At 32.7% G+C, this 57,449-nt stretch overlaps 6 protein-coding genes across 6 annotated transcripts in view; 3 read left to right on the top strand and 3 right to left on the bottom strand.

Annotated features, from left to right (window-relative positions):
* LOTGIDRAFT_237273 (hypothetical protein) overlaps window positions 1–2,723 on the top strand; it is a gene marked incomplete at its 5' end in the record, with an annotated part of 14,330 nt that extends 11,607 nt beyond the window's left edge. Inside the window, 7 exons of the mRNA XM_009046394.1 lie at window positions 85–132; window positions 255–305; window positions 540–590; window positions 734–781; window positions 1,044–1,140; window positions 1,670–2,033; window positions 2,400–2,723. Of these exons, the coding sequence (XP_009044642.1) occupies window positions 85–132; window positions 255–305; window positions 540–590; window positions 734–781; window positions 1,044–1,140; window positions 1,670–1,775 (401 nt within the window). The 3' untranslated portion in view covers window positions 1,776–2,033; window positions 2,400–2,723. The remainder of the gene's footprint in view (window positions 1–84; window positions 133–254; window positions 306–539; window positions 591–733; window positions 782–1,043; window positions 1,141–1,669; window positions 2,034–2,399) is intronic.
* A 784-nt stretch (window positions 2,724–3,507) lies between these two features.
* On the bottom strand, window positions 3,508–8,946 carry LOTGIDRAFT_170576 (hypothetical protein; the record flags this gene model as incomplete). The annotated part of the gene is made up of 10 exons (XM_009046393.1): window positions 3,508–3,667; window positions 5,235–5,325; window positions 6,350–6,676; window positions 6,971–7,135; window positions 7,237–7,287; window positions 7,389–7,439; window positions 7,541–7,591; window positions 7,693–7,743; window positions 8,336–8,554; window positions 8,907–8,946. 10 exons carry the CDS (start codon window positions 8,944–8,946, stop codon window positions 3,508–3,510), a joined length of 1,206 nt encoding a protein of 401 aa, XP_009044641.1.
* An 8,421-nt stretch (window positions 8,947–17,367) lies between these two features.
* LOTGIDRAFT_170575 (hypothetical protein) lies at window positions 17,368–22,219 on the top strand (the record flags this gene model as incomplete). Its single annotated transcript, XM_009046392.1, has 7 exons — window positions 17,368–17,416; window positions 18,426–18,644; window positions 18,821–18,871; window positions 18,973–19,137; window positions 20,057–20,161; window positions 21,410–21,503; window positions 22,177–22,219. 7 exons carry the CDS (start codon window positions 17,368–17,370, stop codon window positions 22,217–22,219), a joined length of 726 nt encoding a protein of 241 aa, XP_009044640.1.
* A 4,297-nt stretch (window positions 22,220–26,516) lies between these two features.
* LOTGIDRAFT_170574 (hypothetical protein) lies at window positions 26,517–40,537 on the top strand (the record flags this gene model as incomplete). The annotated part of the gene is made up of 15 exons (XM_009046391.1): window positions 26,517–26,546; window positions 27,348–27,520; window positions 29,076–29,196; window positions 31,573–31,665; window positions 32,032–32,370; window positions 32,974–33,068; window positions 34,602–34,854; window positions 34,962–35,143; window positions 35,400–35,685; window positions 35,929–36,078; window positions 36,638–36,746; window positions 37,204–37,394; window positions 38,408–38,680; window positions 38,896–39,109; window positions 40,299–40,537. 15 exons carry the CDS (start codon window positions 26,517–26,519, stop codon window positions 40,535–40,537), a joined length of 2,748 nt encoding a protein of 915 aa, XP_009044639.1.
* A 2,168-nt stretch (window positions 40,538–42,705) lies between these two features.
* LOTGIDRAFT_237271 (hypothetical protein) lies at window positions 42,706–54,016 on the bottom strand (the record flags this gene model as incomplete). The annotated part of the gene is made up of 13 exons (XM_009046390.1): window positions 42,706–43,653; window positions 43,791–44,063; window positions 44,401–44,594; window positions 44,845–45,028; window positions 45,241–45,390; window positions 45,847–46,126; window positions 46,368–46,537; window positions 48,460–48,706; window positions 49,482–49,573; window positions 50,128–50,472; window positions 51,888–51,980; window positions 52,441–52,561; window positions 53,886–54,016. The coding sequence occupies 13 exons, from the start codon at window positions 54,014–54,016 to the stop codon at window positions 42,706–42,708; spliced, it is 3,228 nt and encodes a 1,075-aa protein (XP_009044638.1).
* A 2,242-nt stretch (window positions 54,017–56,258) lies between these two features.
* LOTGIDRAFT_237270 (hypothetical protein) overlaps window positions 56,259–57,449 on the bottom strand; it is a 5,032-nt gene continuing 3,841 nt past the window's right edge. Inside the window, exons 8-9 of the mRNA XM_009046389.1 lie at window positions 56,760–56,853; window positions 56,259–56,301 (exon numbers count right to left, since the gene is read on the bottom strand). Coding sequence (XP_009044637.1) covers window positions 56,265–56,301; window positions 56,760–56,853 — 131 coding nt within the window. The 3' untranslated portion in view covers window positions 56,259–56,264. The remainder of the gene's footprint in view (window positions 56,302–56,759; window positions 56,854–57,449) is intronic.

The following is a 57,449-nucleotide window of genomic DNA, read 5'->3' as shown; positions in this document are numbered from 1 at the left end:
CGGTAAGTTTGATATTGATATTATTTTAGATTCCTCGTATACAAACGAGAAACACGTCATTACATATCTTCGTTTAAATTTCAGTCATAAATGGAACTGAAATGGAGGTCACTGAAGAGCCACTTACAACAGGTAGGTCTAAAGTGCAGTCATTATTTTACTTTACTCACCACAAATTGCAAAATGTCTAGTTTCACTACAGTAATTTTCATAAAAATTCTTGTAAACATACATTTTGTAACTTTTAATTTCAGAAATGGCAAGCACTACAATGGACGATATCACTGAAAATTCATCGACGACAGGTAGGTTATTTCCTTCATATAGTATCTTGTTATATATTATACTGTATGGCATTTTGTTGTTGTTGAACAAAATACTATTATTCGTTTTTTTTTTAAATCAAGACTACAAACGCTTTGTCTCCAAGCATCGCGAAAACCCATTCAAAAGATACAAATGGAATTGAACGTAGTTCTGATGTAGATAGGTTAGACCGTTTCTAATAATTAAATTACCTTTACTATTTTAATTTTTAGAGATGACAGACACCACAATGGACGATGCAACTAAAAGCCCAGCGCCAACAGGTAGTAACTTTGTATTATTATTATGATTATGTGCTCAATTGGGTTGTCTATTGTATGTTGTGTGCTGTGCTGTGCTGTGCTGTGTTAAGCATGTTCCAGTATTCCCTACAACCCACAGTATATAACTTATCCTTCAATTTCAGAAGTGACTAAAACTACAAGAAATACTGTAACTGAAGACCCATCAGCAGGTAACATTTCGTTCGAATAAGGCTGCGTTTGTATAAGGGTACGATAGTAGCATATAAGATGTGACGTTGGGTTCATTGGATAGGGCGTTGTTAACGATGTGTCGTTCTAAAGGATTGTATGTGAAACTGCACAAGTTATAGCGAGTTGTCGGTTTGAAACTGGATAAAATGTAGTTGGCGATTTTTTCTGTGAAGCGTGAAGTGCGATAGGGTTGTAGAGTTGACATAAAGATTTAAGTTATATAATTTATTTCTTTTCTAGAGAACCAGATGGATTATGTTGTAATTGGCATATCAGTAACAGCAGCTGTTGTGTTCATCATTGTTTCTGTCACGATTTTCTGTTTGGCTTATAAAAGGTATTACACATAAGACTATATTCAGTTTCCTATTTGTAGTTTGTGTTGAGTTTGTTTAGGAACTATGGCGGCAGGGCAGCTTACGGGTATGCTTACTCTCCTAGACACCTGATACCACTTTTCATATTGAACTATTTACTCACTTATTATTGATATACTTCCTCATGTGAAAAGTTCATTAGCTGCTAGCAATGTTTCGTCAATATGTTGTTTTGGATTTTGAGTTTTGTTTTGCGATTCGGATCGTTAGTGCTTGATTTATTTATACATAAGTAATGCTAATGAATGGTTAGATTACTTTGGAAGAGCAGCTCAATTTGCCCGAAACTTTAAAGTGATGCAATGATAGACAGAAAGATCAATGTCAAATATGTTTGCTGAGTACTCACATAGGGTCCTTAATCTTTTGTTTTGTGTATTTTTAACAATTTCCTAAGAGACTTGTTATCATTCTGAGAAATTCGGAATATAAAGTCATTGTTATGATTAATTTTCAATTACATATCATATTTCATTCGTGTATTTGTAGGAAGAGAGTGCCATCTACACGTGCCAAAACCGTAACTCCAACAACGAACCCAAATTATGATTTTAGTAATATCAATCCATACGATAATACGCGTAATTCACGTTAATAAATAATTCGATAAATACCAGTGAAGTTAAAATGGTTTTTGTAAATGTAATATAATAATACTAATAACACTAATGATGATAATGATGATGATTATAATGATGATGATTGATGGTGGGTCATGAATGATCATGACGATGATTGATGGAGATGGATAATGGATAATGATGATGTAGTCGACGATGATGATGATGATGATGATGATGATGATGATGACGATATGATGAATACCAGTGAATTAACAATTCGTCGATATTTGTATATCATAATACTAATAAAAACTAAAAACTCTAATGATTGTGTTTGTGATTTCAACAGCAAATATATTGCTTATAATAGTTTAATGGTACTGACTTATTCGTTAATCTGACAATTAAACTGAACAAAATAATAGTGAATTGTAATCAAATATGAATTAAACTACAGTGAGAGAGTGTTACATATGAGGACTGAAAATTAGATATTTTAAATCTATAATATTAAAATACTGTTGTCCGTATTCAGAAAGTGCTTTTTTTTATTGCAAATTGAATTAGTTGTAAAGCAGTATTGATAGTCGAAGTATGGCATCGTGTTGATAAAAGGTAACCATATACAGAATTGAATATATAAATTAAGGGCACAGTTTAAGTCATATTTGGTTGAATTTCTCAGAGGGAAGTTTGTATATAATAAATAATAAACGCAAACTTAAAAAAAATGAACAAATTTTAGTTATGCCAGTATGAAATTATTTTATTTTGTCAAAAAAAAAACTATGTTGATATTCAACACAACAAGTGTTTTAAGTATGGCACTTTCAAAGTCATTTTAATATGATAAATGATTTGTCTGATTCTAAGCATGAACTCAGACAATCCACTTTATTTCCTGGCAGAATTAATAGAACTGTTGATAACAATTTATACTACCTTTACTTTGATCGGTCGTGTTTTAGTTCGTTTTCTTTTCTTTTTTGGGAAAGAACCATTTCATACGCACAATGGTGGCTTACACTAATGGTGGTTATACAGAGCTATGCATATTTAATTTCAACCTTGACAATTGTACCCCATCAAGTTAGTCTGCTCCAATATGCACCCCCAGTCTCAAGGGGGCAGCACCCCCACTGCATGAAAACCGCCATGGTTGTTCGAGAATTGACGTCCCACCGTAAAGTAATATCAAAATGGGGTCACCGTCGCAATTTCAGCCTTCCAGTCCATGTGTGTCCAGAATTATCCGCGTTTGTAAGTTTTGAGACACTGTCATATGTAAAGATCATAGTTTGAGATATTTTTGTACATATCCAGTACTTCAGAAGATTATTTGTATATATTTAAGACTCAAATCAACGCCCCAAAAATGGCGCAGCTGTCCCTTAAATGAATACTTAAATGATAAACCTTTTAGTCTGAATAACACTGTTAAATATCCATAAGGGCCGAGTCGAAATCAACGGTCATAAAACCACGAACTTGAAGATTGTCGAGAGATTTAATAATAATAATTTTATTACGGTAAGAAATTAGGCTACATTCGCCCAATTTATATAAATACAAACAAAATTAATCAGCAACAATTATACAAGCAATATAAAATTGATAATAAACTTCCAAGGTTTTTGTTGAAAGACAGGAGAACCAAGACTTTTTATTTTAATTCTATAAAGTAATGCCGAAAAATAAAAGATATATTTCGATTACAATGGAGATCAAAAGAAGTAACAAAACGAAACTGTAAACTAAATTTTATTAGATTACAGTTAGATATATGCCTGATGCTTGATGACCATGAACATCAGATGGAGGCGAGATGGTATCATAAGTATTTTCAACGTTGGTTTCACCTTCTGAATCATACCCTTGATTTGTAGCTTCTGAGCTGCCTTTCGAGCGATCTTTTGTCATCGTCCTAAAAATATATTTTTTTAAAATATTTTAAAATATTACTTTTGAATGTTAGGTCTTGTTGACGGAAAAATAACAGTAAAAACCTACATCGAAAATACTTACGGTTGAAAGATAAAAAGTAGTCTTTTTCTTGAGAAATGACATCTATAGAAATAGGAGAAGAAATTCCTAGTTCGAGATAGTTTTATAAGAAATTTTGTGATTTTCGTACATTTTTAGTATTATATACATATATTCAAGGCTCAAATCAACCCCCAAAATGGCGCCTCTGTCCCTAAAAGGCATTGCATGCGAGCACAGGTTTTTCATAAAAACCCTCTACTGGATAATGTCTATTCATATAAAAAAAATAGACTTTTGCGTATTGAAAATTGATAACTTAGATCCAAAGTTCCACAATTGTGTATTTCAAGTACACTTTGAGTGGAGATGTTTTTGCCTGCCACCTTCAAATATGAAATGAAAAAGTATATATTTAAAAGGTTAACGGTAGTGGGGGGGGATGAAATGTCATAAATGAAATAAGCTAACCGGCGACTCTGTGCGGACATTAGACGGAACTAGCCTTGGTGGAAAAGTTTCTAATCTGGGAAGCCGGAGAATACATCTAACGCGATTTTTGAAGTGAAAGTAGACTACAGTTTTTATTTTGTATGGCCCCTGGGAGGAGGTATGGGGGACGGGTATGGCCCAAAAATTATCGCATAAATACGCTACTGATTATATGTAAACCAAGACCGAATAAAACTTTTTGAGAATCGCGTCTGCCAACTATATTTATGAATTGAAATTTTCAGGTTCCTTAGAGTTAGCATACCAGACAATGTTATATACGTCCACTATCAGCTTTGTTTTCAGTTAAAAATTCTTAATTCATTATGTACAATTTCTCAAAGTTTCAGTTAAATATGTAAATAATGGCGATTTTTACAGTATTTACCATATAAAAACGCGTTTCAATGCACAAGGGCAATAACTCGAATTAAATTTCCAATTTTTATTGAATTTCTATAGAGTACTTTCCTTTACCAGATTTTGCCAAAATCCACAATTGTGCTTTCTAGAGTGTTTAAGGTCTAAAAATCGAATGCGCTTTCATCAACTAAGGCATCACATCAAACATCAACAATCAAATATTTTCTGAATTTTATTGATTACTAATAGGGTTCATCATTGGGTAATAAAGAACATCACGCTCCGTCACAATCGTTAAAGAAATGTGAACTTAGAATACGTTTTCAAGATCAAAGGACAATAACTTAATTACTATTTTCGATTTTGTTTTCATAGGGTTCATCCTGGGTTTAATGTAAACAATTCCATCAAGTTTTGTCGAGGATTGTATTTACGAGACGGACGGATGGACGGGCACGAATGACGCCAATATACGCTCCACATTTCATGTGGGCGGATAATAAAAGGGGGTGGTTTGCGCAGTCATGAACTAACTTAATATCTTCTTATGTCATATCCCACAAAAATGACATTTCTTTGTTTCCAACGTAAATAGATAAAATAAATTAAAACGTTGGTAAAACGATTGTTAACTACATCCAATTGTTACGTACCTGTGTCTCATGAAGAGTATACCTAATACAAGAATAATTAGTAAGGCGATTGTGACGGATAAACTTACTCGAAGAATCATTATCATGTCGTCTGAAAAAAATATCAAAAATAACAAGTCTCAACGACCTTAGAAAAAATGAAATGATATGAATTTGAGTTTTACGTCTTACTTTTCTGCACCATGTGGGCTAATGAAGACGGGCAACGCCATGCAGTGTGCAATGAGGAAAATTTTGACAGGACAGCGGCATTAGCCTGCTCTCTTTCGATTTCCAACTGTCGAGGGATCTTTACAGCTTGTAGCACACGTCCCATACGGACGACTAGACGCTTTTTCCACGTCAGCTCCTCGTACCTGCGTCAATGACAGGGGGAAACTGGGTTGAAAAATCCGAAGGTATTATCTCGACCTTTGCCGGGATCGATCCACCTCAGCTCCCTCAACGACCTTTGAAGAAAGGTAACCAAAGTGCTATGGGACATAATGGTTGTTATCTTTACACCATGTACTGGCAAGCCCAAAAGAAATAAATCAGTAATTAAATATTGTACAATACCATTGTAACAAAAAAACCTACACATTAAACATATCATAGTATGTAATTATATCAAAAGATTTTGACAATTTCATTTTCATATAAAATATAGGAATTCTGAAGTAAATAGGTCATATTTCATCAATTCACCATGCCCGGTTTGCAAATCATTATGTTTTACAAAATTATCCACGAGTTTAGATATTTAGTCAAGTTAAAAGCTACACCAATTTTGTTAATTTTTTCCAGACCGTAATTAGAACAAAAATCATTTCACTGTGTCAAATCGATTAATCGATTAATTAAAGGTTTAGCCTTCTTCGTGAGTATCATCAATTCAAACCCTTCCAGATTACCGATAACCTGATGCTTCAACTATCTCTTATGATGGACATCAAATTTAAAGTATCAAACTTGGTCAATATGAGTATGTATTCATCAGTTGGACACCACGAAGATTCCTTTTGGCAAAATCTTAAATATTTCAATTTTTTGGTCATTCTGGCAGATAGTATACCTTTAAATTGACCACATTAGGTAAAAGTCATCACTCTTTAGGACTAATTTCTCATTTTTACCTTTTTCGTGATACTGAATGTTAGAGACTAATTCATTTTTAACATAGACATTGGTGGTTTGCAGATTGTCTTGACGATTATTATCCACAGAGCTGGGAATCTCGGGGTCCATTTGAACTGGGCGAACTTCCGTTTTCTTGGTTGTTGAAGAAACAGTAGTTGGCTGTGACGTCTTGGAAGAGGTATGTAACGTCTTTTGAGTTTGTCGTGGAGTCTTGGTCATTAACTTCTGGGTGGTAGTGGAAGATACAGTAGTTGGATGTGACGTGTTGGTAAATGGAGATACGGAAGTACTTCGTGTTGTTTGGTAACAATGCGTCGAATCACCTTTAACGGTAAAATCGGAAAAGGTTTGTGTGATCTAATATCAAACCATAGGATATAGTGGTTTAACAGTAATTGTGTTCCTTACTCTAATCTTTTTCAGGCCATGGAACTTATACTTTAAGAGTATATGAACCTTTATATTGTGTTTTGTTGGTACTCGACTCGGTCTTCATGGAAATTAGGTATCAATTATTAAGTGATCAACATAGCGCTATATAATGTACACAATGACTTTTTGCTGTGGCCTGGATGCTATATCCTTCATAATTTATATCGTTGTGTTACGTAACTTACCGAAGCAATAACGTTGATCACTACCAAGCAATCTCTTTAAATTATACACCATATAGTCCGTACAGTTTTTAATCTGTATCGGATACTTGACTTTACAGCAGGATGAAAACATACTTAAACACCCTATTCTATCAACTATACCATCTTCTACTGTAGGATGGTTACCTATAGATAATATGATAAAACATACTTAAACATCCCATTCTATCAACTATACCATCTTCTACTATAGGATGGTTACCTATAGATAATATGATAAAACATACTTAAACACCCCATTCTATCAACTATACCATCTTCTACTGTAGGATGGTTACCTATAGATAATATGATAAAACATACTTAAACATCCCATTCTATCAACTATACCATCTTCTACTGTAGGATGGTTACCTATAGATAACATGATAAAACATACTTAAACATCCCATTCTATCAACTATACCATCTTCTACTATAGGATGGTTACCTATAGACAACATGATAAAACTTACTTAAACATCCCATTCTATCAACTATACCATCTTCTACTGTAGGATGGGTACCTATAGATAATATGATAAAACATACTTAAACATCCCATTCTATCAACTATACCATCTTCTACTGTAGGATGGGTACCTATAGATAATATGATAAAACATACTTAAACACCCTATTCTATCAACTATACCATCTTCTACTGTAGGATGGGTACCTATAGATAATATGATAAAACATACTTAACCATCCCATTCTATCAACTATACCATCTTCTACTGTAGGACGAGTACCTATAGATAATATGATAAAACATACTTAAACATCCCATTCTATCAACTATACTATCTTTTACTGTAGGATTGCACTTCTTAAACATCCAATACTTAAATGAATTCTGCCTCAGAACGAGCATAAATTTATAATCTCAAACTTGGTCAATAAGGGCATATATTCACTAGTGGATTTACCTGGTGTAAAAACGATAAAAAATCATCCTTTTGTATGACGATCAATCCATTGAACTAAGTAATCATTAAAACGGGCATAGAAATATTAAGTATTTTTCAGTACATTCTTAGCTTTACTTGGATTACAGTTGGATTTGGTGTATAGTTTTGACACCAATGAACTCATTTAGATCAAGTTTAAAAACATTGATTTACTGAAGCATTCCTTTAAACATTCTTTTCTATCTAATATCTGTACAACAACCAAATCTTAGTGCACGAAAAACCTATCATTTTACAAACAAAGTAATGGCTGATTGGTTGGATTTAAATAAGAATATCGTAATTTAATAATAATCATATTTAATAATATAGGTGGATAAAAAACACAAATCGATTTGTAAATATTGCAATAGAAAAAGTAACATAAGCCTACCATTCAACCAGACATTGTTATGAGAGCCACAAAATCCACGAGGAACACACTCAGTAGGCATAGTAAGATCCTCTCCTGTTGACTCTAGTTGGACTCTTCTCCACCCTTCATCTATAAATCTATCACTCGACTCAGAATAATACAGTGAACAATTAATACTTCGTCCACCATCATCATACAACATTCTGTAGCTGTTACATGGATCATCTTGTGATGAAACTAAACAATAAAACATGCATTTTACAATTTGTTAAAAAAAAAACCAGCATTTTTAAGCTGGAGCCAGTTTCACGAAAAAACGTTTTGTAAAAATTAGATGAAACTTTGAACTAAATTATCCACGGTATCTGTAGTTTCCTTCTCCTTTTACTGCATGTTGTAACCTGATCTGTTCATATAAAATCAGTTAATACTATAATATGATAATACATGTATCCATCGATCAAAGTCTCATCTTGACCGGAAGTTATCACCTTTCTTTCCTCCAAGAGAAAGAGTTGGACGTAAACTACGCTACTCTTACGCGTGCTTTCTAGAAACCTGTCGCCCGTAGACGTAAACGTAAACTTACGGTCGTCGTAACTTCTACGTTTAGACGTCGATTTAAGCATCTTTGAAAAACAGAGTCCTGGCAGTTAATTGTAAGAGGGATGCCTGAAGGATTTCCTGATGCATCACGATACCTATTTCAACATTACAATTGGTGCCGTCTGGTTCTCAAAGGTGCTGGCCGAGACAAAAAGGACATGTTCGCACCTGGAGGAACACTTATTGTATAGTGGCGACGAATTACGAATTGTGCTTTTAACGCGATATCGTCATAGCCAAGCATTATGTCAGTACAAATAATACAACCGAATAGAAAGCAGAACAAGCCAAACGCGTTGTGATGCCGGGCCTGACAGTTGTGCCGAGGCTAGTACAAGAAGCTTGAAATTTGTAACAAAAAACGTTCGGGCAACAAAGTCTCTTGTGTGGAATGTTACTGCATCTTTACCACGACTATCATACTTATGACGTGTTTATCTCAATGTCAGCGTTAATAAAAATGCTAATCTAACACAACCCGTCTGTACTGCGATTGATACTTGTTACAACCATTTCATTATTTCCATACCATATATACGTAAAACAATATGCAAAAGAAGCTAAAAATACATTTAGGCACCACATTTACGGATTGTTACCTCGTTCGCCATTGTTTTGAGAAAGGTCAATCCATCACAATCTTTCTAAACTGTGATTTTACTTCGAACCAGCAAAAAGGAAAACATTTTTTCGGTCGCAGCATTTCGAATGTAGTCGTACACCGTTTGGTACAAATTTTATCAAATCCTTGTGTAGTAAGTAACTGTTCTTGGGAACAGATGCCAGTCTACACAAGAAACTTCATCTTTATTACGTGATCATCTCAATGCCAACGTTTTTAGAAAGGTCAATCCAATGTAACCTGTCTGCACTGAGATTCCACTTGGAGCCACCAAGGACATCATTTCGATACCATGTCAAAAACAATATGTTATAGAAGCTAACAATGATTTGTTACTTATAGAATAGATATTGAATTATTTAATGAGTTTATCATCTCATGAAGTGCCTTGCTAATCAACGATGCATTAGTGGCGGTACTGGGGCAGACTGGCTCAATGAGGGGACAAACTATCGAGCCTGAAATTAAAATGCGGCAAGTCTGTTGAAGCTTCATAATCGCAAGTCTCTCATGGAGTGTCTGGGTGGGCTCTCCCAAGAAAATTTGCGAAAAATGGAAATGATTTGGTGTATTCTGAAGCGTAATTTGGTTCAAAAACGTAATACATCATATTTTTATAATTCTCGAAAAATGAAGTGGGGGTAAAATTGGGGATGACCACTGCTTGACGATGAGAATAAGATCGAAAATCCCGAAACCTGAGAATTCCCTGATTGTGGTGCAAAAAGGAGGACCTCAAAATGAAGGCCTTATACCGAAAAAGTGCAAGGAAATTATGGATTTACTGATTGTTTTGTGAAAAGAAAAATATAATCTTTCACTCGTGTTTATGTCATAAAGAATTTATGAAATTCGTTGCCTGATTGAATATTAAATCTAACAACTTATTCTATAAATTTCATATGACATAAGCACTCGTTTAAGATACTCTATATTTTTAACTATAAACCTTGTTTTGTACATGTAATTGTTAATAACAAATCTCATTGAAGTTTTACACTATAGGCAACTTAAATAAAGTCGTCTTCTTCTAAAGAAAGACAAAACAGTATCTAATAATTTCACTTGGACGATCATTCAGATGATTCAATCTTACCATTACCTCAACAGAGCTGTTGGAAATTGATTTGTCAGACGACGAGAGAACAAAATTCCGTCAGGTTATGGAAGTCCGGTGAATTAAGACACTAAATCCTGAAAGACTGATAGGCAGTTGCGTATTAAGGCCGTTAAATGAAAACTTTATGCAACTTTCACTTCCAAAATCGCGTTATTCACAGAAGACAATTTTCCAGTGGGAGGTCTCCGAGACCAACATGACTAGTACCCTCAATATTCCGCAAAGGGACGAAACTTTTGATGACCTCTTTTGTGCCAAGATCTGAATCAATGAAAAACAGATCGGATGACTACAAACAGTTCTACTTAAAAGTCTGATTCATTCTGTCAACAACTACTTAAAATATGGACACTTTTTTGTGGATCGTTTTTTTTTGCACAAATTTGCGAACACTGTGCACTTTTAAAGCTAAACACCAAAACTGGGTCAAACTGCTTAATTAACAATTAGTACTCCCCGTTTTTAAAAACCCTTTTAAATCAAGAAGATATACATAGATATCAATAGGATACTTGAAATATTTTCAGCTATAATTTATGCTTTTTTTGATAATAAAAACTTTTTTTCAAAAAAGCGGAATGTCCCTTTAACATTTATGAACGACATTACCGATCTCATGATATATCACTGCATCCAGAATATCGATACGACTTTTTAACGTATAATAATAGACGGCCTACCTGTTAACGGTAACAGCATCACAATTAATATCAACTCCATCACCTTGTTTATATATATGAATATATATAAATATATATGATTTGATAACATAAACCACAAGAATTAATTTCCTTGATCGCCGACCCAGTGCGATTATGGTAACCAAAAATTCAACAGGCTATATTCAACAGTTACAAATCACATGATATGCTATTATATTGTTTTCCTCCTTATATGATTACCATACGAAATCAGTAGCAGGTAACATGACGCTAAGCATTATTACAACATTACAACCAATTCACATTATTTACGGAATACTAACAGTTTATGATAGGAGATGAAGTGATTGAGAAAACACTGCTGCTTTAATTGAGACGTCTGATACTTGACTTCAAGCAATTGATTATTGAAGTTGAAACATTGTTGAAGTTGTCATCTTGGACTTCAGTAAGGCATTTGACCTTGTTGATCATATTTATATCGATTTAATAAAAAAAATATTAATGCAATCTTAAGAAATCTTTTTTACTCGTATATTCAAGAAAATCGTGTAAGGCATAATACTGATACAAGAATCGAATTTGAGACCCTTTTATATCTTTATAAATTTAGGTTTTAACTTAACATATAATTTTTGTATTTCCTCTACACTGCTATCCTATTACTCCCAATATAATTGCTTTGTATTTTTGAGGTGCTTGAGGAAAATTTCTCTTTATTTTTTTTAACTTTGTCATTGTATCTAAAATTAGTAACTGTTTTTAGTCTTCATTCTTTGTATATGTAATATCTTTTGATGTTTTATTTTTTCTTTATTATTATGACTTGTGTTTCATTTTCAATATAACTCTATTTATAGTTGTTTGAGGATTTAAGGGGCTTTTTGAAAATTTTACTATGTTATTGTTGTATAATGAGTCGCCAAATATATTCTTATATTGTTTTTATTGGTTTTGATTTCCATATGAATGAAGGGTGCAGCTAAGAACACGGACTTTATTGATAGAAAATACAATCAATATGTTTAAGTTACTCAATGAATACTTGAATTAGTATGCGAGGGGCTGACAAGTATCCACGTCTTATGGATAGGTAAAATAACTGTTATGCCAGTTTTTGTGAGGCGAGTCGATAAGTTCTGATACAATTTGTTGCACTAGTATGCGATCTGTTAACTACTTGTCAATCTAAAGTGTCACGACCTCTCTACTAACTATTTAAAAATTAAGTAAGTCACTTTCAAGAGTCTCATCAATACAATTTTTTGATTTTTCAACCCATTACACTACAAATCGTGTAGCAAATCTCAGCCAATCAAATTAAACCGCTCGTATGACGCTATGTATGCGAACGTAAACAAAACGAAAGCAGCGTGTCATTAAATGTTTTGATTAATTTAACCGACACAGAATTAAGATGTTCGGTAAAGAATTGAAGCTGAAAGAAAATCAAACCTTTGGAATATTTACTTTGGAAAGTGGAAAGAATGTATTCTTATATCTTCAAACGAGTGGCGGCAAATCAATTTTGTGTTTTGTTTACCCGACCTCATTTCCGTTCTATCAATCTGATTGGTCAGATTTAGATAGCTCCAATCTAATTTACACGCTTAGTTTATTACGGGTTAATAAGACCATATCAAAACGATGAATAAACTACAAGTACACAAAAAGAGTTGCCACCATATGATTCTGTAATTTTTCTTAACACTAGGTTTAGTTTTGCCCCCCTATTTCATTTGTAGTATTTAGCAGCAATGACATGTTGGTTGCAGGCACAGTATACTTACTCTTCTGATCACTTGATACCACTTTTCATCATTAAAGGCTTCCACATTTGGGCGTTTAGAACTTTTTGTCTTATCATACTATAACAATTATTGTGGTCAGTTCACTCCCTTTAAATTGGAGAAATGTATTTTCATCAGTTACGTCCCTTGATCTATTGAAATTGGAGATAAATGTATTTTCACAGTTAGGCCCACGTCCCATGAACTTTTTAAATTCGTCGTCAAGTGGCTATTTCTTCTGTTGGCGCTTTCCTATTTGTATTGTGTGTTGTGTATGTTGAGCAGCCATGGCGGATGTGGCACAAGGCAGGGTATGCTTACTCTTATATTTCTGGACACCTGATACCACTTTTCATTATGAAATTTTTACTCATTTATGATTGATATACCTCCTTATGTGAAAACTGAAAAGTTCATAATCTGCTACCAATATTTCGTCAATATGTATATTCAAGATTTTCTTTTTTTTTTTGATAAAGCAATTTTCATGAATAATTCGGAAATTGTCTACTCAAGCATGCCAATACAAATAAAACTGCGTCATTAAATTTAAAATCACTTCCAGTTTCGGCGTGGGAACTTCCGTTTTCTAAAAATCAGGTTGGGTGACTCCAACTGCGGTGTACTTCACAAATGTTAACAAAAACCATATAGATTATCCATAAAAAATAATGTGAGGCACCTAAGAAGAAAAAATCCAATCTGGAAGTGACGCATGCGCCGTTACCTGAGAGTGACGCACTTTCGAAAAAATTTATTGTCAGATTTGTATGATTTTTGTGTCTAAAATAAGGGTTAATTTCATAATTAGGAATATTATAACTAAAAATTAGGACAGCTTTTGACATTTAAATAAATTACTCTCGTTAATTTGACACTAAAAACAATTTTTTGAAAAGGTTCGATTTGCTTACACCTGAGGCCATTTTGGACAGAATTCTTGTCATAAAATTATGACTTTTTAGGATTTCTCTTTAAATTCCACAATTTGAAGGAATTTTAGCAAAACTAATTAAAATCGATTTTTTTAGGAAGTTTAGGGCTGCTGGACAGCCTTCTAATTCTACTTAAAACTTGATGGCAGCAGAGTTTGAATTTCGAATTCAATTTTTTTTAATGACCGTTTGAATTTTTGTAAACAATTAAAAGTATATATCTCGAAACATTGACTCTTTTGAGTAAAATGTCCTTGACCTCAGCTATCGATAGAAAGTGATAGTAACAGTTCGATGCTCCAGGATGCTCCACCTCTTCCTGCAATCGACCACCCCCATTCCCCCATTGCCCCTCCGAATATATCACTTGCCCCACTCCTTAAGCGTTCTTACTTTGCTATATACTTTACTTTCATGGATCAAGTACATTTTCTTTCAACTATATTTGGAAATCCTTTATTATAAAGACTGCAGATAAAATGTAGATATGCAATGTGTTAATAAAGCATCTGCTTATCAGAAGCCCAACCGGAAACCCAGTGAAGGGTTGCTCGAGTCGGTAGACCTAACGGGAAAATATTATTTCAAATGGGGAGTAGAATGTGCCAAAACCGATAGACAATACTAAAACAGGGCTATAAACTTAAATTGCCAATAATCGAAATTGTTATAATCACATTGAAGTTTTTATTGCATTAATAAGTCAATGCATTTCCCTATTTATCCAGATGTAAGAGTTTTAATTTCTTGTTCACAAATTTTAGACGTGCGTAAATAAGAGCCCAATTATTTGTTTGAATTATTTATTTTTTATTTATACCCGAGGGTGTTATTTTCTTATCCACAAATTGTAAAGCACCAGGGTTGAAAGCTAATAGGTTAGAAGTTCTTAAAGTCAAAAATAATAACATCGGATAAGGTCTCGTTACCACACTCGGGACTGTTCACAGTTCTAGTTTATGTTTTAATTTCCGTACTGGCCAGACATATGGAGTATATGTCTCTCAATTGATTCGATAAGCAAGATTTATTTCTCAGCTTTCTCGGCGAACTTAAGGTGTATTCCACGAGCACAAGACTAGTTTATACAGTAATGCTTCTAAATGATTTACATAACAACACAGGTTGGCGAAGTAAAGTGTTTCTATAGCAGTGCTTCTCAATCTCCGCGAGAACATTCCTCCTCGGACGAGTTCTTCAAATATATTCCTCCCCATAAGGAATCAGTCATTTTCACTGGAAAAATGTATAAAACGATTAACCGGTCACGATTTTCTGTATGTCCAGGATGAATGATGTCAGTTATTTTCAACAAATCACTTTGAGAGTACATAATTAACTGTGCTGATCCTGCATTCCACCAAATACGTGATAGGAAATGGCAGCAGTAGATCCCTCTCCATGGTCTTCCAATACCTCTCTTTGGAAGTAATTCGTCCCCTGTTGAGAAGCACGGTTCTATGGGCTGAACAGACAACAGTACAACAATAGGTATTTGCTGCTGTATACATATATTACAATGGACCATCCAGTAGATGTAGGAAGTCTAATAAAGAAGTTTGGAGACAAAAGTAACTGTTAAAACACTAACTATTCTAACTGTATGACCAATCCAAAATCCAAAATCCACAAAAAACTAAACAGCAACATTTCTACTGCAATCTAGCTCGTTAAAATGAAAGTGACAATAATTCGAATATGGTATCCAGTATCTTTCAAAAAACAATCAAAAAAAAGGTCATCTTCTTTGTTCTCTACCAAGCAAATCGTAAAGGCGGGACCTTAAATGTTTAGAAATTTTGCATAACAACATGATTCAAGTTCTGTTTTGATTTATCTATATCGCTCTGCAATTGATGTTTAGGGCGTTACTGTAAACGATCGCATTGCATGAAGCTATGTGTAACAAAATGTTTCAAATTCTGTTTTAATATATTTTTTATGTCTGTTATATTAACCCATACATTGAATAGGATATATTTTTTCCACAAAGAATTGCACGAGGATAAGACGTCCTTGGTGGGGATTATCAATTGGTATTTATACAATAAACTTGTACGTGATTTAGTAACCTATCAATAGAAGTCCCTCAATCTGCAAGACCGTATCAAGTTCGGTCCAACAGTTTACAGTGGACACTTCGGTTCGTAGTGCACTAAAACAGTGCTTCTCAAGATCAGTGGAGATCATTCCTCCACAGAAGAGTTCTTCGAAATTTATTCTTCCCCAAACTAAATCAGTCATTTTGAAATGGATTTTACTCTCAAAACGTAATCAACGCTAAACAGGTGTACATGAGGTAAATATATTGTAAATCTTATTTAAAACGCTCGTGTTATTCTTATGGAAATTGTATACAATGATAAAAATAGTAACATAATAATAAGATCTTTATTTGGCCACCCATTTAGCAACAATAACACAGTAAATAAAGCACATTAAAAAGGATCATTTTCAACAGGTCTCTCTTTAAAAACAATAAAAAGTGATATTGGAATTGAAACACAGTTATAGTATTGCGGAAGAAATACAAAAATGAAATGCTTACTTAAAATTAAGCCTGGCACGAGATCTTTTCTTTAAGTAAAATATGTTATTAGATTAAAAGCACGAAACGGAAAGGTGAATTTGATAATTACAAAACAATGAAACCTTGATCGTATTACAATATTTACATGTTAAATTACAAACAAATCAATGCTTTAGAATTTTAGAAAAAGGAGATACATCAGGTTTAAATCAGTGCTAAAATGAATGGAATCTGTGTGCAGTGGACCATATCTAACCCATTAGTTAGACATACAATTAATCAGACATGCCAATTGTTATACATGGTTAATTAGACCTGTTCAAGCAGTGAAAACGCATAAGTTACGCAGACCCCAGAATTGGCTGGATAGTCACATATTAACTCAATGGCACCACCTGTTTACGCATAAATCAAGTATTGTTTGCACATGGCTTACGCTCTGGTCACGCGTTGAAAGCGTTTGTGTCGATTTTTTGCAGTGTTCACGCATCGTAACACGCTCATAGTACGAAAACTAATGCGTGCCAAATATTTCAACATTTTAAAATTCTCTCTACGACATGATCGCACGCCCGCACTCTTTACGCAGTCCTCGCACTAGTTCACGAAATCTTTAATAATTGGCACACCATTGCACAAATAGAAATCGTGCAAATGTCAGTGTGACTGTATTGACACTTATTGTGTGCTTTATAACTATTGAATATAGCCTATATCGTTTTGGTCCGTCTATCAAGGAAGTCATTTCTTGTGATTTGTGTTTTATATCGTAAATAACCAACAAGATGTTGGGGTTGATAATAGCCGTGATACTGATAGTATTACCTTTAACAGGTAGGTCCATTAGTGTATCACTTTTCCTTATTATAAACGTTATATATTATACTCGAAATTTCTAAAATATACTTCTATGAATACACTTTATCAACCTGAATATGATTTTACGAATTTATTAAACAGAAAGCGTTCTTCATGTTAATTAAGCAGTTTGATCTAATTTGGACAACTGACCTTAAAATGGCTAGGTACTTTAGGTTGAAACCAAGTTAAATAGAGTTCCTTATTAACTGTAAGATGCCTTAGTGAAAACTTTCGTACTATCAAACAAAAATGGTTTCAACCTTATAAAAATCTGATACTACGCTGTTCAACATCCCTTTTTGTATGATATATTAAACGAGTTCAATATATATATTCTACAAACATTTCGGACAACACATTTCCCAAAATTTTTGAAATAAATCATTTATAACAGCTCAATCTATTATTATCAATTATTTATGATTTAAAAAAAATCATCGTGACATCATCGTATATTTGTCAATATCATATTCCATGGTGAGGATTACGTTGGTTTTATTTTAATTAACATGATGAATTATGCGTATTCGTTGAATGAAACAGTATGGAATAAAAAGGCAACCGCATGTGTGTATATGGGTTTTTAATTTTCAACACTTTTTATTATTATTTCGTTTAAACTAAATAGTTATTTCGTTTAAACGAAATGATAAATAAATATGTTTGCAATTGCGCCTTAGGGGCTCCGTAGGTTTTCAATATTGCATCGAGATTGGCGTAGTGATATCATTGGAGTACGGTTCGACCATTGTATCTTAGTTCATCTTTAGAGTTGTATGATTTATAAATATATATGTTTATATTTTAGTTTCTCTAGAATTTTATCGTGGAAACACATGAACCACAGACATCTGACTGTAAGTTGGGATGATGTACATTGATGCTCAGTATCCCCATTACACAATGAAAGTTTAAAAAACTCTTGACCGCCCCTTTTCTTTATTTTTTTGATCACAAGTTAATATGAAATTTTGTATTTCAGTTTCATTACAAGATGATCCATGTAACAGCTACAGAATGTTATCCGATGATGGTGGACGAAGTATTAAATGTGACCTGTATTATTCCGACTCCCATGATAGATTTATAGATGAAGGATGGAGACGAGTTCAGCTAGAGTCAACAGGAGAAGATCTTACTATGCCTACTATGTGTGTTCCTAGTGGATTTTGTGGCTCTCACAGCAATGTCTGGTTAGATGGTAGGTCTATTTACTTTTTTTTATTTTGATATAATTAGAATATTATGTAACGATGTGTAATCAGGTTTTTTGAATCAGGCTTTATACATGTGAACAAGGAACAATGTTTTTTAAATGGGGAGATGGGTGATTCTCACGTTGGGGTGTTTAAGTATGTTTTATCATGTTGTCTATAGGTAGCCATCCTACAGTAGAAGATGGTATAGTTGATAGAATGGGATGTTTAAGTATGTTTTATCATGTTGTCTATAGGTATCCATCATACAGTAGAAGATGGTATAGTTGATAGAATGGGATGTTTAAGTATGTTTTATCATGTTGTCTATAGGTAGCCATCCTACAGTAGAAGATGATATAGTTGATAGAATGGGATGTTTAAGTATGTCTTCATCTTGTTGTAAAGTCAAGTATCCGATACAGATTAAAAACTGTACGGACTATATGGTGTATAATTTAAAGAGAACGTCTGGTAGTGATCAACGTTATTGCTTCGGTAAGTTACATTTTCCAATGATATCAAAAAGCTTTCTGGCCGAAGATAACTGACATTATTCTAAGCACACTTCTCTATTACTGTGATCTTCATTGTTCAATTTTCGAGGGTATTTACTGCAGCTGAGGCAGATGTTAAAAATATAATTAAAGAACTTGATATGTTCAGCATTTACTGGGTCCATTATGGACATTCTTCAAACTGTTTTTATTCAAAGTTTACGGGGCATTATGCAAAATATTCAATATCAAAAGCTTTGTAAATTATGCCTTAAATTATTTCAGAAAATTGGAAAATCCATTTATTTATCTACCTGAAAAAGTAGGATATATATTTCTCTTAAATAAACCTAGCAAAACCATAACAAAATTAAAAAGTTTACGTAAAAATTATTGGCATTAAAAGATTAATGGCTGGATTGTATTTCAGTTAAACCATTCAGATACGTTAAGAGACAAATTTCTCTAGATTTTGATGTATAATTTAGATACAATTGAGCAAAAAAATTTTTGACCTTAAAAAAAAACATAATGCCCCTTCAAGCTATGAATTCCAAAACTAAGTAAGACTATTAGACTATTTTGTGATTGTATAAATTCAGTACATGTCAGTCGATTATTAGTGAAGTGTAAAACAGTAAAAACTGAAAACAATGACACCGAATTTCTCAGCATGTAGTTCTGTAGTGCCATCAAGCCAAGATAGAGAGCTTTCCACAATTTTCCGCATGTGTTGTGACTTTGCCAACACAAGCCTTTTATTAAATGATTTGTTAAGTAGTTTCCAATTCACATTCCATTGTGAGGTTTTCATTGATCGGCTTGAAGGAATACGATTAGAATAATGAAAAAGAATACTGAAATACCAATACAAGTTTATAATTGTTTTTTAAAAATCTTTTTCGATTTTACCGTTCAAGGTGATTCTAATGATTGCTACCTAACAACACGTCCAACTACTGATTCTTCGAATACCCAAGGCAATCGAAGAAATAGACATGGTTTTGGCTCAGATTATCAAAAAGGTATGATAGTTAATTTAATAATATTGCTATGGGAAATGGGTTCATATTGGTCATAGATTAAATAAGCTGAAAGATCTGAATTCCGGAAATCTTGTAGGATATGAAACCCTCACCAGCAAGGCTTACTTTCTATAGTAAAATATATTTTGGGGGTTATTATGGGGCAAACATGGCGTAACAATGGCGATGATTTATTATTTTAAAAACCTCGAGTAAGTTGCATATAATATATTTATTTCGTACAAAATATAGTACACAAATGAACAAATAAAAAAGAAATATACATGTATATTAGATTAATTTATATATAAGTAATTAATGATTTCAATAACGTCTTGTTTGATGTAGTTGTGTATTTCTACGTCTCTGAATTGTATCATGTCACGGATAATACCAGTTGTTTCTTCAGCTTCCTGATTACAATTTTTACATTCAATATCATATATATTCTTTAATACAGCTTTCAAATTAACATTAGCTAAACTATATTTACAAATATTATATCTATATGATAAAACGTTTAAATTATTGCTTGCTGCTGACTGGCTGCCATGTATAGCCAGTTGTCCACATAAATTGGTAATCTGATTCTTACTATTTACAATAACATGTATGAATTTTAAAAAACGTTTCAATAACTGAGCCTCAATGCTTAAGTCAGAAAATATATAATTTAGGTATCTACTATGGGTTAATGGCGAGATATTCCTCACTTTTCTGACAGCTTTTCTCCATGTACAATAAAAACTTTCGATCTTTATGTGTGAAAAGTCAAGTAATTGACTACCATATAAAGGCATAAAATAAGTTTTGAACAGCTTATACTTAATGTCTGAGTAGGCAAATTTAAACTGTTTTAGAGTAATATTAACTCTAGCCAAAAAATTATTTATACATCTGTTGATTCGCATATCGTATGTATCGTAATCTAACGAGTTACCCAAGTGTAATTCAGAGTTAACTAATTGACTTGGTTTATCATTAAATAATACATTTTTGATATTTTTAAAAACAGATTTTCTGTCCTAATTCATCACTACTAATTTACTTTTGTCTGGATTAAAAATTACGTCATATTCTTGAGCATATTTGGAAATTCAACAGAAATACTTGAAGGTTTCCGTAGAAGTTAGGTCGGACCCTGTCATTCGCAGACACTCCTGACAATAAGGTTAAATTCTGTATCTAGGTTCGAATAGAACTAAGACATTATCAAATACCGATCATCTTTTTCATTTTTTTTTTCAGATGACATGATAACGATTCTTGGAGTGTGTTTAACCATTGCAATCGCCGCACTGTTTGTTCTTGCTTTCTGTATATTCTGCTATTTTAGACAGAGGTATGTAACAATAATTTCCGAGTGTTTTGTTCACCTTTTAAATTTTTGAACTGTATCCGTAGATAGCTAGACATATCAGACGGATTGATTTCGCTGTTGTAAGACATATAATGCCGCCTTCCGTGGTACTGCTCTTTAAGTCGGAGTTAGATAAGTCAGATTTGTTGGGCTATATTCGTATAGAGTGGAAGGAATTTCCGGATAGTTAAAACATGCCATACTGGTCATAATTAGAGTTATGTCCCTTCCCATTTCGACTATCACGTACACAACAGGTTGTGGACTCGCACTGACTTTATATATGTCTCTATATATTTGTACACGTAATCCTTTGTAATCAGACAACATTAACAGCACATGATCAAACGATATCTTTGTAAACATAGATATAAACCCGAATTGAAAAACGAAACATACATACATTTGTTGCAGCTTATGATATTTTCAATTGAGGAAGTATATCAATCATAAATACGGACGTATCCCATAATAAAAAGTGTTATCAGATATCTAGAAGATTAAGCATACCCTGTCTGTCACCACTTTATTAATATTAACAATAGGAGGATTAATAAAATATATCTTGTGTTATATATGATTATGTCAGCGAGGGATGATTGATGTACAGGAATACATTGAATATATGTTGACCTTTCATTTTTTTTTTCTCCAGAAAACTCCAATATGAACTTGATACCAAACCAACCAAGGCGTGAATTATCCCAAGATGTTTTTCTTAAGGACCTTAATAGAGTTTATAACAAAGTTATTTTTATATATATATTTATAATATTTTATATATTTCTAACATAAATTTTATAACAAAACCGTCAGTCTTTGTTGGCAATTGGTACTTTTTCGTCCATCTTGATCCCGATTGATGAACAACTAAAGTCGTTCTTGTCGAATTGTGTAGAGTCTTTGGCTTATTTAACTTTTAATTAAACACTATTTAACTTTTCATTTACGAGTACATCTCTGACTTTTTAAAGTTTATAAAATAATTATCCATATAGCTTTTATATACGTTATTTAAGAGGAGTGCTTATTTGGGTCAGATCTATCATCATTTTTTCTAAATTATTTTAATAGCTAATAGAAAGCTACGATGCTGTATTTAATGCTGTATTTGCGTTACATACAAGCCGATGTAGCGGAAATATGTACAGATTTACTTGAGTAATTATTGTGGCTCGAACCACCAACCGCGAGATAGGAACGCCATTTTCCAGATTATGCTAAAGTTTGGCAGTTGGTGAGCCCAAGCTTTGGTATATTCTGCCTCGAGATCTTTGAGCAATTGATTTATACAAAACGTTTCTTTTAAGGCAATGCTTTAATTCAAACCTTTAAATGTATGACATTATAGTACTTTTTATGTTTTCTGTGATGTATATATGTGTATAAATTGTAAAGCCTACTGATTACTATGTTTTCTGTGATGTATATATATAAATTGTAAAGCCTACTGATTACTATGTTTTCTGTGATGTATATGTATAAATTGTAAAGCCTACTGATTACTATGTTTTCTGTGATGTATATATATAAATTGTAAAGCCTACTGATTACTATGTTTTCTGTGATGTATATATATAAATTGTAAAGCCTACTGATTACTATGTTTTCTGTGATGTACATATATAAATTGTAAAGCCTACTGATTACTATGTTTTCTGTGATGTATATATATGTATAAGTTGTAAAGCCTTCTGAGATAATGTATGGAGTGGGCTCTAATGATAATAAAAATAATTTATGGGCGCCTTTAAACCTTTAAAATTTTTAAAGGCATTCTTGAAGTATTAAGTATTCGAATTATTAAGTCGAGGAAGTGGCTGTGAACTACGCTCGTGTTTGTTATTTCCAAGTAAGGATCTTAGAACCATTGACATTAATGGAAATCCAAGAATGATTTTACACGATTGTTATTAATTGTAATATTGTGAAGTTGGCGCATACTCCCTTGTGTAATAGCAGCAAGACAAATCCGAGTAATTGTGTAGGCTCAATATTTGATATTTTTCATTAACTTTTGTCGTCTGTGCTTCCACATATTTTCTAGATTCGCTTGCATTTTGGCATTCCGTAAATGTTAGTGTTTGACCTATATGGAAATTTTGGATTGTTTTTTTTTCTATTATTTTATTAGCAACTTCGGTTTAACAACTTGAACAAATTTGAGTAACAATTTTGAGTAACAAATTTAAGGAAAATCTTCAAGTAATCTTGGTAAGTTTTATTCTTGTAATGTAAACAAATTATAAATAAATTATGAATAAAAATTTAATCAAATGCCTTTAGCCGTATTTTCCGACTTGGACACTCTTTATATTTGAACTGATTCCCAGTTCCAGTTCCAATGCTAGATGAATTGTCCAAATGAGTCTTCATGGATGTCACGTCAATATGACCTAATGTGACAGCTGAAGCAAATTCCTTAGAAGGGGGAATCTTCGTCCCTGGAGAATACATAATGGGACGAGAAATAAAGGAAATTATCTAATTAGCACTTTTTCTGCACACCAAGCTACGGACATGCCGGATACGGAGGTGAAGTGAAAGTGGGGTCTTATAGTTCAGACTTAAACAGAAGCTATTAATGTCTTTAGTTAATTCACATTTACAAGAAAATTATTATGGAAGAAAACGCTTCTTTAATATAGTTACATGACGTTTGAACACAATTACCATCAGATGATTCATTTTTAATTTCCATGTAATCATTATGCTGCTTCGAAGTGTTGTCAGTGCTGATTTCGGGTGGTAATATTTGGACCAAGTGTTCGTCGTTATGCAATGAATTTTGACTTCATCTGGGCGAGACGAAATTTTAATTTTTTACCATTATATTGACAACACTCATGTTATACTACAAATAAATGCAGATAATTTGACTAAAGTTTTATTGTCATAACTCCTAAATGAAATATCTTATATACTTGCCAAACTATAGAAATTACATAAATCAAAAAATCAATTTACAATGAATCGTTTTTGTAAAAGCTACACGACAATTTGAGCTTTGCTTTTTCTATTCAAAACGTACATGCTTGCTAGTGTACAGTAGACGTGATGCATTTCAGTTTTTTTATGTTTTATGATGATAGATTGGTCATACAGCCAGACTGGTAAGTATCTTTACAGTTTCTCTAATCATCTCTTTTCTAACTCTCTTGTTGATGTACAGTATAAATTATCATTATTATGATATTCAGTATTTTTTATTATTTTTATTTTGGCTTGGTCAGTACAATTAAATTAGTACATGTATTATCATTATATTAGCTTTTAATTCAAGCTTTACAAGTTTTAACCGAACTTGTTGTCGGTATCGTTATTGTTTTATGTTTTATTATCAGAAAAGACATACAGATTGTTTATTTTATTAAATCAAATGTTGTCTATGTTTGTTATAACACAACAGCTTATGTATTTACTTGCGGAAATGGTGATACTTGATAGACACGGATACTCATATCGAAATCGATAAGCAGTGGCGGCGGCAGTGGCGACACAGGGAATTTTGAATAACAACCTCGACGGTTGTCCCCTCAGTATATGAACAGAAAACTGTTGTAAAAATAATTCCTATTTCATTTCTTTGTTTTAAGTAGTAGAAGATTTTAAAACATCTGTTAAGGTTATTACCAATTTAAGACTTGTGCCTGGTTACTCCAGCGAACAGGAGTTTATATTCGACTGTTCTTTCACCAATCCAAATCAGGATTCATTAGTATACAAGGCGACGTGGTAAGTTATTGCTATAATTTATATTTGATACCAATTTAACAATGGCATAGATTCACCCCAGAAAAATGTTAAAGAATATTTTTATGAGGTCAATGATTTTGAATAAAAATATTTAGCAGTACAGTAACAATCACCAGTATGAAATATTCAACCTTCAGTCATACACTTCTTTTGAGCTCTTTAAGGCGATACTGAATAATATTGAGTATGAGGTATTGCCCTTGTTCTTGAAAACGTGTTCAATTTTTAGCTCGTGAACACTCTAGAAGGCAAATATTCAATCTTCATCGCGGGACTGAATAAGAAAACCAAGTATTGTCAAAATCCAGCAACAATCATGTCTTTAAGTGTTTAAGAGCTAAATTTTCAAGAACAGGGGCAATAACTCAAACTAAATATTTTTCGTGTGGGCGTAGACAAACTAACTAATGTGAGGGGTGAAAAGGTCAAATCATTTGTTTTATTAACAGCCCTCTTTAAGATTCCTATTTATTATTTATTTATTATTACTGCTCTACTGCCGATTTACTTCCACAGATATAATCTACAGTATTCAATACTTATTCATTCATACTTATTCAATAAACCAAACACTTACTATCCGAACCGCAAAACGAAACCCGAAATCCAAAAAGACATTTTAACCAAATATTGGTAGCAGCCAATAAACTTTTCACATGAGGAAGTTTGTTAATCATAAGTGAGTAAGTATTTCATTATAAAAAGTGACACATGATGTCTAGAAGAGTAAGCACACCATTCGTGCCTCCACCCGTCATAGCTGCTCAACATACACAACACACACTACAAATAGAAGAAATAATGACATGACGATACATTTAAAAAGTTCAAGCGAAGTAACTGATGAAAATGCATATATTTTCAATTTCGATAGTTCAAGGGGTGTAACTGGTGAAAATACATTTCTCCAATTTAAAGGGAGGGAAGTGATCAAAATAATAGTTATATTATGACATGAAAAATGTATTAAACTCCCGAATCCATTTGGAAGCAATGATGAAAAGTGGTATCAAATGATCAGAAGAGTGAGCTTACCCTGCCTTGAACCAGACCGGTCATTGCTGCTAAATACTACAAATAAAGTAGGGAGGCAAAACAAAACCTAGTGTTAAGTAACATTATAGAATATTGTGGCAACTGGACATATTATCGTGATGACAAATTTAGAATTGATCGTTAGGCAAACACATCCTCGTTGATAGCAGAAACAGATATTTAATATTTTTCAATTAGTTCATGATGGCGGCCGTAAAATTTCTTAAACTTAAGGTAAGTTTTGAGTCGATTTGGTAAATACCCTTGTATTAGTAGCTTAGATGTTAAGTGCTTCGATCTAGCCGAGAAATCAGCGTAAAAAGAACATGCTCTAGAGTATCGAACCAATTCAGACACAAGCTGACAAATGTAGCTGTACATAAACACTCGCAAGTTCTTAGGTAAAGGTTCTTGTGAGGAACTTTCTGGTAAAAGACTCCCGAAATTTACAAGTTTTTAACTGTTTAGGTAACGTGTTCTACAATCGTTTCCCTGCTACATCGAATAGCCTATCTGCAAGGGTTTTATAGTTATGTTGTTGGTATCTGTCAAACATTTTTAACTTTAAATATTTTTTAACTTATTTTAAAATTTTATCAAATTTAACGATTGCAGATAAGCCCTGGATTCCCAACATATTTCTTGGGGTCTCGGACTCGTCTGAGAATTGATATTCAGGGAGAACTTCCGGTCTGTGTCTCAAATCGCCAGCGCTTATGGGCTTATTATTTTTTTATTAGAAATATTGACACCCAGAATCGTAAAAAATGCGTTCTTCGGGCTTCTAGTTTTTTAAAAATATCTTAAAACAGAGAGCCCTCAAAGCAATAATAATGATGTATTACAATACAATTCATTAAAACATGAAATTGCGTTTTTATTTTGAAGGGTCGCCACCTGATGCCGGTTTCGGGAATGGGGTCGCTACTTGAAAAGGTTAGGAACCTCGGCTTTAAGCTATTCATGTTGCATATCATTTATAAAAGAATAAAGAGTACGTTCTTATTATGATTAATATACCAATCCTGTATGTAGAATCGTGTCACTATGATTATTAGAGAGTGTGGCACAGCCTTTCAATGTCAATACTGTCAATATGTCAAAAATGTTAAAAGTCGAATGACTATAAAACCGGCAGTTTATGATTTTTTACCAATATTTTTATATATATATGGATCGCCAAACGATTCAAGATCCTTGAACGTCAGGTTCACAAGATAATATACTTTCACTTTTAGAAAAAAAATACAAACGTGTAATGGGGTGTAGCAATAAGCAAATTCTAATTAGTTTTACTGTTTATTAAAAAACTCTGAAATAACAATCATAAGTTTACAATTAAAACAAACATAATACATATCACAGACGATGTCAGATATAAATAACTAGTATAGATTCAACAATGAAATGGAGTTTTACGTCCTATTTTTCTGTAGTATAGAGGTAAAGGGAATGAACTTGTACTAAAGGTACGTAATTCTTGCTGCGTAACGTATATATTGAACGTACATGTATTTAAAAAGTAACTGATTTAATTAAATAGTCAGAAATACTAAAGTACCTATAATGAAAAGGGGTTTAAAGTAAAAAATAAATAAGTAATTTATTTAAGGAATGACCTGAACATTTTTTCAGTTTATCGATGTATAAACAGAAAAAACCTGTGTACACTGTATAAATCAGAGTAGTGGTTTATACATAAGTGTAAACAGATTTTTTCTGTTTATACATCGATAAACTGAAAAAATGTTCAGGTCATTCCTTATAATTAAATCAACTCGAATACAAGTTAAAATATTTATCTAAAATAGTAACAAATTAAGGCACAAAATTGGCGCATAAATACCTAACATTTTAACATAACGTTAATGAACTGATACTAACAATAGAGACGTCCAAGAGAACACCCAATCAGCAATAAGTAGGTCACCTATTTATAGTCTACTGTCTATTGCATGAAAGTTGACGAAGCGGCCACATTGAAAGTTCAATTTTTGAAAGACGAGTTGGAAATAAGTCCAAAAATCATGATTTTGTTGATATTTGGAGAGTGCACATTCGAGGGAATTTGGAAAATACCATAATCATGCAGTGAAATGTAGATTTCGGCTATGGTGACGTTCGAAGGAAAGACATCGACGCTGTGTAATGGCCACGTCAATCAGACTCAATGATAAAAGTAGTCCTTTAAGGGGCGGTGCTTATATTTACATTCGGTTTACACAGATATAAACCGAATTCACGTGACTGCTGTTATCCAATCAAATTGCGTGATACCATGTAAACTGAATCGTGATTTAATTATATACATGTAATCTGTAAACAGTACAGAAGTATGTTAAAGCTGCAGGAAAGATTAGATTAGAAATAATCCAAACTTACAGATATGATATGTATTATACTTATATATACTTATTTCTTAAAGATGGGTTCCCTTATGAAAATAAAAATGCTAATACTTATATAAATAGAAAGTATTCTAATGACTTGGAAAAATACCAGTTTGTCCATAATTAATTCATAATAGCTAAATTAGAAGAGAATTACACAGCCCCACCACACCAGATTAAGCACTATAAAATCACACATACCTAAAATACTGAAGAAGTATTACATGGACACATTACATATGTCTGGTACACAAACACTGTAAACTATGATGAATGTAAGAAAGTGGCAGTACAGAATTATACACTATGAGATGGTTATGACTGGCAGTGGGGCTACATTTATTTGCATTTTAATCAGATGGTTTAATTTCAGGTTTGTTGATGATGTGAGGGTATACGAGTCTAACTATACTGATTATAATGATGTCAACAAAATCAGAAGTTTAACTGATACCAGGCTAAGAGCGAGTGGCATCACTACACTCGGCTTTCAGGTAAAATTGTAAAGACCTTGTCACACATTGACGATTAAGCAGGCAATTACCCAACTTATTTGCCAAATACCCGTCGTATAACCACGGACTACTTTCTTCGCCGCCAACCACCTCCTGCCCCAGCAAAGTCAAAACTAAAGCAGCAATTTCTTATGGAATAAAAATATCCGAATCGCAATATTAATGCTTTTTTAATGTCACATTAACAATTGATATATAATGAAATATGTACACTCGTGGGTCGTTTACAATCTTAAGTGATATTTGGATGTCAGAGGTTGTTAAATGATTGAACAGTAGTAGACAATGATGAACTCTGACATTGGATCACACTACTAACAAAGGCCTCTAGTGTGGTGTTCGATCGCTTGTACGCACCTGTGGTCTTCGCTATGAGCTGTTTATCAACACCAGATCTAAAAAGGTCAGTCGCACAAGTTGATCTTAAAGAATGATTAGTGAAGAATCCTGAAAATATAGTTCATCAATAGTTGTGGATTCAGAACAATTGTGCGATTCAGATATCGAAGGCTAGTATCCTGGTCGAACAAAAATTCCTAAGTAACATATCTATTATTATCGTAATTATGTAAGATGGGCCTGTGGTCAAAAATTCGCGACTTATTTCGACCACAGGGTTTTTGAAAATTATAAACATCTGATATACCTTGAAAATGTGATGTTATTTACTCTATTTCAAACGTGCCGAAAGGTGAAAGTGGGTTGTTCTAAGGCAGTATCCCTTCAATTAATCAATAATAACCTTTAATCCATGCGCTTCATATAACCTTTTGACAGTCTTCGCTATTGTATTCTGGCCAACAGGTGCTACAGAATACCACACTTTTTCTGTCGGTTTAACCAATGGTTGCAGATTTACCTTCAGTCCACGCAGATTAGTTTTGCTAATTTTTTCCGTATATCTTATTATAATATGTTATTCAAATGGATTTAAAGTTTTCATCGTCGACATACATAATAAAATTGTCCTCTTGTGTTAATAAATCGCCCGAGTACTCCTGGTTAATTACACTTTGAGATGATACCTGAAAATAGTCGTCACTATGCGTTATAAAAATCACAAAACTGAAGCAAGAAGAAATCAACCTATTCTTAAATTGAGTACACACGACACCGAAGCTTCTATTATACATGCCTACTAAATACTGATCAATGTAAATCACGGTCACTTTTCTTGCTCTAACTTATTTTCAAAAAAAATCGTGAGCGTTTTGTAAAAGGAAACCATGTTGAAAAAAAACACCATTAAGGTGTGAACCTACCTTGGCCATAAATAGTGAATGACCACATGACGTGACAATAACTTGCAAGTGCTGAAATGTTGTCTAGGTCGTGTAACATACCAACACTCGTCCACTAAAGAAATAATTCTATGTAAAAATCTGAATTGAAAGGTTTAAAAGAATAATTCTGAAACATACGCATTTTATCATAACTGATTATGGTCTAAACCGGTTCGATTACCCCATTGTTTAATCGTTTTAAGGGTTAGTTAAACCACTCAGATCTACGCTAAAGCACAAATTCATCGACGTATGCCATCATACGAGATTCATACTGAAAACTTATTTCTAACTTATTTCTAACTTATGTCGAACTATCTCCAATATATATTGACATATTAAACGTTATTCGACGTGTTTTGAACAACCAGCAAACTTACTTCAGTTACGCCATTTTACCTTAAATGTAACCAGTCCGAAACAGATTTATTGTATTTATAAAGGAGTTCTGCATAACGACCATAACATTTCCTACATGACATATGAAGTTTGTGTGTCAAGTAACCTTGTTTCAGCAATTGCAAAGTTAATACTCGACAGCTAGATAGGAAATCCTCATAAAGAGAACGCTTGTATTATCTTCAATAAGTGATAGGGCCTTAAAGCGACAGGTTCGCCAATTTCGGGTGTTGATGTTGGTCTGGAATATATGTAATTAGTCTTCAGAAGTACTGGACACAGTCTCAAGAAAAGAATAATCGTTTTTTTTAACTTCCAATCGCGGATAACACATGGTTTGGAGGCTAAATTGTTAAGGTGAGCTGATTAGCTTAACCAATTTCCCGTTTCTAATACTAAGGTACGGTTGGTCGAACAAAATATGGCGACCCCGTCCGTTAAAAAAGGAGAATTTGATTTACGTTCTACACAAAATGAATCAAAAACAGTATGACTCAAATAATTTTGACGGCAATTTCTACTTTAATTATTTACAATACCGAAATCACATAAGACCAAATCACATAAGCTTACAGATACTAACACGTTAGCCGAGGACCGCCGTTGAAATATTCTACTGAAATTGTTGATTCTATAAATTTGAGTCTGGATATAAATTTTTATTTTATTATAGCTTCACTGTAAAATAAGAGCAGCCGTAGATACTGATGGAGAACGGATGGCGAGTTCACCGTCAACTAGTAACAATAAATTTATAGGAATAATAGTAAGATACTTGTCCTATGCTTTTTACACCCCAGGCTCTTTTTTGTTATAATTTTTGATTGAAATCAAACAATAGAACACATAACCATTACCATAACTTTTTCAAGGTTGAAAATAATACGCCCTTTTCGTCTTGAGTAAAAACATAAAAAAGTGATATGTGATTACTTCAAAAACTTCTTCAATGCAGTTTTTATCAAGGTTATAATGCAATTATTTCAACATTAATATATAAAGTGTAAACTATGTTGCCATTCTGAAAGTTGTAACGGATAAACCGTAAATTATACATCTATAGCCCTTTCATTGTTTTACCTCTTTTACACTCAACCATATTTTAAATGCGTATTGATCATATTTTATTCAGGTTGCGAATCCGGTTATGAATATGAAAGAAGGAGAAACAGCAAGGATATGGATTACGTCTACAGTTCCTATAGGTTGTCCTGAGGGGTGTACATTAACATTAACTGCTGATATACCCCAGGATGAGGACAAGAAATGTGAACCTACTCCTACAGCTAATGGTGTATGTGGTATTTCTATTAACACTGAAGAATGGAACGAGTGGTATCATTTAGAGGTCACTTCAACTATAACTGAGGATTATGGACAAACAGTTACCCAAAAGAAAATATTTCTACGAACGGAAGGTTTATATTTGGATCAACCTATCTGGGGGGATTATTTACTTCAACCAGTAACGGTCAGTTTTCTAAAATGTTGCATTTTAGACTAATGAAATTTTAACCACTCATCAAATCAATCTAAATATTCATTAGAATGAACTTAATCTGTCTCGTTTTGTACAATAAAGGCTAGGTTTAGTTCGTCAGTTAGGAATATTTTCGATGAAAGAACAATAATATTTGACACCAATCCAATCTTATTGACATGCAAATCTAGAAGCTCCGTTTTGTATTTTTGTCTGAAGATGACTTTACTTAAAACCCATGACCTGACGAAATTATTATGTTTCTCATGTTCTTGATCAAATACTATTCAACCAATCAAATGCTCTGTTTAAGTAAATAAAAACTTCCTTCGATATTCAATTATGAAAATTGACTTATATTGTGTAAATGATTTCTTTGAATGGTTAGCAGAAAAAATGACAAATTGGGTCCTAATGCCACCGAACACGATTTCAAGAAAAATTTCATCGGATCACGGATGACCAGTATAGAAACCTACAGAAATATCACGAAACCAAACATGCAGAATCAGATTGCACAGACATGTGCCAATACATTCGTTCCCTACTCAAGTAGCTGTTTATAATATATAATAATGTCTACTTTACTTTCAGATCAATATAGTCAAGGATACATCGTTCATTAAAGGCAAAATATGTGCAATGTACAGCTATATTTTGTATTTTCGGGATTTCTACAGAACCGTGGGGTAAACATACATTTTTTTATTAATAAATACTAATTTATCAATGGAATAGTTAGTAAGTAAGTAGCTTATCTCTCCAAATAGACCGCTTCACAATACAAGAGGAAATCAACTAACAACAGTAAACATGTAACAATGTAGAAATTAACAGATATATATAATAAAAAAAATTATTCTGAACAATTATAAATAAATGTGTGGCACAAAACCACGCTTACAAATTAAAATTACTTACAATAACCAGTAGAGAAAATAAAAAATTCGTACAAGCAAGACAATATGTGATTGTTCGGAGGGGCAAGTATGATATCCTGAGAGGCAATGTTGTTTAGTTGCAGTAATGTAATGGAATTGGTCGGTTGTCAGGATTTTTCAGTGTGGTATGTATTTACTATGGGCTGTAGAACTGATACTGTATTCAGATTATAAAATTATTTGTAAAAATCAAAAAACGTAATAAAGAAGACCTTTTGTAGAAAAAAACAATATTTTTCAAATTTTACAATACGTTACTTTCGGTTTTGAATATTATATTAAAATTACCTTGAATTTGTCCATGAGTTTCAATATTTGGTCAAACTATACCATTTCAGTTTTTGCTACAGACGCGGCAAAAGAAAATAATAATCAGTTTAAAATAGAATTAACCCTATGACCTCGAATATTGAAACGATACAGCCCCTTTTGTATGGACTTACATTATCATCTTATATAAATGTTATAATTCTGGATGATATTTGCCACCCTGATGTTTTACCTGGCAAATTCCGAATTTTTTCTCTTATCAACTATATTAATAACCTTACAACCAAGATTGTTTTCTGCTATTGGCATTCGACTTTAATAGTTGTAAATATGTGCTTAATTCAGAAATGCCGACAAAAGAAAAAAAAAAACAGATCATCTGTAATAGATAATTCCTGCGGAGACAAAAAAGAAACGCATTCTCGGAAATATTTATTAAATTTACCAATTCTTATCCTATTTGTAATAATGTATTTCTCCCACATCAATGTGGTTTTCATAATCAGAATGTACTCATCATCCTCTTTTGACATATGTGATATATGCGTTGTGGTGGATTATACAAAAATTCAAATTATTAAAGTGGAAATAATTCAAAGGGACAGTTGCACCATTTTTTTGACCAATCATACTTTTAGTATGTATTAAGTTTTTGTTCACATACTACAAGCTTAAAGGACATGCCTTGAAGTTCCAAACTAACCAAAAGGCCCTGGGACAAGTTCTGGTGCCACGTTTAAAAGCTGTTTACAGTTTTAGTTGAATTTGTTATTTAATTGGAATACATTAATACAGTAATTTGCACATATTGGGTTAAAAATCAACAAAATCATTTACTCATGTTCTCACATCCATATCATTAGTGGTATGATAATGTGTAACGTCCGGCTTAACGATCTACCAAGATGTGCTAGGGCTTTGCAACATATCATTCTGATATTTGATTCTGGAAGTTCAAACATTGTTCAGGACTATGATGTATTAGTCATCCATATTTTGTAATTTCTTCAGGAGTAAGAGTTATTTTCAACTAGTTGGTACATACTTCTTATTACAAATGGATAATGTGGAGGTTCAGGTGAAATTAACGGATTGTTCTGGAGAGGGAACAGGATATTGTGTTTGTGGTGTTGTAGTAAGAGTAGGAAGAACTGCCTTTATGATCAACCACTGTAACCTAGGATACTGGTATATTGACTATATATTATGTGACGATGGTGGCGATATGTTTTGTGTAAGAAAAAGAGGAGACACAGAATTTGAGGTATAAACTGAATGTTAATACTGTCTCTATTATAGATGATACATTTAACTTTATAATAAATGTGAATGAATTACATGTTTTTGACTGAAGCCGATTTTTAATTTTAGATATATTTGCCAAGTGATACAAAAATACAAATCTATCTGAATGCAAATTCTAATGCCAACTGGTTGAATGTAGAAATATTCCCCTCAATAAGAGATATTGGTAGAACATCTGGTTTATGTGGTGAATTAATAGCTGATCCACCTGCTGTACAATACAATGACATATATTTCAACTCCTTCAGGTATTTGAGAGTCACAAGTAAATTTTAATTTCACAATGCCACTTTTTCCGAGCAAGTTCTCTTTAATAAATCTATCAAAATACATTGAGAGAAAAGTGGGAAGGGGGTCAAGAAATGATTTACAAATAAATCAGAAACCCTTTGTTTATTACTTTGTAATAGGTTGGTGAATGCTATTGAAAACGGCGAACGAAACTCCCAAATTCATTATAACAGTAGAACAGTTGAAAAATGTTCAGCTTTAATCATTTTGCAGAGTCTTGAGAGACGTGAACTTGTTTAATCCGACCAACTCGATAACTCTGCCAGTCTTGAGATCTAATAACACTGTAAGATTCGAACATTGCCTTTGTGATGAGGAAATAAGTTATAAGGTAGAGAACACTGTTAACTGTAGTCCAGTACCAGGAGCGACAACCTGTTCCTCAGACACAGCTTATACCTTGTTCCATAAAAAAAGATGTATCAATCCTTTAAGAAAGAAAAGGTCGCTTCCTCGGGGTTCACAACCTCAAATACTACACCACCGACGACTCAGGCGGGTATGTAAATTTGTATTATCTTGGCTATGTATGGATAATGATCAGATATTCGCGAATAACAATTGTGGTGTGACTAGTTTCTCGTTCTACTGATAGTTTCATGGAATTAAAGGATTTATCCCATAATCCCAATAGATATATCTGACAAGAAATTCCAACACCCCTTCGCAAGATCCACATATTTTATAATGTTAAGTTGATATGTTTTTTTGTTAGAATTTACAGATATCTATTTTATTGTAGGATGTAAGATGGAAGAATGGATGGACTATGGACAGTGCTAGTGAATATTGTTCTGGTCTGTTTAATAATTCTATGGTTATTAAGAGATGTGAAGGTATAAGAGGTATTAATATTGAAGGGGCTATAGAAACATGTGTTAGTGATATACAGGTATGTGTTTCTATATAAATAGATGAAAAAAATAAACACAGCTTACAACCCTCCAAGAAAATCGTTTTTAAGCCAATTTTTGAATAATAAAAACGATATTTTCCAAACCAGAATGATTGCCCATAATCATGATTTATTCAGGTGTTTATAAACAAATTACAATGCGGCAACGAGCAAATGTGCTAAATTTTCATGGTAAAATGATTTACACCGGAAATGATCTAATTGTGCCTTAAACTTTATGAACCCAATGTGGTGATCGTGCTATTTCAGCTGCACCATCTGTTCTCTGGACTAATCTACCAAAACAAGTTAAAGATGCAAATTCAAAATTCAAGACTCGTCTTAAGACAAAATTATTTACTTGTAAATACCAGATATGACAGAGCAACTCAGCGCCATTAAGTAGACCATTTCTAGAACAAAGGCGCTATATAAATGCATTATTGTTATTATTATTATTATTATTATCATTAATAGTGAAAACACGGTAGAAATGTGCTATAAGTTTAAGACTTCATATTAACATTTCATATCTTACGAATCATCTATTTTCTAGCTCAGTGGAACTGATGTGTTTGCACCCTCCGCATTATCATCTGTCAGATCTCAATGTTTACGTAAAGCCAGAATGAATAGAGTCTTACGAGAAAAAAGGGTAGAAAACGGTCAAACTGTTCTGGAGATGGTGAAAGATGAAAGAAGTTTCTTGTCCTGGGGATTGTTCTTATCATGGTCTTTGTGAAAACGGTAAATAGTACCAAAAGAGTATATTATTGAGATTATGGGATTTAATTATGAAGTTTAGTTTGTAAGATCCTATTATTTTATAAAGAATGTACCAAAGAGAATAAAAACGTTTGTGGGAGTTTCTTCCGGGCAGAAAATGAATCACCTTTCCGCACTTATTAGACTGGACTGTATAGCTGCGCTGTGCACATTGAAGAGAAAACAACTTATGCCTTATGTCTTCATGTTTTCATTTTGCTATTCAACGGAAATGTATCTATAACGCATTATGATGATGAAGGTGAGATGACATGTGCACACTAAAACGAGTGTTGCCAATTGAACTTTGCCAATTTGACTTATGTTTTCATGTTTAAACTGCATTTGTTATTTCAGGAAAATGTATCTGTAACTCTGGGTATATTGGATCCGACTGTTCAGTATCACTCAATAAACCACCATTAGCCCACAATCTAGAAGCTGATGGACATTGTGATTTATCACTAGACGATTGTACTGAAGTGGCTGTTTTTGGTGGGAGATTTGTAGATGCTGAACAGACCAAGTGTATACTGTTACCATTTGAGGTAATTGATATCCACGATTCTTAAAGATGGGTTTCCTTATTTTCTAGTGTCAAATGAAGCAAACTGTTTGATAAATTGGTGTTTCTTATGAATTATCATGTATTCTAAATCATATCATTATGTTCTTATTGCATATAATTAAGAGTTGTAACCAGTCATAAATGCCCATGTATGTACAGTCTGGATAAACAATAAAATACTTTTTGACCTTTCTTGATCGATCACTTATTGAAATTCTGCTGGTAATTCTCTTCTAATTTAGCTAATTATGCATTACTTATGGACATGTAAGACAAACTGGTATTTTTCCAAGTCATTAGAACACCTCTACTTTCTATTCATATAAGTATAAATGAAAATAAGGGAACCCATCTTTAAATTGGGGGTATGTCGATTAACTTATGTATATAATAATAGTCTAAAACCAAAACCTAAACGGTTACATCCACTTGGAACAATACATTCCCTCTTTTCATAAGAATGGAAAAAACAAGTCTTTTAAATGTGAACAGACATTGTTACTGTGTCCAAAAGAAGCCTCGATTCAATTTCATGTTATTTATGTTGAGCAGAAATAAAGGTGTGACGCTAGGAAGAGTATGCTTACTCTTCTAGACATCTGATGCCACTTTTCATTATGAAATACTTACTACTCATATACTCTGATATACTATACCTTCATGCGAAAAGTTCATCAGCTGCTTCGCCAATATGTTGTTTTTGCATTCGGGTTTCGTTTAGGGTTCGGGTTTCGTTTAGGGTTCGGATTTCGTTTAGGGTTCAATTTTCGGAATATGTTTGAACCAATTAATATTCAGAAATCGGAAAATGCTCATGCAAAATTATCATTGATCAAGTGTTTTTCATGGAACATTCATTAGGCCACATAAGTATAGGTCTTTTAAGATGAATCAATTCATGTTGACGATGTTGGCTGTTCATTCAAATATCCTCAACAAATCTGTCACTATGCGTATGTAGCCTCGTCCGAGTATATATCCTTTATATTTTAGATAAAGAATGACCAAGTTACTGTCAGTGAAGAAAGAATAATACAAACAGCATTATTTGAGAGTATTGGAGAAGTAACGTGTAAATTACCATCTAGAAAACGTAGATTGGGATCTGTAGATGTACCAGTTATCGATGAAACTGTGACAGGTTATAAAGTCTCCGTATCTAATAATGGACAGAATTACAGCCAACAGTTAAATTTCATCATATATAATACAGAATGTATAAACTGTAATATAGATAACTCGAATAAAATTATCTGCACATTTTCGGTAAGAATTGCATTATGATATGTAAACGAAATAATCAATGATGGCTATGTGGACTCTCCGACAGGGGTACCGAATTGAGAAACCCGTACTAGTTTGATGTGTTGGAGCATTATATTTTATAATAATAGTTTTTTTCAGTTTAATATGCTATATGTTTATTTCTGTCTAACTATTGTATTATAGATGCTATATGTTATAGTAATGGTTTATTTCAGTCTAACTATTGTATTATAGATGCTATATGTTATAGTAATGGTTTATTTCAGTCTAACTATTGTATTATAGATGCTATATGTTATAGTAATGGTTTATTTCAGCCTGATCATTGTATTATGGAAAATATATGCTATAGTAATGGTGATGTGTGTAACACTGGTGACACAGAATTTATATGTCAAGCTAACAGTAATGGAAAAACTTGGAATCCGGGTGAGTTCTTGTCTTAACAGCTTGACAAATACACTCTCTACCGGTGTCGTAGCCAAAGGGAGGGCAGAGTGGTCAGTCGCCCCCTCCCCCCACCCTTCGCAGCCTCAAAAGCAAGTTTTTCGGGCATGACATCATTGGAAATGGACCAAATTCTCTTGATAATGATCTTTCGCTGCTGATTATCGTCGCCCATTAACAGCTGGTTCGACTGGTTCGATTTTCAGCGAAGATGACTTTTTCACACGCCGAATGTTTTATTACAACTCATTCTATATTATAGTTGATGTCGAAGTCAACGAAAATGACTCTGCACAAGGTATTTAATTTTAGATATTTATGTAATAACAATCCTCAGAGAGTGTAATCATACAACAGTTACCAACAACAACACTGTTAATCGTGGCGTTCATATTCATAACAAGTTTTGTCTTTTAAGAGCTACAAATCCATGGGTTGAAGACTGACCTAGCAACCTTTTTTTTATCAAGCAGTCAATATAAATAAACAAAGCACTTACGATCCGATCCGCAAAACGAACCCGAAATCCAAAATAATATTTTACATAGGTAGTAGCTAATGAACTTTTCACATGAGGAAGTATATCAACCTTGAGTGAGTGTATCATAATAAAGAGTGGCATCAGAAGTCTTAAAGAGTAAGCATATCCTGCCTCGCACCACACACATCATAGCTGCTCAAAATGCTAAACTTGATAAAAGTAAAAATAAGAGATATAGCGACTTGACTGACCAATTCCAAAAGTTCACGGGAGGTAACTGATGTAAATATTTTCATCCAATTTTGACAGTTCAAGGGAGGGAGTTGAATGCAAAAGTTATATTATGATAAGAAATATCTTTTATAATGAAGTGTCCAGAAGAGTAAGAATATCCTGCCATTGTTGTCGGTACTACAAACAAAACATTGTGATAAGTGAAATTATAGAATGATGTGGTGGTAACTCGACATATTATTGTGATGACAACATGATAAGTAACATGTAACATGTCATCTACCAAACATATTTCTAAACAAGTATAATAAACATTATTAGTAAGGTCGACATTCTTAAAGGGTTGGATAAACATCATCAGATATATGAACAGTTCGTAAGCTGTTGAGCTTAAAAGCTTATTCATGATGTGTTTCAGTAGATCTAGAATTGAACTCTGATGTTTAATATTTATAGATGGAATTGATGCTGTTGTAATTGGTATATCAGTAGTAGCAGTTGTTGTTATCATTGTAGTTATTTTACACATTATCGTATGTTTGAAGAGGACAAGGTCAGTTGTCAGTTTACTATGTTCCTCCTTACGACCATTAAACATAGTGAATATTCATCCCACCGATTTAAAATCAATGAAGTCGCCTATGTGTTTGATGATAGACGATGGATTTGTCCCTGCTAACAATAGACAGTATTAAGAATCCAGAAAGTTCTAATATTGGATACATTCCATTTGTGGTATAGAAAGTCATTTGTTGTCAGATAGGTTTCTATAAACACACCCCTACTCCCCTCAATCTTCAAGCTTTGCGTAAAACAAGTAACTAAATATGATTAAATATCTTTAAATTTTGTTTCAGATAAGCTCTCTAGTGACATCCAGGCAACAACAAATCCAGTGTATAATTCAAGAAATGTAAAACCCAACGATGAAGTGTGTACCACAACAAATCCCTAACCTTTATGAAGAATTAGAAAACAAATAAAATATTGTAGGCGCGTCAGCTTTGATAGCCATCTGATCAGACATATAAAATCAACATTCTTATTTACTGTCTCTAATATCTAGATGCATGACATCAGACAATTTCTTTTGTACCTAAATGATATATAAATATTCATACTCTGTTAAATTCCACTGATTGTTCTTAAGCTAAAGCAGTGCATGTTTTTCTATACTTTAATATAAGTAGATTTGTGTAGGACTAATCTTTATTGTTTATTTATCAAATCATCTAAGATTTGATATAAATATTATTAGAAAATAGAATAGCAGATTAGATATTACTATATATTGTAATTAAATATAAAACAGACCTGAATACTGGTAAAATAATTTGGATTTAAAAGATCAACATCCTTAGTCTCCATGGTAACAATAAATTTTATGTTATCCCTTGTATATATTTGTAGCTTATATTTGATGTGATAATGTATCTGATGAAAAACACTTATTACATTATTGAACAACAAATTACGAAATAGATAAAACAATTGAAGTTTTTCAATTATTAACCCTGGATGATCTAATGATCAATTATTTATTTTAAAATTCAAGTTTTACGTGCATAAGGGTATGCCAACTTCTTCACGAAAAGTTAAAATCTCATCAAATTCGGAAATGTGTGCGTCCATAACAGTATGCCGATATGTTCACAACGTTATTATCATTGTAAATATGTTAAAGCAATTTTGTTTAAACAGTTTTAAGTTAAATTATTATTATTTTATTTCTATTAGTCTCAAATAATCCATTAAATTTAGTTTAATGTTAAGTGTTTCTTTCCTACAATATATAGCCATTGGACGATTCCACTTACTTTTCACAGTTTTAATTGCAATAATCCAAATTTCAGAAATAAGAATGAGAATATTTTAATCACAAAAGCCGTATTGGTTGATCTGTGCTAAACATGCTGGCTACTTTAAGCATTGGTTCAAATAACAATCATTACTCTCGGTATTATATATTTTGACAAGGTGCTCAAAAAAAGAAGTTCAACCTTTAAAGCTGTAATTTGGTAAACAGATATCTAATATCTTTATTATTATGAGGTCAACAGATTATGATCTTAGCTTTGATACTTTATAAATAATCCTGAAATGAAAAGTGTCATCGTTTGTTTCCTCGAATATTTTTCCTAAAACCTTTTTCTAAAAAGTAAATCACTGACTTACAGAACAGTTTCATCTAAAATGTCATGCATCAACAGCAAGATATCATGAATCCGTATCTTCTACTTAGTTTCTGCATGATAATTACAGTTCTGCAGCTGATATGGTTTACAGCTTTTGTATTGACCTTCTTTTACAAATATATATATTGTTAGCTCAGTTACCTCCCTTGAGATGTGAAATTTGTTCATTGATACAAATTTTAGTGTGTCGCTTTACACGGCACAACAACATCATTGTTCAATTGCTAACTCTTCTGTCTTTTGTTTCTGCAAGTTTTTCACTATCCATTCTCAATAATAAAACCAACGTCAGATTTGTTAAAAGTGATTATTCAATCGTTTAGAAATAAAGTCATCGACGAGATAATTTTGCTTCATTCTTTGCTACGATGTGAAGTCAATGTGAATAAAATAGCTGTTTTCAGGCTAGAAAAGGTACAACAAGCTTAAAATACAAAGAATGTGTTATTTAGTCATTATTGATATATAATAAGCAACAATATAAATGAAAACAATAAGACTATTAAAACAAGCATAAAATATGAATCTTTTTCAAAACGAAAAAACACATGCTAATTGTGTATTATTGAACCAAGAAAATATATTTAGGCACATCCGGGGTCATATAACAAAGATATCTTTTTGACATACATGTATTTTTGAGTTGGCACATGTAATCTTACATACTATCAATTACGATAATTACCAGGTAGCCAAGCTTTTCCACCACTGTCAGTTCGACATGTAAATTCTCTGTCACCAGTATTATACATAGTACCATTACCATAGCATACATTATCCATAATACAATGATCAGGCTGAAATAAAATATTATGATAACATATAACATCTATAATGCAATAGTAGGACTGAAATAAACCATTACTATAACATATAGCATCTATAATACAATAGTTAGACTGAAATAAACCATTACTATAACATATAGCATCTATAATACAATAGTTAAACTGAAATAAACCATTACTATAACAATATATAACATCTATAATACAATAGTTAGACTGAAATAAAACATTACTATAATATATAGCATCTATAATACAATAGTAAGACTGAAATAAAACATTACTATAATATATAGCATCTATAATACAATAGTTAAACTGAAATAAACCATTACTATAACATATAGCATCTATAATACAATAGTTAGACTGACATAAACTATTACTATAACATATAGCATCTATAATACCATAGTTAGACTGAAATAAACCATTACTATAACATATAACATCTATAATACAATAGTTAGACTGAAATAAACCATTACTATAATATATAGCATCTATAATACAATAGTTAGACTGAAATAAACCATTACTATAACATATAGTATCTATAATACAATAGTTAGACTGAAATAAACCATTACTATAACATATAGCATCTATAATACAACAGTTAGACTGAAATAAACTATTACTATAACATATAGCATCTATAATACAATAGTTAGACTGAAATAAACCATTACTATAGCATTTAGTATCTATAATACAATGGTTAGACTGAAATAAACCATTACTATAACATTTAGTATCTATAATACAATAGTTAGACTGAAATAAACCATTACTATAACATATAGTATCTATAATACAATAGTTAACCTGAAATAAACCATTACTATAACATATAGTTTCTATAATACAATAGTTAGACTGAAATAAACCATTACTATAACATATAGTATCTATAATACAATAGTTAGAATGGTTGTTATTTTTTAGCAAATTAAACATCTTACCGAAAATGAGCAGTTCATTTCATTCGAGTTATCTATATTACAGTTTATACATTCTGTATTATATATGATGAGATTTAACTGTTGACTGTAGTTCTGACCATTATTAGATACGGAGACTTTATAACCAGTCACAGTTTCATCAATAACTGGTACATCTACTGATCTTCTTCTACGTTTTCTAGATGGTAATTTACACGTTACTTCTCCAATACTCTCAAATACTGCTGTTTGTATTATTCTTTCTTCACTGACAGTAACGTGGTCATTCTCTATCTAAAATGTAGATATAAGATAGACACAAAAACATATACTCTCAATGGCAGATTTATGACATTTGAAAGAATAGCTACCAACTCCAATAATTTTTTTAGCTTTTATTCTTACGTGTCTGTGGTGTGCTACAGCGAACAATCACAATGCATTTGGATTGAACTTGCATTAAGTTTTAGAACTGAACTGTTCATATCTGGGTGTGAAATCAAGGAACAAATAATCGTATTATTCTTAAACAAATTCTTCAAGTTTTATTTCTATTTCAAATTATTATGTACATTCATAAAATACCAATTAAATCAGCACATACACCCATTTCAAAATTATTAATATCAACTACCTCAAATGGTAACAGTTTACACTTGGTCTGGTCAGCATCTACAAATCTTCCACCAAAAACAGCCACATCAGTACAATCGTCTACTGATAAATCACAATGTCCATCAGCTTCTAGATTGTGAGCTAATGGTGGTTCATTGAGTGATACTGAACAGTCGGATCCAATATACCCAGAGTTACAGATACATTTACCTGGAATAACAAATAACAGTTCAAGTATGAAAACATGTTGGAAAAGTTCAATTGGCAACATTCGTTTTAGTGTGCATATGCCATCTCACCTTCATCATCATAGTAAAATTTTGAGTGATGAACAACTTAGTCTGTTTGATAGAAATTTATCACCAACATTGTTCTTCTCTTCGCGACATTCCTTTGCAACTCATAATAATCTTTGATGATTTAAGCTAAAGATATTTCATTATCATGAGCGACCACTTACCGTCTTCACAAAGTCCCCGATCTGAACATTCCCCAGGACAAGCAACTTCTTTCACCAACTCCAGAATAGTTTTACCGTTTTCTACCTTTTCTTCCCTTAAACTCCGATTCATTCTGGCTTCATGTAAACATTGTGAACTGATATACGATATGGCTGAGATAGCAAACAAATCAGCTCCACTGAGCTAGAAAATAAATGTTTCGTAAAATATGAGATGTTAAGGCACAAACCATCGTCTCTTCAAAACTATGGCACATTTCTACTCTATTTCACTTTAGCATGTAAATCATGATATTTGATAAACACATGAATAATTCGTTTTTATCATTTAAAATTCAAACGTACGATTGGTTTAAACACGAGTTGGGGCATTGTAAGCTGTGTTTATACACATACCTGTATATCTCTGACACATGTTTCTATAGCCCCTTCAATATTAATACCTCTTATACCTTCACATCTCTTAATAACCATAGAATTATTAAACAGACCAGAACAATATTCATTAGCACTGTCCATAGTCCATCCATTCTTCCAACTTACATCCTAGAATAAAATAAACCTTTTCATCTTCTCATAAATATACCCACATAACATTATCAAATATGTGATCTTGCGAAAGGGGTGTCAATTTGACTAAGTCATAAGAGTGTTCAAGAAGGATTTAGATTATATTCTGCGTTAAAGATACCCGGCACAGTACTTACTACATTGAAGTTGGATGTACTTCACATCATGTTAAGGCCATTTGAGCCAATACATAGACTATTTCCTATTCTATACCATAACGTTATAGATCGAAATAGAAACAAACATTCTTGTTTCAGGTATTTATATTAGGATTAAGCGATTAAGACTATTCACGCATTAGAAAAATGAAAAACAAATGTGTCCTTCAATTCCATGGAACTTTCAGTGGAATGAGAAACTAGTCTCATCACAATTAGTATATACTGACAGATCATTATTTATGCATATCCCTGGCACTACAGATCTACATACCCGTTTGGGTCGTCGGTGGTGTACTATTTCAGGTTGTGAACCCCGAGGAAGCGATCTTTTCTTTCGTAAAGGATTGATACATCTTTTTTTATGGAACAAGGTATAGTCCGTTTCTGAGGAACAGGTTGTTGCCCCTGGTACTGGACTACAGTCCAGAGTTGAGCGTATTGTATCAGCTAATTCATTACAACGACAATATTGGAATCTGCCCGTGTGTGTAGTCCACTCAGGCAGGGTTTCCCAGTTGTCCGGATTAAACAAGTTCACTTCTGCCTGGACTCTGTAAATTAGATAGATTTGGTTACGCCCAAGCTCGCATACTAACTTACTAACATAAAGCATGTATTTGAAATTCTTTGATCACGTGTTACTGCTCTCCCTCTACAATGTTTTTGGGATAAAAATCTGAACAAGCAAATCAATTTCTGTTTCGGAATCTTCCACCAATTTACTACATGTACATAATTATGTCCCTGGATCTTTACAGAAGCCCTTCCTGATACTTTACAGCACAAATTTACCTGAATGAATTAAAATATACGTCATTGTATTCCACGGTCGGTTGATTAGCTGTTAATTCACCACATAAACCAGTTGTTTTCTCGGTATCTCTCATCGATGGGAATATAGCTATCATCAGCCAGTCTTCTTTCTGAGAGATGCTTATTTTTGAACCACTTGGGAAATGTATCTAAAATGTGTCAAAACAACTGGTCACTAACTATTAATCAAAATATTAAAGGGACACCTGTGCCACCCGTTTGACAAATCGTATCTTAGTCTTAGAAACGGGGAACTTTGTAGCTATTTTATTAGCTATACATTGGAGCCTTCAATTCCATGTTTGTGCAGAATTATCCACGGTTGAAAGTGAAAATGACTACTCGTTCCCTTTAAGAGTTTCATTTCATTGATTGTCCTGCTGCCCATCGTTGTCTCTGCAGCAATATTATCAGGAACTTGACAGGTACTAATGTTTGTCCCATTGAACACAGATGTCGAACTGTAAGACATCTAATCAGATTCATTTTCCTATCAATTGCATGATCCGGTCGGTGAAACTCATGACAAGATTCAAGTTGGCGAAAACAATCGCCGACCAAGACTGTTCGTGTGCCTGCAGACGAAGTGCTTGCTGATATGAAAACCTAGTCTCAAACTGGTAATTTTCCAGAGTTAACTGACCATCCTAATGGCATCCACACAACATTAGATGATACATTAATTTCTCTAGAAGATGATTAATAAATATGAGACATCTGGAAGGCGTAAGAATCTCATCTGCCATTGGTCCGATTGGTCGGAAACTGAAAAACTTACCCCGGAAGAACAGCTTGGCTTTCGGTGAGGCAATATTTTGTTTGAATAGCTTAGTACAGAAGTACTTGTGTACAAACAAGCGGGTGGGCTTCTACCGTGCATTCATCGATTTCTCTCAAGCGTTTGACCGAGTCAATAGATTTAAGCATTAACGTTTGTTTATTAGTAATTAATTGACATAGCACTAAGGTTAACATACTAAAAAGCCTGCATGAAACTATTAAATATAGAGTAAGTTTAAATTTTAAGTCAATGGCTTGTCGCAGTTTATATATCCGAAAGAGTAGAGGAAATCAGATCATGCATGTTTTGCATAGAAGATGTTTGTCTGCTTCTTTTTGCTGATAATCTGCCTTTGCTAGCAGACTCGGTTAATGTACTTCGGAAATGGTTAAAACATTTAGAACAATATTGTGAATCATATGTCCTGTCTGTGTATCTTGTTAAAGGTAATTTAATGTAAAATTAGAAATAACGTATCTTCGGAGGTGTTTAAAATCCCCCTTTTTACGATCTACTTTGGCCAACAATTGTCAAAATATTCATCAGAGGCTGAAATAGATGTTTCCGACTAAAGCCAATGGTGCTTTTGTAATTGTAGCGCGTGCTGAGGGTTGGTCAAATATATCATTGATGATGCAGACAACTATAGTTGCTCCCCCGTCTCTATACATTTACAGAGTAAATCGTGCTATAACTCTGATTTAAACGATTTATAAGATAGCATAGCGTGAAACTCTAGCATGATTCAAGTTCTGTTTTAATCTTTCCATTTCTACATCACTCTACAATTGATGTATTGAGCACTTTGTTAACAGTGGTATTTCTATATCACTCTACAATTGTTGTATTGAGAACTATGTTAACAGTGGTATTTCTATATTGCTCTGCAACTGATGTATTGAGTACTATTTTAACAGTTGTATTATTATATCGCTCTACAATTGATGTATTGAGCACTATTTTAACAGTGGTATTTCTATATTGCTCTACAATTGATGTATTGAGCACTATTTTAACAGTTGTATTACTATATCGCTCTACAATTGATGTATTGAGCACTATTTTAACAGTGAACATATTTTATTATCTTACTAAATATCATTTGTTCTGTGTTTATAATTTGTGCCATGGCTATCAGCCACTCAGTACCAAATAAACAAATTGAAATTGAATTGTTGTATTCCCTTTTTATTGTGTATAATATAAAACGCTTTAATCTAAAAATATAGTTTTTGTTTTAATTTGTAGTGGATTTAAATAGTCTTCCTCGAATATATTCAGTTTACTTACCTCAAACAACTGTTCTCTTATTTTTCTTACATCAAGAATATCGCCACCATCGTCACATAATATATAGTCAATATACCAGTATCCTAGGTTACAGTGGTTGATCATAAAGGCAGTTCTTCCTACTCTTACTACAACACCACAAATACAATATCCCGTCTCTCCAGAACATTCCGTTACTTGTACCTGGGCCTCCACATTATCCATTTTAAATATGTAGAATGTACCAACCAGTTGAAATGATTTGATTCTGAAGAGGAAGAACATCATCAAAATACACCACCTCTTTTTGATTTATACATGCCAGCACACGTTAAGCGTTTTAATTTCACTTCTCGGTATAATTTAGTGAATATTTAGATTTGATACATTCCGATGATCTAGAAATTAAAAACACAACCGATAACAAATATTTATGGAAGTGCGTCTTGAATATGACAAAAAAACAAAGACAGTGTAAAATAATATGACATGTTATATTGCTGTCTTCATTATTCTCCTTTGTAAGATAATTCATTATTGCGACGACCTGCTTCAAAATGAAGTGCTCAATAATGGTGTAATTTTTCTTCGGTTGATACCAAATCACTCTCAAATTGAATATGAAGTAAAAACTCATTTCCCCAATCATCTACGTGGAATGATGGTGTCGATTGTCGGAAGAGGCTGTCTGAACAACTGACCTTTTGAGAATCAGATCATTATAAAGTATGCGTTTTTCCCAACATAGTACGATTTAGCTGTGGCCAAAAGAACTTCTTATGAGTTTATTATTGTTCGTACTTTAAACGTATAAACAATTTTGCTCTGCACCACATATTGACTCTATGGGAACCACTGATCTATTACTATTTGTATGTGTTTGTCTTGTGTCTGCACTGTAAGATGTTTCCATGGTTACTTATTCAAATTAATTTTATCTTCTAACCGTAATTGGTTCTTTGGGGAAATAAAATACTTATTTACTAACTAACTATATTTTTGATACATGTATATGGCTGGAAATTAAAAATATTATTTGTTACCCCCAGATGCTGTAGAAATCCCATAAATACAAATTGCTAAACATTATACAAGAGCTGTCTTCAATGAGTGATGTGTCCTTGACTATATAGATCTGAAAGTAAGGTAGAAATTATTACGTTTAATTAACAGTTAGCGTCGGGAATCCAGTCTTTATTAGGACTTTTCGTTTCGTATCATGTCTGCAAGTTGATAAACGCCATCTGTGATCAATTGCTGTGAAATTTGACCCAATTTGTTATTTTTTCTCTTAACCATTCAAAGAAATCATTAAAACAATATGTTAATGCATGTAAGTGAATATCTCAGAATTCACAAGGAAGTCAGTTATTGAACAGCGCACTTGTTTGGTTGAGTATTATTTGACCCAGAACAGGAGATGTATGACAACTTTGTTAGATCATGAATAGACCGGCATGTAAAGCCAAAATGACTACAGACTACAGTAAATAAAATATCTAGCTTTACATTTTAGTAAGATCGGATCAAGGTCAAATAGTATTGCCTGTTCCTTATATTTCATCGATATTTCATTAAACCGGCCTACACAAAGTGAGACAGATTATGTGCATTCTAATATAGATTTTGGGTGGATGTGATGAATGGTTTAAAAATCATTTGATCTAAATCATCGAATAAAAGACATACCGTTACTGGCTGAAGGAAATAATTCCCCCAGATAGGTTGACTGAAATATGCATACGTCGTTCGTAGAAATATTTTCTTTTGAATAACCGCTTGTCCATAATCTTCAGTTACAGTTGAACTGATGTTTAATTGATGCGACTTGTTCCATTCGGAAGTTTCAATAGCCAAACCACACCCACCATTAGCTGTAGGAGTAGGTTCACATTGATCTTCTCCTTCCTGGGGTATATCAGCAGTTAATGTTAATGTACACTCCTCATGTTCAGAACAACCAATAGGAACAGTGGACCGAATCTTTATTCTTGTTTGTTCTCCTTCTTTTATATTTATAACCGGATTCTCAACCTGAATAAAATATGATCTGATTGAATGTAAAGAGGATAACAATTGAAAGGTAAAGAAGGTATATAAGGATGTATACTATCTTCACATTGACTTATATTCGTAACAATGTTCAGGATGAAACTAGGAACTATAGTATAATTAATTACATAATGACTTTAATAAAAAACTTCATCAAAGAAGAGTAATAACGACTCAATAACTAGCCACACTCGAGATCGTATCGTAATACAGTCTTCAAGTAAAGCTCGAAACTATATTGTTTGGGATATTTTCATTGTTGTCAGAGTACCTGGAAAAAACTATAATGGTTAGAATAAGTATCGGAAAACTCTTTAATTTCGAAAAATTTGCCATAATGCATACATTTTGTTCGATTTTCTTCAAACTGTATAATCTTGAAAGAACTTCCGAAAAATACCATTGTTTGAATTTCCAATGTTTTGTCTGATAGCACTCAAGCTACATGCTCATAACTTTTGACATTGAGCTTCCACACCCTCCATCTTTCTATAATGATATCTTTTTCGGCTACTTTTTCATGTGATTTCTAGACAGTAATTTGTGGTTCATTACTTTTGGTTTTAAATGGTGAATTTGCATTATTTTTGTCGTAGCTCCGAAGGAGTATGAAATTGAGCCTTAACATCATTAACTGTGATGTTATTGTATTGTGTCTACTATAAGCTTTATATTAGGTCTGGGACTTCAACTTTCGAAAATATGCAGTTTTAGAATAAGTAATTTTAATTTTATAGTAATCTTTTACAGTGCAGCATCAACACAGCCTAAATAAAAATACAATTCATTACATGCAAACAAAATTTAAAAAAAATGTAAAATATTAACGGCTTATTTTCAAAACTTTGAACAATTTTATAAAATATACTTTACAAGGAGTTAAAATGAATTTGTAACAATTTATTTGGTTTTAATTTCAACTTGGTTAAAGTGGAAAAACTGACACTCTGCTTATTATGACTAGCATTACAATTTACCAAAACAAGACATTAAAGTATGTACTAGAAAATAATTGCTTAGGGAGTGACCATGGAATCATTGACAAGTGTTTGAATATTTTGATATTTTCAAAGATATGTCTACGGTTATGAAGATTAACAATCTATATCTATTACCATTTGTGTCATACGAAATATAGATGCAGAAAACAGCCCTGAAGCTGACAGATCTGTGTCTAGTGGTTTTATTGTAAACGAAACGGACGTGCAATTTTCATCTTTGAAAGGGTTACGGTTATATTTTTTATTGTTTGGTAAATAGTTATATTGTGTCCAGAGTCAATCAAATACATCATAGAAAAGTCTGCTTGAGGTTTCAATATTGGGTTTTTTTATGGATGATTATTGCCATGGCAAAAGACACCTTGGAAAACAATAAAAAGAAAACTGATAACTCACTATCATTCCAATAAACTTCTTGTTGCTTTTTGACGGAAAACTCGATCTCCAGTGACCATCAAGATCTACGGCTGCTCTTATATCACAGTGAAGCTAAAATACAAATATAAATCTGTATCCAGACGCAATTTAGAATATTTCAGTTGAAGATTCTACATTAGAGACCAACAGTGGTTCATAGCTACCGTGTCATTATTATCTTATTATATTTGCTGAAGTAGCCGTTTCATTTAAGTGTATGTGACATTTACGACATTGACGTTTCTTGTCCTGTATATCTGTCTGAAATTATAATTCAGTTAATTATGAACGTCAATTATTCCATAATGTAGCAGTTACCGTAAAATGGCATTTTGGCACCCGATAATTATATATATCATTTCAGTAAAAAGCTGCCCAAAGAAGCGCACTTTAGTGTACTTTTACATTATCGATTAAATAACTCATTTGACATCGATAGGTCAGCTTATGTCAGCGTTCTAGACAGATTTTGCTTACTCTGGCAAAATTGTCATGGTGTGACTGAAATAAGGATATATTGTTACATTGTTACCTGAAAGCCTACTGTAGTAACGTTACTGTCTCTTAGCCTGGTATCAGTTAGACTTCTGATTTTATAGGCATCATTATAATCAGTGTAGTTAGACTCGTATACAATCACATCATCAACAAACCTATTGTAAGTATAACTTATATAATACTAGAACAGTTAAAATACTTGAACCGGTTGGATTTACTACTTGATTGTACTATCTAATAGATTTGATAGAAAACAACAAAATGATTATTACTGATGAATATCAATCTGATTGAAATACTATCTTGACAGAACTTTAATGTACATTGTTACTGTCTTTAATATGTGTTCTCCTCTCCACTGCCACCTGAAAATACTATACATATAAACAGTAATGATAAATTACCATGTCGCCTTGTAGACTAGTGAATCCCGATATGGATTGGGGAAGGAACAGTCGAATACAAATTCCTGTTCATCGTCGAAACCAGGAACCAGTCTTAAATTGGTAGTAATAGCTGGGTTAAAATCTTCTAGTACCAAAAAAAATAAGTGAAATGCAAACAAATATTACGTCCCTTTTCTGAACATATTCAGAAAAAAAAAGAAAAAGATTTTTTATTCGACAGGAAAGTTCATAAGCTAATTACAATGCATTGCCAAACTGTTATTTTGTTATTTTATCATTTTTATTTAGCAGAGGAAATTCAATCCTTATTATATTTAGTGTGGTAATAAAACTTAAATGAAAAAATAACGCTTATAATTCGGAAAATTATTAAGATAATAATTCGATAAATAATTCATAATTTTAATACGGTAAATAATTCAGATAATAATTCGGCAAATAATTCGGATAATAATTCGGTAAATAATTCGGCAAATAATTCAGATAATAATTCAGATAATAATTCGGTAAATAATTCGGCAAATAATTCAGATAATAATTCGGTAAATAATTCAGATAATAATTCGGTACATAATTCAGATAATAATTCAGTAAATGATTCAGATAATAATTCGGCAAATAATTCGGTAAATAATTCATATTTTAATACGGTAAATAATTCAGATAATAATTCGGTAAATAATTCAGATAATAATTCGGCAAATAATTCGGCAAATAATTGAGATAATAATTAGGTCAATAATTCATATATTCAGATAATAATTCGTAAATAATTCAGATAATAATACGGTAAATAATTCAGATAATAATTCGGTCAATAATTCATATAAATAAATTTTGTTTGCTAGGGAAACAGCGCTTATCTGTCTCTGTGATCTTATGGAACAGTGGAACAGATTGCCGAAAAGTGGCTTTGTTTTGAACATGTTCAAAATAAACTCAACGAATAGTTGACAATTGTAACAATTGTACTATGTCTATTGCGAACTGAGCCAATTTTCACATCGCAATAGGAGCCCAGTAAGAATGTCTTTCTGGTGTGACGGGGCCGTAAGATAGTATAAATACTAACCAGTCTGGGAGTATCCAATATCCAAAATCAAAAGACACAAAATACTGTTCAGCAACATTTCTACTGTACACTAGCTCATCAGCTAGCTTAATAACATGTTTATCTATTTCAATGACACATTTCAAATTCATCTTCCTTGTGCAGTGGTTAGAATCATGTTCCTTTAGCAACAGTAAATAATATACCGTTGCACCGTTAGAATAGGCAAAGCTCAGCTTTTTGATATTTGAGTATTCCACATGTCTATTGCTCTGCAAGATTTGGATGAAGAATAGATACCAAAGGTCTACTCCAGCCGACAACTTTCAAAATAGCTACCAGAGGCCGGAATAGAGGCAGATATTTCGGAATACTTTCCAACACGCTGTGAATAATCTAATTTTGAACTGCTGGGATCTTATAATAGAAATATATTACAAACGTACAGAACAAAGATGAACTCCTTCTTATACCTACATCATTTTCGTGTATAGTTTTGTGGTATATACCGACGGGATATCTGAATGTTTAGGACCAGACATAAAATGTGACTTGGGAGTTGATCAAGGATCCTACAAAGGGTAACAGAGGTTAGAAAGCCCTGCTCTAAATCAATGAAAAAAGGAATATTTACTTGATTTTGATTTAAAAAACCACACTCTATTAGTTTAAACTTTAATTATCTGTTATAATTGTAAATGTATCAAATAGAATATAAATTACAGCATAATGTGTCATATGTACAGAAATATAATCAATTCCATATATTTATCTCTAAACGACTTTTCCTGTTTTTGTATAAATTCGTTTACTTCCCGATTTGAACTACAGAATAATGAATAACAAATATGCATCTATTTCAATACACTATACTAAAGAATGTTTTTATTGTTAACATAGTGCTCAATAATCAATTGTAGAGTGATATAGAAATACTACTGTTAACATAGTGCTCAATACATCAATTGTAGAGTGATATAGAAATACTACTGTTAACATAGTGCTCAATACATCAATTATAGAGCGATATAGAAATACCACTGTTAACATAGTGCTCAATACATCAATTGTAGAGTGATATAGAAATACCACTGTTAAAATAGTGCTCAATACATCAATTATAGAGCGATATAGAAATACCACTGTTAACATAGTGCTCAATACATCAATTGTAGAGTGATATAGAAATACCACTGTTAAAATAGTGCTCAATACATCAATTATAGAGCGATATAGAAATACCACTGTTAACATAGTTCTCAATACATCAATTGTAGAGTGATATAGAAATACCACTGTTAACATTGTGCTCAATACATCAATTGTAGAGCTATATAGAAATACCACTGTTAAAATAGTGCTCAATACATCAATTGTAGAGCTATATAGAAATACCACTGTTAAAATAGTGCCCAATACATCAATTGTAGAGTGAAATAGAAATACCACTGTTAAAATAGTGCTCAAAACATCAATTATAGAGTGATATAGAAATACCACTGTTAACATAGTGCCCAATACATCAATTGTAGAGTGAAATAGAAATACCACTGTTAAAATAGTGCCCAATACATCAATCGTAGAGTGATATAGAAATACCACTGTTAACAAAGTGCTCAATACATCAATTGTAGAGTGAAATAGAAAGACCACTGTTAAAATATCTGTAGAGTGATATAGAAATACCACAGCTACTCTTTTTGAATATATATCAAATTTTACAATAGATCATAAACTCTCAAGCCGATAAAAATGTAAAAATGTAAAATAAGTTGGCAATAATATTTATCTGGTCTTGATGCAAAGTCAACAAAGCGATTGTCGGAAAAAAATTAGAAAAATAAATACATTAAGCGGTTTGGTTAATAAGATTGAATCTAAAATTTTATTTTGGGATTGACCTGCAATCGTCTCCAGTAAACTTGGTATTTCAAGGTATTTCAGGGGTTGATTTGGGTCTTGAATAAGTGTAAATTTATTAATCCAAAATGACAAACTGTCTCGATACCAGAGACTTTAAGGTTTGATTTTGAAATACCGAACCGAGGACTTATTCTCGTAAAAGGATTTAAGTATTCTAGTCATCTGATTGGCTGAACACTAAAATCTATTTAAATTTAGTTGAATTATCCAATCAGATTACTTTATGTATTAAAATTGGATGTTTATCTTAGTTAAGTTTTCGAGAATAAGGTTCCTAGCCCATTATTTTTGTTTGAATAAAAAAATCATTATCGTATCCCGAATGACGAATAATATGCCGGCTTCACACTGTCAACAATGGCTAGTGATTCTGTTATAAAAGTGATGTTAGAAATATATAAAATATAACATATAATGTAAATAACGTTAATAAAATAAACTCCATTCAATTCCATCAGAACAACATCTTGGAATAATTCACGCCTTAATTGATTCATATTTTTGTCCAATAATTCTGAAAAGATACACGATGAAAATAAGTGGTATTAAATTGCATATATGTGATATATTAATAAATGTGATATATTGGTGTTGGAGTAGGTACCATCAGATTATTTTCATCTGTTGAATTTTTATATTCTAATAGCTTTCTAAACTTGACTATGTTTATTAGCCCTTTGGAATAGAACAGTTCTTTGCTTCCGAACAAGCCCTTTTACGAGGTATATTCTTATTTCACAGGGGAGAGGGGGATCTAATTACTATTCTGATTGACTGATTTATCTGATTGACTGATTTATCTGATTGACTGATTTGTCTGATTGACTGATTTGCCCAAGCAATTTCCCCAAGCAGCACCCTATAAGAATTTTCAAAATTGGTACAGATATTGTGACCACCTATATAATAAGAAATTAGAAGAGTATGTAACAAAATGATTGTAAATTATTACGAATGAAAATGATTACCTACCCCTGTCTCATGTAGAAAAATACACCGAATACAAGCGTTATAAGCAGGGTCATTGTAATAGATAAAGACACTCCAAGAATCAAAACTAGTAGATCTGAAAAAAAGTCATGTCATAGATTTACTGGATCCTAGACACAGAAGTTCACTTGTCGGAATTTCAAAGGGATTGTAAAGAGGTTTTTGTAAGTTTTGTATGTGTATCGGTGACACTGATACATTGATTAGCACCTATAAACGTGGTCACCAACCTTTAACAGTCCAACTACCAACTACTACGACTACCAACAACTACCTAGTTTACGATATCAGCATTTGCTGGAAGCGAACGTTAACTTGTCATCTACCAACAACTACCTAGTCTGCGATATCAGTAAGCTGGAAGCGAACGTTAACTTGTCATCTACCAACAATTACCTACTCTGTGATATCAGTAAGCTGGAAGCGAACGTTAACTTGTCATCTTCCAACCAACCAACCTTTAACAGTCCTCACAACCACAGAGCAATCATTTGATATCAAAATACAAAACGTTGTCAATTTATTTTGTTAAGGTATGTTGATGATTAATAGATATTGGAACAATATAATTATGTATGCTATAAGATTATACCTGTTTGATAATATTGGATATTTGAGACTACATCCTTTGTAAAATGCACATTGTTTCCTGGCTGGCTGTTTTGATGATTA

Source organism: Lottia gigantea (assembly GCF_000327385.1).
Source record: "Lottia gigantea unplaced genomic scaffold LOTGIsca_100, whole genome shotgun sequence".
Taxonomy (NCBI): Eukaryota; Metazoa; Mollusca; class Gastropoda; family Lottiidae; genus Lottia; species Lottia gigantea.
This window is presented reverse-complemented; position numbering and strand designations above follow the sequence as displayed.